Raw genomic sequence first — 66,014 nt, 5'->3', positions numbered from 1 at the left:
GTTTTGTCTTCCATCGGATGCCTCTGAGGAATCAAAAGAACTCGGTGAAGTGTTGATATTTAACAACACCTTAATCTTGCATACTCTGTATAAATTATCACTGTGACATTGTTGCAGCCATTGCTGGACTGGTCATCGGGCATACCGGGCATTTATCAAGGAAGGTTTTGAGGAAATTGGGCCTTGCATCTTATTCTTAATGAATTTATCATTGTTTGTGGGCTGTGTCCCGACTGCTTTTAAACATGCGGTAGTGCACCCTGTTCTTAAAAAAAGTAATTTCGATCAGAAAGACCCTGCCAATTATAGGCCAATCTCGAAACTTCCGTTTTTATCACAATTTTAGAGAAAGCCGTCTTTCTCCAAATACAGGCTTACTTAGTTGCAAATAATATCACTGACAAATACCAGTCTGGCTTTAAGCCACACCATAGCACTGAAACGGCACTGCTAAGAGTCTATAATGATCTTCTTGTATTTGCTGACTCTGGTCACCCTGCCGTCTTCGTTTTATTGGATCTGTCTTCAGCCTTTGACATGGTTGATCATAATATACTTGAGGAGGCTAGAGCACGTTGTAGGCATCAAGCATTCTGCCCTTAACTGGTTTAATTCTTACCTCACAGATAGATCCTTCTCTGTTGTGATGGGAGGAAACTCTTCCTCTGTTGCCCCTCTCTGCTGTGGTGTGCCCCAGGGGTCTGTATTGGGCCCTTTATTATTCTCTTTGTATATGCTACCCTTAGGCTCCATATTTGAAAAATACAATATTTCTTATCACTTTTACGCTGATGACATTCAAAGCTATTGTCAACTGACTGATGATTTGTCAGCATCATTGAACTCCCTGTACGATTGCCTGAGAGAGGTTAAAGATTGGCTGTCAGATAATTCTCTCGTTTTAAATGAGAAAAAAGCTGAAGTTATGATGTTCGACAGCCATATTCCTCGAGACCAGCTTGTTGACCTGCTGGGGCCCCGAGCTAACTCTCTCTCTGATTCTATGCGTAACCTGGGTGTCTATTTGGATAGCTCCTTTAAGCTCGATAAGCAAGTATCATCTGTAGTTAAATCTGTTTTTTTCAACTTCAAATTTCTAAAGCTAAGCATTATATACCACACAGGGACCTGGAAAAACTTATCCACACTTTTGTGACCTCCAGGTTAGATTACTGTAATTCTCTCTACTGTGGTCTCCTTCTCTCTTCGAAGGCTGCAACTCGTACAGAAAGCTGCGGCTCGCCTTCTTACTGGCACTAGAAAATTTGACCCTATTACTCCAGCTCTTGTTGATCTACGCTGGTTACCAACCAAATATCGCATTGAGTTTAAAATCTTGCTACTCACTTTTAAAATCCTGAATAACATTGCGCCCAGCTACCTCACTGACCTCCTCAATCTGTACACTCCTTGTCGTGCATTAAGATCATCAGGTCAATTACTCCTGGCCCAACCTAAGTTTAGACTGAAGACCAGAGGCGATCGTGCCTTTGCTTCAGCTGCACCCAACCTTTGGAACAGCCTCCCTGCTTCAATTCGAGCCTTTAAATCAAGATTGAAAGCATATCTATTTGACTTGGCTTTCCTGACCAGTTAATACCCTTTTAAATCTTTTAAAATTTAAACTTCTAAATCTTTTATTAAATGTATTATTTTTTATTAATTTTACTGCTGTTTTTGTCTTCTTAGCATATTTTGTATTTATCTCCTGGTCTGTTAGTGCCTCTATCCTGTCTGTGCTTGTGCCCGATTTTTACCCTGTTATTGACTTATGTTGACTCTCCATATTACTGTGAAGCACTTTGGTGTGCTTTCGGGTTTTTAAATGTGCTATATAAATAAAACTGTATTGTATTGTATTGTATTTGCCCGGTGGGCCGATGTGATTTTTCGTTTTTATGGGCCGATGATTTGTTTTTGTTTGTTTGTTTGTTGTTTTGAGGGTTTTTTTATAACGGTATAAACAATGAGAGGTGGTGGATTGGCCAGATGCTGGCTGATGTGTAAAAATAACTCAGTTATTTGGAACTTCCACTGAGGCCAGCAGGTGGATGAGAGAAAGGGGAGGCAGGAGGAGGAGAGACCCGAGGCGTATGTATGGTTCCAAACACTATCACCAGCCGAGAAAGAGGAAACCAGCAGATTTCGCACTAAACAACAGCAGCACGTTTAAGCTTGATCAGCTGTTGTTAGAATGTATTTAATATTAATTTCTAGTATCAGCTGATGTTTGCTGGAGCCACAGCTGTAAAGCTGCTGGTCATGATGCCGGTTTGGTTATCTGGTGAGAGGGAAACATGAAGATGAAACCAGGAGATGTTCTTACTGAATCATCAGAGCTGAACAGGTGATGGAGAAACAGGTTTACCTTTTAGGTGACATGAATGAGTTGAAGTTATGAACTGTTTCTGAGAGACAAATAACACCAGGATCCTTTTCTAAGTAGCTGACAGCTGGTAACTGTGCAGGGGCGGGTCTAGCAAAGTGTTGCCAGGGGGGCAGGTAGGGCATTAACAGGGAGGGGAGGGCACAAGGAAATACTTTTCTTTCTTATTCTCATTTAAAATGTCTCGTTATATATTTTTTTTGTCCCAGTCCAGCCCTGGGCACGACACAAAGTGAATTAATCTGAGAAGGTGCATTAAAAAATAAATGGCCGGGCCAGCGGTGCACTTCGCAAATTAGCTCGCATAGACACATTAGTTGTGCCGCTTCTTAATGACGGTATCTTAGCTAACAACCCCAACTACCAGATTCAACTTGTAATTGGCTAAAAATAACTTTGTCTACCGGTGAGACGGACGTTGCTAGCTGGTAGTTTTTTCAAGCGATGTTGAAATTTTCACATTCCAACACTGCAAATGCTTCAGGAGCATCCATCAGCATGCCATCAGTTAACCCTTCGCGTGCCACAGTTGGCACACGTACCCAGTCCTGTCCTGGACCATGGTGGTGACACTCACCAGTCCCCGGCCTCCTTCCTTAGTGTACAGCCTCAGGGTGCTGGACTTGGGGAAAAACCCTCCATGCATGGTAAGGAGTTTCCTGGTCTTGATGTCAGCGGCTTTTATCTCTTCCTTTGGCCAACTTATTATCCCAGCAGGGTACCTGATCACGGGCAGGGCGTAGGTGTTGATGGCCCGGATCTTGTTCTTACCGTTCAGCTGACTCCTCAGGACTTGCCTGACCCTCTGCAGGTACTTGGTGGTTGCAGCTTTTCTAGCGACCTCTTCATGGTTCCCATTTGCCTGCGGGATCCCGAGGTACTTGTAGCTGTCCTCTATGTCTGCAATGTTGCCTTCTGGTAGTTCAATCCCCTCAGTTCTGACTACCTTCCATGTCTTTGTTACCATCCGACTACACTTCTCCAGCCCGAACGACATTCCAATGTCATTGCTGTATAGCCTGGTGGTGTGGATCAGTGAATCGATGTCTCGTTCACTCTTGGCATACAGCTTGATGTCGTCCATGTACAGGAGGTGGCTGACAACTGCTCCATTCCATAGTTGGTACCCGTAACCAGTCTTGTCAATAATGTCACTGAGGGGGTTCAGGCCTATGCAGAACAGCAGTGGGGACAGTGCATGTCCTTGGTAGATCCCGCACTTGATGGTGACTTGTGCTATGGGTCTTGAAGATTCCATAGGTCCCTCATCCTATTAATGACTGTGCCACATTGCAACAATAATGTTGCAAATTCTGTTTATTCAAAGTGTCTTTACTGCCTTCTTCTTAAATGATAAAAAACATCTGCTGTTACAAATGAGAAAGCACTTTATACAATGTTTTAACCTACACCTCGCACAATGTCTCAAGACATCTTACGATTGCTCACTTTGAGACCAAGAGTTTAATGAAATGGACCAAATTTATTCTATAAAACTGTCTGGAATGTAACCTTTCAGAAGGTGAGTTGTGATATTAAAAAGTCCCTGCATGTTATAAATGAACTGTTCCTCATTTTAAAAAGAATTTGAATGTCCCTGTCTGGGACCCATTGAAGACTAATTGCTTGCAGCTTCAAAATGTAGTATGTTCTTATTTATAGTATGATATCGTATAATACAGTATGTTATTCTTACATAATGTCTTTATGAATATTTATTGTTAGAATACATATTTTGGATCACAAAAACAAGTACTGAACACTTTGTACTATATCATCATTTAGTTATGATGATGCTCATTGTTACAGTCATTTTCATATACGTTTCCTAAACATCATTTTGAATTCGTATTGGAAAGACTCATTTTGGAAAGCCTTGTAAAAAAAACAAAAAAAACAAAACATTTGTACTTCACTTATATAGCACGCTTGACAATACTGCAGATAATGTTTACACATCTTCAGTATACTAGCCTCACACTGAAACACAGTTTATATAATTGAACAGATACAAAATGAAACAGGTTCTAAAACATTAAAGCCTAGTCATCAGGGAGATGTCTATGGTTTCTTTGCATCATAATTCAAACACTACTGAGGTAGAAAGAAAATCACCAGATTTAGACAGTTACATCTCTGACATGTATTGACAAAAAATACACTTCTGGAATTTTGTACATGCCAGTTTTCAATAAAAATAACATTCAAAAAGTTTGTTTTGCTCTCATAAAGAAAACATATCCTAAATGTCATGCAGTCATGCAGATGCATGCCATAAGCTGAAGAACTCTCACTCTGTTCTCAATTTTATTATACAGCCAAATTTCCATCATTACTGAAAAAAATAATAAAATTGGGGGTCATTAAGTCCAGGACTTACATTGCCGGTAACCTGGTAATAGATTATAGTAGCGAAAACACGCCCAAGGTTTAAATCATTGAATCTAGGACAACATTTTAAGTTAAAGTTTAGACCTGTTAACACACACACACACAAGCTTCTTTATATTTTGTTTACAAGTAAGGCAAAAACAAAGTCTTTAGGAAAAGTTCTCCAGGCTGCTTGAACAGCTTTCAAAAGCTTTTCTTTTGATGTTGGCTGCCTTTTGTTTCATTCGCTGTCAACACAATCCCTGGATTCTGGGATTGTGCTCCACTGTGTGCTAACCAGGATTGGTTTTATTGGTTTATTCACTGGTTTGGAATCACCGAGCCTCATTTACAAACAGTGCAAATGCACAATTTTTTACAGGAAAATCTGTGATTTATCAATATTTTCATAACCGAATTTCTTTGTATTTTGCAAACAAATGTTGTAACCCCTCTGACAATGGATAACAAACAAATCACAGCCTGGCTGCTGTAGGAATTTGAATTTGCTACAAATAACAATACCCCCCCCAATTATTATAGCCTTATTTACAGTTTTCCAAATGATCATATACCACAAAATAAATCGCACAGGTAAAGAAAACAAAAACACTAAGTGAAAGCTGTATTCAGTGCATGTATAAACTGACAGCTTAGAGTACTCAGCCTTCTAGATACTAACCTTCATACGCCGATGGATTCATCGGCGTATGAAGGTGTGTGAATGTTAGTTAGAAAGCACTTAGAAAATGTGTTTGTGTGAATGCTTTACAAGTTGCGTAAAGTGCTTTGAGTCCTCGGAAGAGTAGAAAAGCGCTATATAAGAACCAGCCCATTTACCATCTTTGGCTATATGTTCTGGACACTCAGGTGAAGAGAGGCGCTGATCACCACCTGGTGAGTCGGATCAAGTGGTGGAGGAGATCTGTGGGGCACATGAATATATAGTGATGTTGTGCTGGGAATGCCACATCTTCAACTCCCACATTGGACAGACAGCATTCTAAAGGATGCTGGGGAGAAGAAGGAGGAGTCCTATTGGGATTGATTACCCTGTGGGACTTAGGATTTAATTTTTTTGATTGATTCGTACCAACGGGCCAAGTGGAAAAACTGGACCAGCTCTTTATCTTCTCAAGGATACTTGAGGGTGCATGGAAGTTTGCCCAACCAGCCTACATGTGTTTGTGGACCTGGAGAAGGCATTTGACTGTTTCTTAGTGTTGTGTGGGAGGTGCTTCAGGAATAAGCGGTGTCTGGCCTGTTGCTATTAGCCATTTAGTCCTTATACGACTTGCAATTGCGCGGTCCACATTGCCGGCAATAAATCAGACTTGTTCTCGGTGGGTGTTGGAGGGTGTTGCCAGAGCTGCAATTTTTCAGTGATTCTAGTCATAATTTTTATGAACAGAATTTCTAGGAATAGCCAAGTGGCAGAAGAATCTCATTCTGCTTTTGCAGATAATGTGGTTCTGCTGGATTCATCAGGTGGGGGCCTCCAGCCTGCACCAGAGCGGTTTGCAGTTGAATGTGAAGCAGTGGAAATGAGAATCAGCACCTCCAAATCCGAGGCCATGGTCCTCAGCTGGAAAGGGTGGATTGCCCACTCTGCCCCAAGGAGAGAAGTATTGAAGTTTTGGGGAGAGGGGAAAATGAGATCGACAGATTGGTGCTGCGGCTGCAGTGACGTGGACGCTGTACCGGTTCGTAATGGTCTGCGTCCCTAACCCTCAACTATGGTCACAAGCTTTGATGGCGGAATAAGCTTTCTCCAAAGGGTGGCTGGCCTCTCCCTTAGAGAAAGGGTGAAGAGTCTGGCCATCCGGGAGGGACTCAGAGTAAAGCTGCTACACCTCCATATCGAAAGGCGGCAGTTCAGGTGGTAAGGGCAGCTGACAAGAATGCCCCCTGGGCGCCTCCTTGGTGAGGCAGAGGGGCAGACCCAGGAATCCTAAAGAGATTAGGAGGTGGCTGGGGAGAGGGAGCTGCTGCCCCCCACGACCCCGGATAAGCGCAAACAAACAAACAAAAAATATATGGATGCAAAGAGGTGTGGGAGTCAACCTTCATCCACTCATTTTCTTCCACTTATGTGGGGCAGAGGCCTAAGCAGAGCAGCCTAGACCTCCCTCAATCCTGCTACCTCCTCCAGCTTATTTGAGGGAACACCAAACCTGTCTTTACCACAACAGAGTGGCCGGCAGCATCCACAGCCTCATCTATTAATTTAAAAATATTCCATTAATCTGTGTTTTATTGTTTCTTAAATGTTCTTATTTTTCCACTGAAAATGACTTCTACCATTGCTGGATGTGATCATTTACAATATATATGTTTTTGGTACTACACCCTTGATGCTGAAGAATCTGGGTTTTCTGTTTTCATTGCAGTGAGCTTCTCATATGAGGCTGACAGATTACTCCATGTGGTCCTTGTCCTCCGTCTGTTAGTCACAGCGCCTTTTTCAAATTTTCTTTCTTACTTGAGCGACAATAAGTGTTTCAGGGGAAATGAACTCCTGCATTTCAGACTCAGTATCGCTTTTTATTTATTTTTAAAAAGTCATCACTCCTGTGGAAACACTTTGGAAAGCTTCCACCTTGGACCTCAGACATTATTATTTAATTTTGTGCAGTCACACTTTCTCCTTATTTCCTGCCTAGAGGTGCAGGCTTCTCTCTTTACCACATCATCACCACTTCATCTGGAGGGAAATGTGTCCTTATGTAGAAAACTGGGGCGGGTCAGTCTGCAGAGAGTATGCAAACTGTATGGAGATTCTACAAGGTTGTTGATTCCGAACACTTCAGATTTATTAACATAAGCAGTAAGAACTAAATAGGCCAGTTGTATGTTTTATAAATCCAACAATAATTTTGCTTGGGAACACAGAGTAATTCTATGTAAACATTAGCAAATGAGGCCCAGTGTCATGCTGACACTTTACAGCTTTACAGATGCACAGACACTTCTTTAATAGGTTCATAATTTCATCAGTTTTGACAAGACGGCCAACATCAGTGGCTGAAATGCAGCCCCAAACCAAAACAGAGTCCCCACTGTGTTTAACGATGATCCCCGTTGTCTCTTCTTGACCTTCTTCAAACACTCTAGCAAGCTGAATTTGTCACATTTGGACCTATCGCTCCATAAGCGTGGAGGATTTTCTTCCCGCTTCCCTTCCATTGGCTTCTTGACACATTTCCTGTTTCTGGCGATGCATCTCTCCCCGACCATTTCTTAATAACATGTGACATAATTATTTGAATACAATTTCTCTTTGCCATGTGATTTGTGTCAATGTTTCAGTGACAATTACTTTGACATCTTCCACATTTTGCAGTTTTATATGCTTTGACAATGGTGGCATTAAACCTCGTGGAATGAACCTCTTCTTGCAGGTTTTACAAACATACTTCCTCTCACTTGTGCAACTTCTTGTGTACACTGTCAGTCACTACTTTGATCACATCTCGTTGTAGTTTCGCTAAATTTCACCCCCTCACCCATGTGGACTCTTGTGTGATCCGTCACAGAACTGAAGCCTTTGCCAGGAGATTTGCAAAGGTTCTGCCTCTCAGCTGTGTGATTTTTCACGTGAACACTCCCACCACTTTGAGCAAAAACTTCTCCAAATGTTTTGCAAGAACTCTCACTTGTGTGAGACCCCATGTGGACAGTCAAATGACTATTTTGACTGAAAGTCTTACCACAAGTTTTGCAAGAATATGGCCTCTCACCAGTGTGAGTTCTCATGTGGACATTCAAATGACTGTTCTGACTGAAGCTTTTACCACAGGTTACACAGGAGTAGGGCTTATCACCCGTGTGAGTCCTTATGTGGACAGTTAAATCCCTCATTTGGCCAAAACCTTTTCCACATGTTTTACAAGAATACGGCTTCTCACCTGTGTGAGTTCTTGTGTGCCTTTGCAACTTTGCTGAGCAGGTAAATTTTTTCCCACATGCGTTGCATTGATAAGGCTTTATACGTGTGTGAGTTTTCATGTGGGCAGTCAAATTACCGCTTTGTGTAAATCTTTTTCCACACGTGGCGCAAGAATAGGGCTTCTCACCTGTGTGAAACCTAACATGACGTATCAAATTTGAAGCGTCCCTAAACGGTTTCCCACAGATCTTGCAGGGATAGGGCTTTTCTCCTGTGTGGGTTCTCATGTGGTTCAGTACTTTGTCACGTCTTCTGAAATTTTTCCCACATGCTTCACAAGAATATGGCTTTTCACCCGTGTGAATGCTTATGTGGTTCTTCAACTTTTCCAAGCGGATAAATCTTTTTCCACAAGTGGTGCAGTGGTAAGGTTTTATACCTGTGTGCGTCGCCATGTGCACCGTTAAATTGCCTTTATGATAAAATCGCTTCCCACATGTTTCACACGAGTATCGCTTCTCACCTGTATGATATCTAACGTGACATATCAGATTTGATCTGTCACTAAACGCTTTCCCACAGATGTTACAGGCAAAAGGCTTTTCACCGGTGTGAGTTCTTATATGGACCAACAAGTTATCCTTTCTCCTGAATGTTTTCCCACATGCGTCGCAAGAGAAAGGCTTCTCACCTGTGTGAATGCTCGTGTGTACTTTCAATGTTGACACGTATTTAAATCTCTTCCCACAGGTGTTACAAGAATATGGTTTCTCATCTGTTCTTCCCTGGCATAGAGAGTCGTGAGAAACGAGCTGGCTGTTTGGCTCTTCTTTACAGGAACTCTGTGCCTCAAAAACTGAAGAGATCATGAAGGGATTGGTTTGCTGCTCCAGTACAAGTTGCTCTCCCTCCAGTACAAGCTGCTCTCCCTCCAGTACAAGCTGTTCTCCCTCCAGTACAAGCTGCTCTCCCTCCTGATTTGTGAAGAGTTCCTCCTCTTCCTCTTTTATTGGTAGAAGTCCTAGGTCCTGCTGGTTCAGACCAGATTTATTCTCCAGGTTAAAGAGCCATTTGTCATCGAAAATGTCCTCCTTGCATGCATAGTGGTCTAAAGGAATAAAGGGACACATAAAAACATTACTACTGTGATGAGAGGTAAATACATTTTTCAACACCAATAATGACCTTAGACATTGTTGTATGATATTGTGACTTTTTTCTATCAGTTCACCATCTAAATGTATTTGCTTCCACCAATTTGTGTGTGTGCAGGTGAGGCTGACAGCCGAGGCTTGTGCGTTAAAAAACACAAGCCTGCAGTCCGCGAGTCCTCTGTTGGGATAGTATGAGTGCTATGAGGTAATTAAGATATAATGGAGCCTGATGATTCAAGACTTCGTAGGTGAGAAGAAGGATTTTAAATTCAATTATGGATTTAATAGGTAGTCAGTAAGGACAACCCAGCATGGGAGAAATAGTTCCTATTTCTAGTTCCTGTTAGTGCTGCTGTACATTTGCTGCAGTGTCTTAGATCCACTTGTGCTTTTCTGGGAGCCTTTAAAAAGCCACCAACAAGGAGTCAATATAGTTCAGCCTTGAAGTAACAAATGTGTGGTGTAGTTTTTCACCATCACCATTAACTCGGACATTAAAGGACATATGCTGGTTAAAAATGACTCAGAGACTCTTTAATGTTTCTGGAGTCGTTGTGTTAAACCAGAGTAAACGTCATGTTTCTAAAGATAAACAATTACTGGACATGCAGACCGTTATGTCTTCAGACAAACCTGCAGTTTAACTGATTTCTGTTATCAGGTATCATTTTTTAAAAATAAATAGGTAGGCTGGAAATCAATCTGTAATGACCTGAGGCAGCTTTATCAACTAAAGGCTTTGAAAGTAATGGTTAATTTACAATAGAGCTGGGCGATATGAGATTTTTTCATATCACGATATGTTTTTTTCATTTCAGGCGATAACGATATATATCACGATATAAGCCAAATAACTATATTTGTAAGATTTAAATGTGCCGTTGCTCACAAGTAAAATGTGAAATAATCAGCAGCTTGTTTTGGTTTAAATATTTATTTCCCATAATAAGTTCAACAGGGTAGATGTACTTAAGGAACATGAGACTTTTTCAGATAAATAAAGGCAAATATTGCAAACTACACAAAAGGCAGCCGCTAAAGCGTTTAAGTTTCAAAATAGAACAAACTAAACAGACTAAACTGTCAATTCCACTTAGAAACAAAATATTAATTCTAAAAATAAATCTTAGTTTGTTTTACAGAAGAACAGAAAAATTGACTAACTTTTGTCAATATCAAATAAACTGAGAACTAAAAGGAAATTCTCGATCTCTCTTTGTTGTATAGCTGAGCTTTACAAACAGTTTTAACAGTTACTTTAGTCTGACAAAAGCCGAATGACGAATTAGCGCTTTCAGTCAGAAAGCAATTTATTACATTTCCAGACTTGCTTTCAGCACAATTTACAGTGCGCGCTACTCTGTTTTTGTCAGACTTGAAATAGCCAAAATACCTTCACACTACAGAACTTCTGTGGCTCTTCCGTTCAACAATCTCTCCGGCGTTGGAACCATCATCTGTTTTCTCTTCGGTAACCTTCGGTCACGCTCTCGGTTGATTTTTCTCTAGTCGGCACACTCATTTCCTCCATAGCGGCACGGCGGCTGGCTGCTTCCCAAACAAATACACATGTGCGGCTTGGCACTTGTGCCGTACATAACAAGTCACGTGACGTGACGCTGCGGCTGTGATTGGTTCGGCTCTGCGCTACTTAATTTGGATTGGCTGTTGTTCTTTTTCTTTTTTTTTTTTAAGAGGACAAGAGAGATGAGGTCTATCGTAATAGTTAAATTTTTCTATCGAGAAAAAGTTATTTCGCAATACAGTTCGTTATCGTTCTATCGCCCAGCTCTAATTTACAGCAGCATAAAAACCTGTGGTACATAATGTTTTTAACACTGATAAAATTATCACTTTTAATATCAATGCATTGTATTTCTATTGGGTCTAATAGACACACTGATGGTTTGGAGAGACTGAAAGAAGCAGTCTAAATAAAAATCAGTGGATGTTTAAGTTGAAGATGGATCTCATGGAAGGATGTGATCGTTTCCTCTCTTGAATGGCTAAATTCTTTTGCTTGTGAAGAATTTTATGAAGTCATGACTACTTAAAGTTAATAGGTTATTGGGCTGTGCAGAGCTCTGACTGTCAGCATAGCTACGGTGCAGAAAAGAGGAGAGGAGTGGTTTGTATTAGTGAGCGAGTTTTTGTTAGAAAGGAACAAACTATTTTTCCAGGACAAACTCTAAGTTGGAGTTATCTCCATGAAGGCATGTGTTGGTGAGTTATATGAAGGAAATATCAGCCAAACTGCTTTGATTTGCCATTTTCTTTTTTTTCAGCAGTAATGTTACATTCACTCTGACGAATGGGAACATTGTAACCTTTGTTTCTGTGTTGTGTCTTCTTTGGCTTCAGCTTTGTGCTGGTGTCCACACGGTTGTCTACTTCCTGGTAATGATTCTTAGATCCAGGAGAGCTGTGACAGATGAACTGCTCAGAACATATTTTGGGTTCATTATCATCACTTTCCTCATTAGTGCAAGGCACCATGGAGGTGTCAGTTTCCTGCTTCAGTAAAAGCTGCTCTTCATTCTCAGGGAAGCAGTGTTCCTCGTGTTCCTCTTTAATCGGCAGAGGAACCGTTTCCTCCTGGTCCAAACTGGAGATGCTCTCCTCATTGCAGAGCTGCTGGTCTGTGAGAACGTCCGTATTGTAGACATGTTGTGGGAGATCTTCAGAAAAAAGAAATAAAAAGGTACACATGACAAAGGTTGATCATTGGACATTCAAGTTAGTGACAGAAACAGATTTCTTTGTGATAAAACAATAAAAATGCTAAATTTAAGGTTCTACAGTGAGAGCATGCTGCTCACACTGTTTCATCATTTGTTGGACAGCTTTGATTGAAGCGGCTTTTTAAAAATGTACATTAACCATCCATTTCTGTTCTCAAACTGATCTCCCTGTTGGAGCTCAGTGTGGGGGGAGTTATTTTTTCTCCTTGTCTTTCTTCATGTTGTGCATTTTCTATGGTTTCGGTTTGGGTCGCTGCTCGTGTGGTCGAACGGCCAGTGCTACCTAGCCTGACCTGCCTCCCCAATATGATGTTTGTGTATTGTATGTATGGTCGGCAAGGTATCATCTACCGCAGCGGTCTCCAACCTTTTTTGCGCCACGGACCAGTTTATGCCCGACAATATTTTCACGGACCGGCCTTTAAGGGGTCGCGGATAAATACAACAAAATAAAACTAGTACCGGTACCGAAAAAAAGAAGATTTATTCATAACACACGTGAAAAGACCCAGAAAAACCGAGTAAACGATAAAAACGATAACAAAATAACGCTGAAAACCGATAAAAACCCTGAAAACCATACATTTCACACCTGAGCCTCAACTCCCGCGGCCCGGTACCAAACGACTCACGGACCGGTACCGGTCCGAGGCCCAGGGGTTGGGGACCGCTGCTCTACCTTCATTGCCCCTTGGGGATAAATAAAGTCTCTCTGACTGAAATACAGATCTTTTTGTTCTTGTCCTCCATTTTTAGCCTAAATTAATTGGACAAATTCTCAAGAAATCTTTTTGATACTTGATGAAAATCATTTGCAGTGAATGTCTAAACTCCAAGAACTTCTCAAAGGACTACGAGTTCACAAACAGGCTGCTCCTGGTTCCAGGTATTAGCCTTAGCACCAGTCTGCGGGCCTCTCTTGCTCGTGTTGTTGGTCCTTGAGCCGCCAAGTTGAAACATACAAAGAGCTGAAGTGAACCCGAGGGTTAAAAACAATGAGGTGGTCACTGGTTTTCCCACGGGGGGTGAGACCTCCTGTGTTCCCTCTGTCCGACACAAACGTGGGTCTCTTTGCAGGAAGTACAACATTTTGTCCTTTAATAAAATTAATCACAGAAGATTTTTTTAGACTACTGTTAAAATCCAGTTCTTAAAAGTATCAAGTCCAGTGTTTATTAATAAAACTGGTGTTAAGACATCATCATGTTGAAATTATAATTAAGTGTAACTTGAAAATAAGCTGAAGTTATTACTGGAAGGATCTGACAGGTCAAAATATGCCTGTTTAGTTTATTTAGCTTCGCTCATGTTTCCCTGGATGAGCTGGTGGAGCCGGTGAGAGGAAGGCCTGAGCATCCCTGCTGCTGCACCCACTACCCGATGTCAGGTCAGTGGAAGGAAGCAGCTGGATGATTTCTTATTGAAATGTTTTTTTGAACAGCATGCATCAATCATAACACACAGCACCATGTGCCACACGCTTCAAATGTTACTTGTTGTCATATTTTAGTAATATGCAAACATCTTTTGTAGTAACATGTTTTCATGTTTGACATCAGTTTATTGTGTGTTTTCCTCTTGGGTGTCTGTCTGCAGTATAGTGTGTAATGCTCATAATGCACAATGCCAGGTATGAAGAATGTGATTAGTTGTTCAAATGTTATCAGATTTTGGCATGTTTACTTAACGGTGTTTCAAATGTAACATAATATCTGAGTGTTTCTTAGTTTTAGACGAGTTAGTCTGTTTTTCTTTTCTTAATCGCCTAAGACGTCAGGAACATCCCTGGCTTCCAGTGGAGAGCTGTGTTTATGAAAAATCCAATATCACTCTTATTACCCTGGTGTGTTTCTGACTCTCCTCGGAGCACACGCTCCTCTTACAATTAGTTTCAGCAAAATTGTAAATCAAGTAGGAAAACATTTATGGAATCGACGGAGTCTAGACATTATTTTATCAGCAGTCCTCTAATGACCCGTTTTCTGAAAGGCACCATGTGGTGGCTTTGTTTAGTGCCATGTCGCACATTCACAGCTCCCACAAAGCTCACCCTGAGCTCACCCCACAACAGCTGATTAAAGTCACCCACCCATATCTACACTGCTCTAATACACTTCACATTTGGATGGCTGCTAGGTTAAAACAGGGTTTGGAAAAACATTCCTCTTCTGGTACAGCATTGGACTGAAAATGATTTTAAAATCAGCCAGTGGCCAAAGAACAAAAAAAATATATCGCAGTAGGTGAAACTGTGGCCTTTCCTATGTAAAGTATACATAAACCCTGAGCAGGTTAAGACTTTTGCACAATATTGAGTTTTTATACTTTACCAGTCTTGGTAGCCGGGAATCGGTCCGCCAGGACCTTCGCCCCTGGCCGCCGCCTTACTCACATTGCACCAGACCCCTATGGTGCCTCCTGTGGGTGGTGGGCCTGCAGGAAGATGGGCCCATGTCCCCTTTTCGGGCTGTGTCCGGCCGGGCCACCAGACACTCACCCTCGGGCACCCTCCCCCGGGCCTGGCTCCAGGGCGGGGCCCCGGTAACCCTATCCCGGGCAGGGTGAACTGTTCCCTCAATGGTCTTTTCATAGGGGTCTTCTGAATCGCTCTTTGTCTGGAGTGTCCACTCCGGGTCAGGGATGAGTTCCTGCCCCAAGTGGAGGAGTTTAAGTATCTCGGGGTCTTGTTCACATGTGATGGGAGAAGAGAGCCGGAGATCGACAGACGGATTGGTGCTGCAGCTGCAGTAATGCAAACGCTGCACCGGTCCGTCGTGGTGAAGAGGGAGCTGAGTGTAAAAGCGAAGCTCTCAATTTACCGGTCGATCTACGTCCCTACCCTCACCTATGGCCACGAGCTGTGGGTAGTGACCAAAAGAACGAGATCGCCGATACAAGCGGCAGAAATGAGCTTCCTCCGAAGGGTGGCTGGCCTCTCCCTTAGAGATAGGGTGAGAAGTTCAGCCATCTGGGAGGGGCTCAGAGTAGAGCCGCTGCTGCTCCACATCGAAAGGAGCCAGCCGAGTAGTTTGGGCATCTGACAAGGATGCCTCCTGGGCGCCTCCTGGGTGAGGTGTTCCAGGCATGTCCCACCGGGAGGAGGCCCCGGGGCAGACCCAGGACACACTGGAAAGATTATATCTCTCGGCTGGCCTGGGAACGCCTTGGTGTTCCCCCGGATAATCTGGAGGAGGTGGCTGGGGAGAGGGAGGTCTTCTCTGCTTGGGCTGCTGCCCGACCCAGCCCCGGATAAGCGGAAGAAGATGGATGGATATATTTTACCAGGTGAAAATATTTAAGAATGAAAGCTCTCAAAGAGAACATCCCGACAATCATCCTCCATGGAGCAAGCATTTAGGTATTCGTGCACTACACGAGTAGTTACCTGCACGAGTAGGTTTTTTTTGAAGAAAGCACCATCTGTTGTTGACACTCAGCAAAGCGGTGTGTTTATAGTGGACGTAGAGCTGCAGCCACCCACTGAGTAATTGTATTAACTCAATTATAAAACATCATTGTTGCAAACTCTTTGCTTCAGTGCTTCATTTAATGCATGACTCTGTAGCACTCACCCATATCTTCAACTGAAAATAGACCAGCAGGGCTCTAGAGTGCAACCAAATCTTCGCATTTGGGGGGTTAGCGTCCAGAGATAGTCAGGGGTGGGACGTACACGAACACGCCGTCGGGGCTGAAAGCCGACAGCTCACTGACTCTGATACGTCGGGTCTGCGCTGTGTTTACGTCTTTTTTGCGCTAGATTCTGATGCTGCAAGTTTTATCTCTCTCCAATCAAAATTCATTAAGCAGCAGCAAAAGAAGATCCAAACTACGCTTCACATTTGATAAATGTCGTCATTTATTCCCTCTGACTTTTGCTGTTTTGCTTCCACCACAATAAAAACTTCATGCACAGCTCTCTCTCTCTCTCTCTCTGTATACTTCAAGAACAGTTTCCCATCTCAAATCTCTGTTTGTTGCATTATTCATTCACTTATCACCCACCAGTCTACCCTTTTTACAGCGCTGTCGGCCACTGTCTTTTTTTTCTTTTTTTCACTTAAATGACCTCGGACGAGAAAGCCTCATTTCTGCTGTTCAATACTGAAGAAATGTATACTTCTTAAAATTAAATAATATTGCAGAATATTTTTACGGTTATCTGCTATAAAAAGCCAGGCCAGGAAAATCTCCTTCATGTTTTTCTGAGTTTTATCCTCAGTTACTTTGACACAAAGGCATCAGCTGTGATGCTCACACCTCTGATGAAGTCTCACATGTATCAGTACTGATAAATAATCAGAATTATAATATTTCTGACTGTCTGACGCAAAATTGAATCGAAACGAATGGATTATAGAAATCAGTGATGATACCCAGCCCTAGTGAGCAGCCTAGGCCTGACAGAAGGGGTGCAACGATACTCGTATCGATATTGAACCGTTCGATACAGTGCTTTCGGTTCAGTACGCATATGTATCGAACAATACAAAGTTTTTCATTTATTTTATCAACTTTCCTTCTGACGGTGCTGTCTGTGTTGAGCGCTCAGTGGATCTGTGCTCGACAGTGCAGCCTAGGCGGAGTAGTCGAACGCAGATCCACTGAGCGCAGGGCAAGCTAGCAAGACAGAAGCTAAGCTCGTTGCAACATGACAAATTGAACCTCCCCCACCCTCATTCAGCTCTGGCGTTTGGAACTATTTTGGTCTTCATGTGACGTATGACCCTGAAGGTAAGCGCGTCATGGACTAAAGTAAAACAGTATGTTGGATGTGCCAGCAATGCTCAATTACATGGGTGGGAACTAGTGTGTTAGCGCAGTTAGCTCATCAGTGTTGGGTAAGTTACTTTAAAATAGTAACTTAGTTACATTACTAGTTACTTCTATCAAAAGTAACTCAGTTACTTCAAGTTACTCGTTACTTTCAAAGTAACTAGTTACTAGGGAAAGTAACTTTGGTTTTACTCAGAATTCTCTTGTTAATGTGTTGCTTCCATAACTTTGCCAGTCTTCTAGCTTGCTTACTTGCCACAAGTGCACTGTGCCACCTACCAATAGAAAGGAAAAGATAATGTGCATATTTCCACGAGAGAAATCCCACGCCTGGACCGTCATTGACCCCTGCCATGATTCTAGCCTACGTCACAGCGTCATGTGCGCCTTTTACATCCAACACAAAAACTGCAGTCGTGGTGCTTTGATTGTACTCAGAACTCGGAAATTCTGCCTTCTGAATAGGAAGATGTAGGTAACACCAGACTGCAGATGAGCTGCATACAGAGCTGGACTGGGACAAAAAATTGGCCCGGGCATTTTGACTAGAGACCGGCCCACCATTATAGGAAAACTCATAAAGCCTTTGAATGAAAACAAACGCTGTTGTGACAGTGATGTTCACTGTCTTGATGGTATATATGCACCAATCTATCAATCGTTTGTTGTAAGATTCAGATAATTATTTTTTAAAAGCTAGATATTTTAAATGAAAATAAGAAAGAAAAGTATTTCCTTGTGCCCACCTCTCCCTGTTAATGCCCTACCTGGCCCCCCTGGCAAAAACTTTGCTAGATCCGCCCCTGCACAGTTACCAGCTGTCAGCTACATTAAAAAAAAGGATCCTGGGGTTATTTGTCTCTCAGAAACAGTTCATAACTTCCCTTCAACTCATTCATGTCACCTAAAAGGTAAACCTGTTTCTCCATCACCTGTTCAGCTCTGATGATTCAGTAAGGACGTCTCCTGGTTTCATCTTCATGTTTCCCTCTCACCAGATAACCAAACCGACATCATGACCAGCAGCTTTTTTGCAGCTGTGGCTCCAGCAAACATCAGCTGATACTAGAAATTAATATTAAATAAATTCTAACAACAGCTGATCAAGCTTAAACGTGCTGCTGTTGTTTAACGCGACATCGGCTGGTTTCCTCTTTCTGGCGCAAAGTGGGCGATAAACAAACAAGAGAGAAAAGCCGATCAGCTGATCACTGATCAGTTTTCATGATTGAAGTAGAAACGGGAGAGGGAGGGGGGAGAATGAGAGAAGAAGAGGCAGCTGTGCAGCAAAGACACAGAATAACTCCAGCTTTGTGTCTTTTTCATTGTAGCTGAATTACGGGACAAACTGTTCCTTTTCACCTCAAAACGCTTAATATTTTCTCTGAATACCAGACGGGACGGTTGGCAACTCTAATAACTTATGAACAAAATAAAGTTCAACATCATTAACTTCATAGCACCCACCCAGCTGTATAGAAACTCCGTCATGCTAGCTAGTACGCAGTACGGAAAAAGTCAGAATAACGAAAATAAACTCCACCTAAACTTGGTTTATATCTGACCCAGATAGACTGCAGGTCATAACTTCTTACCTGAAGTTCAGTTTACACTTGGATCGGCGGCCGCCTCGGGTCTCTTTTCCTTCTGCGTCCCCTTTCCCTCATCCACCTGCTGCCTCCACCACTTGCTAATGTTACTGAATCTGTGGAAGCTCCGCGATGCCACCACACGAAGTAACGAGTAACGACCCTATCTAAATCCCAGTAACGACTAACGCGTTCCTGATTTTGGCATAATAACTAGTTACCGTGCTCGTTACCACAAAAATAACGTAGTTACTGTAACGCGTTACTTAATAACGCGTTAGTCCCAACACTGTAGCTCATTAACGTGTTGCAGTCCAGCCCCACGCACGGGGCGATCCGCGGTAGCTCGTTAACGGAGATTTGCCGTGTTGTGGCGTTAACGTCATTTCAGATTAACGCTGACAGCACTAGTGGGAACACAACGAATATGACTGCACATTTACTCCGACATCATCCTCGTGCAAAGACAAGTGGAAGCAGACAAAAACAACAAGCAGCATGCTACAAACTTTACCCGAGTCATTTAGACAGCCGTTAGCACATGATTCTCCTTATGGGGACCTGATATGTTTAATATGCTGCTGAGAATATAGCCCAGAAGAAGCTATAGTAGAGCTTTTATTTTGGAAAGAGACATTTCTTTGTAATAAACTCTGTTTTCCAAAGATGAGGGATTTCTCCATCAGATAGATTTATTTTGTTGTTTCAGCAACATTAAATTTAAAAACTGTACTTTTGAGTTAAAATATATATTTATAATTTTAATAAATGACAAATTAAAAAGGCATGAACATTTTTTTGTATCGAAAAAATATCGAACCGTGACACCAAAGTATCGAACCGAACCGTGAATTTTGTGTATCGTTGCACCCCTAGTACTTAACCATATTTATTTCATGGCTTTTTTTAACATTAATTTTCAAATATAAAGTGAAATATTACAAAATATTATATTAATGAAATTGTAGCAATATTTAAAAAATAAAAATTAAAGATTTTTTTCCACAGACCAATAAAAAATGAGAAACTGCTGGTAATACTCTTAAGTCACTGAACTGCGGCTGTTAAGCTGGACACTGAATTATTATCAACATTAATTTAACATCTACGCCATTATAACTCCTGTTTTCTAGCACACACACACAGTCAAGTGTTTTTGCCTCCTACTAATATAAGAAAGATTATAGACTATTTAATTTTAATTACTAGAATATGTATCTTACTGCACTTGAGATCATTTTTATTCAAAAATAAAATAAAAAACTATTTAAATATGCCATGTAAATACTAGATTATAGGGCTGTGCGATATGACCAAAATCTCATATCCTGATATAAGACATCTATCGTCCGATAACGATATAAATCACAAAAATGTAACATTTTCTGTAAATTCTGTGAATCTCGGGCAGCTCGACTTGCGTGAAGTGTTTCCAGCTGCGCGTCATGTAGCTGGAGTCAAGTGTTTTAACTGATGCATGAAACGATACATTTTTAGACATAAGTTGTAACGGCGCCGTTTTCTTTGTGAGTATTTAGTACACGGCGTGCTGCGGGGAAAAGCCTGTTATACGTTTGAGTCTAAGGTTTATTTTTTAGCACCTGGCGCCTCTTTTTTGCTTTTCATCTGTAAACACTCTGAATACTCTTTCACGTGATTCAGTTTATTTTGAAAAGTCTCAACAGGATCTTGAGCTTTATTGTGAAAGGTTTATGTGGAAAATAAACGAGCGGACATGCGATGGTGTTACCGTCGTTGTTGCTAACGACAACGCATAAAAACAGGTGCTTGTCCGTCCGTAGTGTGGTTATATTAAATATAAGAGAAAGAGAGAACTTTAAGAATTTAATATAGCCACTACAGCGACCATCAAAACGATAAAAAAATATTGCCGTAAACAGTTTATTTTGCGACACCATGAAACAAACGATAGCGTAAAATGAAACAATAGACGTTTTCATATCGTCATCCTAAATATATCGTTATATCGAACAGCCCTACTAGATTAGTTTTCTGACAGATGTTGTTTGCAGTTAAAACTTAAGACACTGTAATTTGGAAAATGGAAACCAATGATCAGCTCATTTTAAAATACGGGTGTTTTCTCTACTTTGAATACTTATTTCTCATTAATAAGGCAAAAGTATTTCTTATCCAATTACTCGATAAATCGACTGTATCTGTGCAGGTACATTTTGTGCTTTTTTAACCCTGGAAGACATTTTCATGTAGCATTTCTAAATACATTATTTTTTGTACATCTGTTTATAAAGCCATCTTGCGTCACAAAAAGATTCCTTAAATAATGTTTTATTAATAAAAGAAATCCTGTCCACCCAACACCAACATATCTCAGACATCTTCAGGCTCTCTGCCCTTGGTGTGTTTTGGACCAGCACCTGTGACATCAGTACTTGGCAATGTTCCCTGTAATGTTTCATGTGTCGAACACACAAACTCCCTGAGCGTCCCTTGGACCACTGTGAGCAACAGCAGACGTGTGCACTGTGGTCACGCCAGCATTGAGTCCATCCAAGTTACATGTTTATTAAAATAATCAAATTACAGCATTTACATTTATGTTAGACTACTTTTAATTAACTGCTTTAGCCCACTTACAATGAAAATGTAAAAAAAATCTTGTTCATGACCTGTGCAGTATGTTAACACTATTGGAAGTAAAAATAACTGGAACTCCAATTTTGAAAACACAACTTTCTTTTTATAAAGCTCTGACTTGTATTATGAGTGTTATGTAGTATGAGTCTGTGGTCTGGGAGAGAGTCTGTAACTCTCTGGCTGTGTCCCAATTCAGGGTATATTACACCAGTGAGCTTGAACTCTGGGTCAAAGATTCAAGTTGCAGTTATTTATATCATAATAATCTGACAATACTATATTATTGGCCATATTATATTTACATTACCACAGTGAGATGATTTTAGTCTCATGAACAACATCAGCTAATTGTTATTTACTAGCTAATCTTAAATAACTGTTCAGTACAGAAATGAAGCCCAACAATCATGTTTTACAGTCTTGTGGTCTCAGCCTCAGATACTCAACTGTGATGTCATGACAAAAATGATTCACCAACAAAACATTTTTCTCCTTCATTTCTGTCACACAAAGCTGTATGTGACGTTTCTCGCGGTTAGTATCATGGTTGCTAGGCAACCTGAACAGCGCGACGAAGGCTAGACCGTCCCATTTCACAAGCCTCTCACTTCCGCACTTCTCGTACTTATAGTACGCACCGTACGTAGTACACGTACGGTGCGTACTTCAAGCGTGCAGACCCTGAATTGGGATACAGCCTCTGTCTGCAAAATACAGTACACAATGACCAATGTTGGGCAATTAATTATATAGTTACTTCTTCAAAAAAGTTACTGAGTTTTTTGCAGCTGTTTACCTAAAAATGCAGCCGAGGCGTTTTTTTAAACAAACATTTCAAACTATTTACAGAACAATCAGCTGTTCTTCATCAAATTTGATGCCACACAAATTATTTGTGCCGCTCCAAAAAATAATTCCTGTCCACTATGAGATGAAGGTGAACAACAGCCTGATACCTGCAGGCCTGACAGCAGCAGATGTATCACTGCTGTAACACCTGTAACATTCAGCAGTCGCCTCATTGTTCTGACACACAACAAAACTACTGACTACACTACACACTAACTACACAAGATTTGCGCTAAACGTCGCAAATCTCTCACATCTCAAAATACGCCGTCACTCCTAAAACTTCCCCCTTCCTAAACAACTGCCATGTTGCCGTATCATTTTTTGATTGGTCCACATGGTACATTGGTACTGCACCAATCCTGTAGATCAGGGGTCGGCAACCCTGGGCACGCGTGCTGATGGCACGACCATAGCTGGACTGGCCGTCGGGCATACCGAGCATTTGCTTGGTGGCCCGATGTTTTTTTTCTTTTTTCTTTTTGGTAATGGTATAAACAATGAAAGTGGTGGATTGGCCAGATGCTGGTCGGTGTGTAAAAAACTAACTCAGTTGTTTGGTGGTGGCTATGGCGGAGCTTCCACAGATTCAGTAACATTAATAAGTGGTGGAGGCCACATCAAGAAATATAAAGTGTGCCACACAATATAGAAAATGCCTGAAGAAAGAACAGCTGCCGAGATACTAGAGTGAATGACTTAGCCACGTTGTGAAAAGTAGATTCAAAGAATACAATCACTAAAACCCAGACAATGGACTGCAACGTTACTGACCAACAAAAAAATCTCCCTCACCCTCAAGCCAGAATAAAGTACGCTAAGGACAACCTGGAGAAAGATTATGCATATTGGAAATGCCTCCTGTGGGCAGATGACATGAAACTAGAGCTCTTTGGCCGTAGAGATGTCGCTTATGTTTGGAGAAAGCAAGGAGTGCATACAACCCAAAGAACACTGTCCCCACAGTGAAACACAGTGAAACACAGTGAAACAGGGCGGCCCTTAGCGGCTGGAAACACAGATGAACCAAGGCAAAGTGGAACAAAAGTATTTAATTGCTATAAAGCTCTCCTTACAACAATTAACTCATTGAGCTTCTTCACAGCACAATCAACCCTCTAATGACAACTGGCAGCCTTAAATATGTTCAGCTGTCACAGACTTAACCATTCTTCCACTCTCAGGTAAATTCTTAAATCCCAACCTTCCACCACAGTATACAATATATCAATTAGAATAAATAAATACATAAATACATTTCACATTTTCATATTAATAAATAGTTTACACTTTAATGTTACACCAAACCCAATATTATAAAAACCCAGAAACCCAAGCACAAAAAGATTCACCACACTCTCTTTACCAATGGGCTCTCCCGGAACCTTTAAATGGTGTCTGAACCCCGGGGAAACATTTGCCCAAACACCTTGAAGAGGACACAGGCAAGAAAGGTGAGTAATCATGATCTTACAAACACTTATTTGCCCCACTTTTATTCCCAGATTGCACATACACACACTTGCATTAGTTTTCCTTACTGGTAAACCTTAATCACAATCTCAATCACCATTCTTTTCTCCTGACAGACAACCACCACATTCCTTGACAAGGAGCAGCTGTGCAGGATCTGAAAAAAGGCTACCAACTGATTTTAAAATTCCCAATAAATAGTCAATAAATATTTAAACTTCTTGTGTGCAAATCCATGCTTGAAGTGCAATGCTAAATAAAGTGCTTGATAAAGTGCTTTTAATAAAGTGAAAGGTGTGCTCTAAAGTGCTATACAGATAATATAATATAAATAAATGTAATAAGGGAGTCCTCTTCCTTACACACAGAGAAACACAGTGAAACACGGAAACAGTGAAAAACAGTGGAACACACAAAACGTGGAACACAGTGAAACACAGTGAAACACATAAAGAGAAACAGTGAAACACAGAAACACAGAGAAACACACAGAAAAAGTGAAACACAGTAACAGTGCAACACAGAAACACAGAGAAACACAGTAACAGTGAAACACAGTGCAACACAGAAACAGTGAAACACAGAGAAACACAGAAACACAGTGCAACACGGAAACAGGGGAATATTAAATCTGCCAGAGCTTGAAAGATTTGCCAAAGAAGAATGGGCTGTGATAGTTCAGGGGATATGTGTTAGCCTTGTTAAAAACACAGGCCACCACAACACAGTCACGTCCATGTATGCCTGCTGTTAGGGCGCAGGAAGCTGCTGGAGTGTTGTCCTCAACAACATGTGTCAGACAATACGAGCACATAAGCACTGACACAGGAAGTGCTTTTGTGTGTGTGTGTGTGTGTGTGCCTGTGTTTAATTGTGTAATTTCAAGGTCTCCCTTGAAAAAGAGGTTTTTAATCTCAATGGGATCTTCCTGGTTAAATTAAAAATAGAGGAAGGGAAGAAGTTAAAAACTGGACACAGCATCCTCTGTTGTCCTCTGAGTGTTTGTGTCTCTGTGTAATCTGCAAAGCTCTGAGCTTCTGTACTCATACATCAATAAAACAACCATAAAACCAACACAGTCGTACGTCTGCACCACAACAGCTTATCTTCCATTATTACCAACTTAGCCTGACTCGACTCCGTTACTGTTTTTAATTACTACTAAATACCACCTCAATGTGTGTCGGACGTCATAGCAACGCAACTGCAAGTCCTGTGATGTCATTTGTATGTGACACAACAACAGAGGACGCTGCGGCAGTATAGCTGCTGCCCACACACACAGACTACTACCTCCTCTTTGACTCCCACCACCGTCTGGAACACAAACTTGGACCCTACAACACTGGGCAGAAAACACGCCCAGGGCAGGAGGCAAAGAAATGGAACACACACGTAAACAAAGCTTTCAAAATATGTGGTTATCCCAGCTGGGCCTTCATCCAACCAGCACAGATGCAGAGTAAAGAAGGTCAGACACCAACGAGCCACACACTCATACACAAACTGGTTCATCCCAAACACAAGCTAAGCAACACAGTGTATGCTGTGGAGTGCAACTAGGAGAGCTCAGACCTCTGCAATGAAGAAATTAGTATAGAAGAGCCACCTTGACAGGACAAGACTCGGCTGTACATCTGCATCTAAAGGTCAAAGGTCACTCTTTGAGGATGCCAATGACCACATTTTGGACAGTGAAAACAGATGGTTTGAAAGAGGAGTGAAAGAAACCATCCTTGAACAGAGGGTGGGGCTTACGACACCAACTGTCTGCTACCTACATCCCAGTTTTGAGATCCCTTCCCAGGCACCTCAACCCCTACTCACATCTGGCATCAGTTGATCTAAATAAGTCACATGATAGGGCGAGGCGAGGTCCCACAATGGCTTCACCCAAAGTCTCTGCCGATAGCGACCTACACCCTTTTTTGACACCTTGGCTCACACGATGAATAGACATCATAGACACCTCACCCTTACTACTGGAACTCCAACAGTATGCACTCCATACTGTACATTAATGCCATTTGTTTTGCACATGTCCAACTACCAACCTCTGTATATTTTATATATTTTATTTATTGTTTACTCTATTTAATTTGTAAAATATGTATATATACACACACACACACACGTAGAAAAACATATTTAGTATACACATCCAGTAATGCATACACTCTTATATTGTACATATATTTATTACTCTCAGATTTAGCCATTCTTATATTTTGCTTGTTTTATGTTATTGTATTTTTTGCACACCTCTGTTGCTTGTGAAGCTCGCACACAAGAATTTCACTCGCATGTACCTGCACATATGATGTGACAATAAAAGTGATTTGATTTGGATTTGATTTGAATAGTGGGACAATCTTAAGGGACAACTGGGACCTGAACAAACTGAGTACCGTGTACTGATTACATGAATACAGTTGAAGTTTCAGAGCAGTCATGTTAGAAATAAACACACTACTGCACTGGGAAAATATAACTGGGATAATACTGTGTTTCCTGCTTGCTGTGCTTGTTTCTGCTGCTCCTTAAATGTCTCCATTGTCCATTAACTTTATCATTTCTCCAGATTTCTCAACGCAGCTACCACAAAGACAACTTGAAAGGACAGATGTGGTAGTATCCCACAGAGAGAATGGGGGGTGGGGTTATATATACAGTATGTGGCCAAAAGCAGAGACACAAAGAGACACGCACTGCTAACAAAAGAAACGCGTTATGTGATCGATATCAAACTATAAAGTTACCTTCTTTATGTTACACCCACGCCTGAAATGTGAATCAATTTCCCACGCCATCTGGAACCTGCAGTTAACCGTTTCAGGTATGCGCTCCTTCACAATAACCCGACGGCATCAATTTATTTCCAGTGAAGTTTACGGCAGCATTTCCGTGACCTCGTTACATCTACCTGTCCGTTTCACCCCTTTAAATGCTACTGATCCACTAGTTCGCAGCTTTATCATGCAGCGGTGGTTTTGTTACGTACCTATTCTCTGTAACTTTATTTTGGGGAACTTAACGGTGATATCCCGGAGTATGCGCTGCCTGGCATCGGCCTCATTCTGGACGATCGTTTTCACAAAGGCTCCGAATATCTCTTCAGCAGCAGCCGTTAGTCGCTCATTAACAAAGTCTCTCAAATACTCGACTGAACACATCGTTACTTCAGCAGCTTAAATATTTATCTGCTATAAAGTACACAACCGTTTTCAGCTTCGACTACCGAGCAGAGCCAGAAACGTTCTACGCATGTGCAAAATAACTTCTTCCTGTTCCTTCCTTTCACAATAAAACCCATCGACATTTTTAACAAGCTTTATTTAAAAATGACAACCTATGCACCACTGACTATAGAAAGGACTGTTATCCAGTGATGTTTATACAGCCAGTTGCATACAAAGAAACTTAATGCCATAACAGGAAATGAGTGTGTACAAAATAATAATACAAAATCACTAGTTTTAAACTCAGTGTTTGCAAATAATGTAAATTATTATTTGGGAGTAACAGGCAGAAGTTAGACAAAACATTCACAAAGAAGATGAAGATGAAGAGGCTTGGATGGAGCTCTGAGTAACATGTGAGAGGCTGAGATGAGGAAGAGCTGGTCTGCACGAAGGACTGCGAGGGCCGGCTCGAATGAGTTGGGCAGAAAGATAATTGGACTAGACCAGTGATGTCAGCAGTGAGCTTGACAGGAAAGTGGAAGTGATGAAAAGGATAGATTGGCCAACAAACACAGACAGATCTGCGATACAGATCTTTCTTTATTGAACCATGTGTAAGCTTCATTTCAATAAGCAGAGATTTTTAGGATGAATGGAACATGATTTATTGATAAACAGAAAGCCATCAAACAATTCCACAATTTTATTGTAACAATAATTCTATTCTTTTCTATTCTAAGCTTAGAAGTGGATCGTGGTAAATGAGACACAGAGCGGGCAGAGTAAAAGGGCCATCGGTGGCCAGAAGAGCGTTAAGGAGCTGAGACAGAGCTCATGATCTGTGATAGAGATCAAGGCCAGTGAAGGCTGGGAGAGAAAGCAGAGAGCCTGCAAGAGGCTGAGCGCTAGCAAAGGACAGACGAAGGAGAGAGCCTGCATTAAGGCTCAATTCAATTCAGTTTTATTTATACAGCGCCAAATCACATCGACAGTCACCTCAAAGCACTTTATACTGTAATGTAGACCCTACAATAATACATACAGACAAAAACCCAACAATCATATGAGCCCCTATGAGCAAGCACTTTGGCAACAGTGGGAAGGGAAATCTCACTTTGTATGGGAGTCTTGTGCATGAGTGAGGGGAGCAAGAGGTTGACAGATGGATTGGGGTGGCAGTGTTGCAGACACTGTTCCAGTCTGTCGTGGTGAAGAGAGAGCTAAACACAAAACCTAAGCTGATGATTTATTGGTCAGTGTACATGCCTCCCCTTACCCATGGTCATGAGCTCTTGGTAGGAAAGGGTTGTTTCTTGTGAAGCGCAGCGACGGAAAGAATTCAGTCAGAGGTGGACTCGCTGGTCTGTTGTGGATCGTTGTCCTGGTGCAGAACCCAAGTGCTACAGGCCAGAAACAGATGGCTGCACATTCTCCTTCAGGATGTTTTGGCAGACAGAGGAATTCATGCTTCTATTTACCACAGCGTTGTGCTAAATAAGTGTGTATGCAGCGCTACGACTAAGTGAGGCAGCAAAACAGACTCAGACCATCAGAGTACCACCACTGTTGGTATGATGTTCGTTTTCTGAAATGCTGTGTTACTTTTACACCACATGTAATGGGACAACTTCCAAAAATGTAACTTTTGTCTCGCCTTGGGTATCATCAAGATGTTTTTTGGCGAAACCGAGATGAGCCTTTATGTTCCTTTTTGCTCTCACTATGGTTCCCCACAGCTTTAGAAATGGCGTTATAACCTTATCCAGACTGAGAGATCTCAGTTACTGTGTTTCTCTAGGATCTTTAAGTTTACTCCACTTTGTCAGGCAGGTCCTATTTAAGTGATGTCACATATGATTGCATTTGTAACAGGCCATATATAATTTATAGAAAAACTTTATATATATCTTTTTTCTTCTTCTTGAAGCTTATGTGCAATTTCAATAAGGAAGATATGTAATCACTCATCTGCCTGCTTTCCTGGGTGTTAGTTTGGTTTTCTGTTCTCTGCACCACTACCATTTCCCCACTCTGTCAATCTTAATACTGCCATTGCTACTTTAGTTGTTGAAAAGCTGTTAATATAACAATATCCACTTCTTAAGTCTGAGGTCCAAACCAACGACTGTCTAAACTTTCAAACAAAAGCTGTGTCATCACAGAGAATTAAAAATGGTCCAAATTCTTTCACGTTCAATAAAATGATCAGTGTGGCTCTTCTCCCAGATGTAAAGTTTAACATCCAGGCATCCATGAAAAAGAGGATAAACTACAAAATCCTGTAGCTGGACGAATGGGCTTCATGTGTGACCATGACGAGCCACTGCCACTTGGTAAATATGCAGATAAAGTAAAACAAAGAAGCTTACGCTATACAAATGTGGCACAATTTACATTCAGCTGTCCCGTGTATTACTACGGTACTGAGAAATGTCTCTTAAGTAAAAAGTGTAAAGGGCAGTGAAAAGTTACACATTTAAAATGCACCAGAATGTATCTGTAAATAAATGTCAGTATTTCTTTCTTCACTTGAAGAAACATACGGTCAAGGTTAGGTGACCTCCACCTACTCTGTGTCCAGCAATGCCTCTGATCGAACCAGGGTTTGGTTGACTAGGGTCAGCGTGCTGCCTGAGTCCACCAAAGCATATACCCCTGTGAATGATTCAAACACCACACAACATTAATTGGCTGTTTTGCCACTTTTATTCAGGCACACACACACACGATATGCTTCAGCACTGAAAAGGGAAGATAGCTCATCAACCTAACTACCTCCACCTGCACCTCAGCCTCCCCTTGAGCCCACTGCACCACCCCTCCACTGCAGCAGAGCCAAAGATCACACCCCTGCCACAACCCCCTTGGCACCTTATGTCCCTCCTGGACCAGTGGTAGGTGTTGGGAGGCTGTGTCCCAAACAACCACACCTCCAACACACCTGGAGTCTGTGTGAGCCAGGTCATGGGGAGAGGAAACAGGAAGGAAAGGGTCATTACTTATTAGTAAATTAACCCACGATGTTGCCTGACTTTCAGTACACGAGCATCATGTCCATATGCACCACATGGGCGATCGTGGCTCAAGAGTTGGGAGGTCGCCTTGTAATTGGAAGGTTGCCGGTTCGAGCCTCAGCTTGGACAGTCTCGGTCGTTGTGTCCTTGGGCAAGACACTTCACCCGTTGCCTACTGGTGGTGGTCAGAGGGCCCGGTGGCGCCAGTGTCCGGCAGCCTCGCCTCTGTCAGTGTGCCCCAGGGTGGCTGTGGCTACAACGTAGCTGCCATCACCAGTGTGTGGATGTGTGGATGAGCGCTTTGGGGTCCTTAGGGACCAGTAAAGTGCTATACAGGCCATAATTAACATAACATTAACTTATCCAAAAAATAAAGATATCATTATCTGGATCAAATATATATCAGATCAAATACATAAATACAAATAAACTAGCATTTTGGATTGAAATAAATTTAAATTCTCAACGATAAAATTATGTACATTTTTTTTTTACAGCTTAAACATTTTTACTTTTAAAATTAAGTTTAGGAACAATTTAACTTTGGACATCAATTTTTAAAGTAGAGCCGAGAGAAATGTGTCTTCTGAGACAGAGTGGACCTCAAACAGTTGTGGCTGTTTTAGCCCACTGAAGGCTCTCTCATCACATGCAAGTCATGGGCAGAGTGCAACATATACGGAGAGCAATGCACACTTCTCCAGAAACGTTGATGCGGGATGCAGTGATAAGGTATTATTTACAAATAAACAATATCTAGAATCAAAACAACTTTCCCACTCACCTACTTCTCCAGATATCAGTGGGGCTGGTTCAGTGTCAGGACTGTGGGTGTGGGGAGATGGGAGTGGGACAGCTAAGCCTGACCCAGAAGCTTGATCTTTTTTTGCCAAGTCGGCAGATGCAGGGAAAGGTGATAAACACGTGTACACAGTGTTTGCCTGCATTGATTAGATGTTCAGCAAAATAACAAAGAGACACATTAAGTAATCTAACTAATATTAAATTAAAATATTAAATATAAAAGTCACAGATTTTCTTTCATGTAGACTTGGCTATGAGTTTCACTTCTATCACCCACAGACAAGGCCAACCTTTTTTGGTAAAAAAAATAAATAAATAAAATTGTGTCATCCTCTCTTTTGTCTTTTCTTTGGAACCCCAACTTTACTTTTCATGGTCCCATCCTACAGTGTCGTTCTGGATACGTGGTAGAGGCTGATGGGATTTTATTCTTTTTTGCCAAAAAGAAAAACAAATGAATGCTAAGAAAAAAATATATAAGTAATAAGAGTATAACACTCTTTTATGGCAGTAGGTTTGCACCTTTTGTACAAAAACAGACTGATTGACTGTTCTCCTATTTTGTCAGTCATTGACCATTAGAGTCATCATCACTTTTAAATTAGCTTATCACTTAAGAGTCATCCTAGTTAGTTCAGGGTGAAAGTGATCGACCGCAGGGGCTCATCCACCAAAGAGTTAACCACAACAACCCAAGAGTTGTTGTCACCTCAGTGAAACCTCGTACCCTCTACAGACGATGTGTCAGTTCGGTTAAGGAGGTTTTAAAGGATTCCTTCCATGCCCTCAGTTGAATTCAGCAGCACCTGGACCATGTGGGGGGAGAGCACGGCTTTACCCTCCTGAATTGCCTGAAGTTTTGTTCAAAATGCTTCAAGACAGACCAAAAGTCTTTGTCCATGGCCTCACTGAACTCCAACTATAGCTGTAGGTGTGCCAGGCCTGTCCGGCATTTTATCCCCACCAACTGATCTAACTGAGCACCAGGTGGTAATTATTTGATGGCTCACAAGGCCACAGATCAGATGATACAACTGCAAAATTCATCATCAACCAAAAATAATTTCAAACTTGTGCACCCAAATCTGTTTTGGAAAGTAGGTAGTCCTTCCACTCTAGAAAAAGAACTCATTAAATGAAATGAAAAAAAATTCCCAAATTACCATTTATGTCCTATACCTTTTTTTAGTTCTCAGCATAAGAGCAGTGTGGTGGGATTAAGGCACGACGGGACCACAGATCTGCGTTTTGACCCATCTTTATTCAGCACAACCCCTGAGTCCCGTGTTTTAACACGGTGGCCGTGATTGCGGATGCCGTGCAGGTGCGTCTGCAGCTTGTTGCTCAATAAGTATGGCGTGCTGACAGCTTAGTCTGTAGTGATTTTAGGCATCTTTTTTTTTTAAATTAAAAAAATAGATTGAAGACAGGCATATATGAGGGCGCAGACAGAAATGGCGGCAGAGGTGGAAAAGGGGTGGGGTGCTTTGGATAAGTGTTTTTGTCATGTAATTCGATTGCACTTTGTCAGGCCTCTAACCTAAAATCCTGACCATTCTGCATGTCCCACCTGAAGGCTAAGCTTCTGCTGGTGTAGCTTTCAGGGTCACTGAGGCTCGCAAACCCCCGATCATGTTAAGGCGGCAATCCCTCAGGAGGAAAACTGAAAAATAAAACAACAAAAAATAAAACAGAATATTCTTCATCAGATTATCACAACTAAAAACATTTACTTTAATTGGATGGCCTCTATCGAATATATTCAAACCCAATATTAACAAAACTAAAAGTTAGAAAAATAAAGTCAATTCACCAAGTCTTGAAAAATAAAACAGAAAAATAAAACTATCATCCAGATCTTATCTTAGAATTAGGCTATCATCAGCCTAATTCTCAAATCAATGTGCAAAATAAAGTAAGAATAAAATAGGATTAAATAAAATTTCGAATCACCATGTCTCTTCCATATCCAAGTTATATGTCACGGACTTGTCCTGGGTCAAGATCACCCAGTTCCTCTTCCTTGTATGTGACATGGTGTGACGACAGGGGTTTAACTTCCCTTTTTGAGCTGCTGGAAGTGTGTGTGTGATTACTGTGATTACTTTAGTATATGAAATGAGGGAACTGTTGATTGCAGAGCTGAAAGCTGGGCGGCTTTGTGTCGGCTCTGACAGACACAGGTCCTCCAGTCGTCTGTGCAGCAGACAGGCTCACAGAGAGAAACACACACTGTACAAACATAGATGTATTTTTTAGTTAATTATCTCACGAGACGACAGAGATTTGCTGCTTTATTTTGCTCTACCCTGCCTACTGAGAAACCTGACGCAGGCTCATTTGCATACTGACAGTGATTGGATGCTTAGCTGGGGGGAGGATCTCTGCTGAGTGCTGTGTGAGCCTGCACACAGAGTACGGAGGAAAAGAGCGAACGAGAGCTACTGTAAATGTACTAAATCTTGTCCATATTCAGTTTGTGGGAAATCTATTATTTTCCTTCAACGTCTAAAAGTTTGACTTAACGGGGCAGGATGTTTGTTTAAGGGGCCGCTGCCCCCTCTTGCCCCAGCACAGAGCCGGCCCTAATCACAATGTATGCACGTACACATCTGTACGTACCCCATCTCCTCCTTAACGGCCAATCTGAACGAAGCACAAACATCGTCACACATATGGGGTTTATTTCAGGAAGATTTATTGTAAATCCCAGTTTGCTTGATTTTCCTACATAGTGTTTATTTTCATTGGACCCCGTGAATGTTACGTTTGCATCAGTGTACGTTGACCGTACAGAACTTAATGGTCACATGAATTTGTATCCAGTGTTGTTTGGAAACACAGAAAGAAACATTTGAAGTCAGTCCATCAGAAAAGGAAGTAAATACTGAAACCTCGTTGACAAAAGTTTTAATGTTATACTCAAAGTCTGGAACAAAGTGGGACAAAAAGGTTCAGAACTCACAGAAAAACAGAAACAAAAGGTTTTCAACAGATAAATGTTTCCAAGATTCACACTTCTCAGTTAGTGTTTGAATACAAATTTAGCACACAGTGACAACTCACACTATGACCTACACTGGGACCAATACAGTACATGTACCATACTGGTATATACATATGTATATACAGATGTATATACATATTTACATACAATGGCTTCAGTGTATACGCATATATACACTGAAGCCATGTTTTAAAAGGTTTATAAGATGATCCCACACAAGATCCCTTACACCACTGCCTAAAATGCAGCTCCAAATCACCACAGAGCCTCCACCATGTTTTACATACGGCTGTATAAACTGGCTTTTGTTACCCTCTCCTGTATGTATGACCTTTGACCCAAGATTTGGAGTCTCGTCCCAAACGCCCTGCTGCTGATTTTCAGTCTAGTTCTTGTGTAATTTAGCATCCTTGAAGTGTTCCTTTCTAAGAATGGCTGCTCGACAGACACCCTATTACTGCCACACTTTCTTGTGTAGTTTCAAGTTATTTAAGGACACACTGCACACTATGCTACTTTTTTAGCTAATAGCTCCTTTGTTGGTGCAAAATACTCTTTTATGCCTGTCAAACTCTGCTGTCATTGGCATGTTCCACAGATTCAAGTAAAGAAGCTAACGGTGTAGAGATCCAGTTTAATGTGGTTCTTTGCTAACTGCTGACGTGAAACTGAAACCTTTGCTAGATTTGCAAAGGTGCTGCCTCTCAGCTGTGTGAGTTCTCATTTTGACTAAAAGTTTTTGCAAATGTTTTGCAAGAACTCTCACTTATGTGAGACCCCATGTGGACAGTCAGATGACTATTTTGACTGAAAGTCTTACCACAACTTTTGCAAGAATATGGCCTCTCACCTGTGTGAGTTCTCATGTGGACATTCAAATGGCTGTTCTGACTGAAGCTTTTACCACAGGTTACACAGGAGTAGGGCTTCTCACCCGTGTGAGTCCTTATGTGCACGGTCAAATCCCTCATTTGAATGAAACTTTTTCCACATGTTTTACAGGAATACGGCTTCTCGCCTGTGTGGATTTTTGTGTGGAATTTCAGATTTGTACTCTGACTAAAAGTTTTGCCACATGTCGCACAAGAATATGGCTTCTCACCCGTATGAGTCCTTGCATGAATTTTCAAGTTTGCTAAGCAAGCAAATCTTTTTCCACAAATCTTGCAGTGGTAAGGTTTTATACCTGTGTGCGTCGCCATGTGCACCGTTAAATTGCCTTTATGGTAAAATCTTTTCCCACATGTTTCACACGAGTATCGCTTCTCACCTGTGTGAAATCTAATGTGATATATCAGATTTGAGCTGTCTCTAAACGCTTTCCCACAGATGCTGCAGGAATATGGCTTTTCACCGGTGTGAGTTCTTATATGGACCAACAAGTTATCCTTTCTCCTGAATGTTTTCCCACATGCGTCACACGAGAATGGCTTCTCACCTGTGTGAATGCTCGTGTGTATTTTTAGCTTTGACGCATATTTAAATCTTTTCCCACAGGTGTTGCAAGAATATGGTTTCTCATCTGTGGATGTTCTTTTTTGATGTAGAGAGTTGTGAGAGAGGAGCAGGTGACTGCTTGGTTTCGGCTGGCAGTAATTTTTTTCCTCATAAATTACTGTATATGGATTGGTTTCCTGGTCAATTACAAGCTCCTGTCTCTCCTGACTTGTGCAAAGTTCCGTCCATTCTTCCTTAATCTTAGCCGATCCAACGTCCTGTTGATCCAGACCAGAGTTCTCCAGGTTAAAGAGGTACAAGTCCTCGAGAACCTCCTCCTTGCAGACATATTGCTGGAGCTGGTCTGGAGAGACAAAGTGGCACATAAAAACAGTCACATACAAATGAACATCTAAGCAAATTCTTTTTACCACAAGTGATGGCCAACGGATGGTTAACACCAGTGGTTCAGGTTTCACTTAAGGTTCAGCTGAAGCTGTTTGGTGTGCAGTATGTTGTAGGTCCAGGTTATGGTCGATGTTTTAGTTCAAACTTCAGCGCTCTGTGCAGCTGTCATTTTAAAAATAAACTGCAGGATTAACACAATCTACTTGAGTTGAAATATTTATTTTCCTAGAGTATTTAAAAGTAGAATGGGAGGCAGAGCCTTCAGTTTTCAGGCCCCTCTTCTGTGGAACCAGCTTCCAGTTTGTATTCGGGAGACAGACACTATCTCTACTTTTAAGATTAGGCTTCAAACTTTCCTTTTTGCTAAAGCATATAGTTAGGGCTGGACCAGGTGACCCTGAATCCTCCCTTAGTTATGCTGCAATAGACGTAGGCTGCCGGGGATTCCCATGATGCATTGAGTTTTTCCTTTCCAGTCACCTTTCTCACTCACTATGTGTTAACAGACCTCTCTGCATTGAATCGTATCTGTTATTAATCTCTGTCTCTCTTCCACAGCATGTCTTTATCCTGTCTTCCTTCTCTCACCCCAACCAATCACAGCAGATGGCCCCGCCCCTCCCTGAGCCTGGTTCTGCCGGAGGTTTCTTCCTGTTAAAAGGGAGTTTTTCCTTCCCACTGTCGCCAAAGTGCTGCTCATAGGGGGTCATATGATTGTTGGGCTTTTCTCTGTATCTATGAAGCGCCTTGAGGTGACTTTTGTTGTGATTTGGCGTTATATAAATAAAATTGAATTGAGTTGAAATTGAATTTTACTGCTTCGCGCTCAAAGATGAATGACTCCCTGCAGAATGAATTTTCTCTTATTTGCATGCAGATCTTTAATCAACATTTTATTATTTTGATCTGATAACGTTTCCGATTGGAGTAATCTGTGTATGAAACACCTCGTTTTATGTGAGCGCACACAAAGCCTGAAGCAGAAAGCCAGGCTGGACAAAGAAAGTTTAACTATCATCAGCTGGTCACATGTAAACAAATGAATTCTGGCTAACTGCAGTCCATCTTATATTCTTCACACTGGCTCCCAATAGATGATCAAATTCTTGTTTTAACGTACAGAGCACTAAATGGCCCCAGATTATTTATCCCAGCTTCTTATAAAACACTCTGCTGCTCGTTGTCTGCGCTCACAGGCTCAGAGTTTGTTGGTTGTTCTCCGAACACGACTGAAGACGAAAGGGGGCGGAGCCTTTCAGTCTGTGGCACCAAGGCTGTGGAACAGTTACGTTTGCTTGACTCTGTGGAATCCTTTAAAAAGCAGTTAAAACTTCATTATTTAAACGGGCCTTCTGTTAATCAACACTTCTGAATTGTTTTGAATTTGCATTGTTTATATTGTCTATTTTATTACTTAATGTTTTCTTTATTTTAACCTTTGTGTGCAGCGCTTTGTGACTGCCTGTCTACGAAAAGTGCTTAATAAATAAACCTCACTTACTTACTACTTACAAAGGGACACAAAGAGTGAACAGTGGACAGAAATTTGAACATGAACCTACAACAAACCACAAGATGGGTTTTCAAGATGGCTGCCAGTGTTTTCCAACTAGCTCTTCTCTGCGTATGAAGGGGCTCAAATATCCTTCTGAATCAACACATTTTTGTTGAACCATCTACTTAAACTTTGAATACTGCTGAGAGTACGGTGATGTTATAATTCTACTTTTGACCATTTGGGGTTTCTGGGAAGCGTATGGTGACAGAGAAATGTTCCTCTAACCCTGACTTAATATTGTAGATATTTTGTTTCCTCTGACTGAAAAACGAAACATGTCTAAGAAACCAAGACGTGAGCTTCTTAGTTGTGGTCAGCACAGTGTAAACCAGCAGGTTAACCTCATGAGCCTAACGGAGGAGGCCACAGTCAAAGGGATCAGTGGATTGAACTGAACAAAGGATTGATGAACAATATTCCCGTTCAATAATCCGATAATCTTATTCTCACTGGGCTGGACACACTGCAGCTATGCCAGGGCTACAGCTGGTGATGAGGACGCAGCATTTAGAGAGAAACACTACAGGAACAAGTCGTCCAATTCTTGAACAGCAAGAACATTTGTTTAGAAAAGCACCAAATGTCTAACTGCTACACTCTGACTGATTGTCATCCAGGCACCAAACACACTTAATACTTGATATTTTAAAAGTTGAGCTTAAACATGGTTATAATCCTGCTGCTGCTTGTCCGGGGCCGGGCTTTGGGAGCGATCGTTACATGTACAGATTTCTTACCTGTGTCCATGTTACAGTGACTCCCTGACATGGGAGAGATGTCCACATTGTAATTTTTGGTTCTGTGACATTTCGTCTTTGGCTTCAGCTCCTCATTGGTGGTTGATCCCATTTCTACATGTTTAGTTCCTTGCTGGTCTCTGGTGTCCACTACAGGAGAAGTTTGAGAGAGGAACTGGTTAACGTTTGGGTCGGGTTCATCAAGCACTCCTATTTAGTTAAAGTCACCATAAAGGTGCTGGTCTCCTGTTAATACAAGCAGCTTACTGCAACAGTCTTCCCCTTGCTCCTCTTTTATCAGGAGAGGCTCTGCTTCCTCCTGGACCAATCTGGAGTTCCTCTCCTGGTTACAGAGCTGCTGCTGCTCTATGAGAGCCTCATCTTTATTATTAATGACAAGTTGTTGTGGGAGGTCTATCGAGACAAAGGGACAAAACAAGGTTACATGTGTGATGATAGAAAAACACTCATACTTAGTACTGAAACACTGATCTATACTGATAAGGAGTACAGAGTGTTAGGACCAAGAGGATGCCACGTCGTGTGATAGAAATGAAAATGATCAGCCTAGGGTTGGGCAATTGGACAATATATCGTCTATTGACGATAGTGTTTACAATCTATTTATTTATTTTCCCATGACTAGGTTTGCTAATCATGATGGAGCTCATAGAAGTCAACAGAAAAAAAAATAATAGCGCTGTTTTAACAGCGCCCTCTTTAATCTGCGAGCAAATGCCCCTCCTCAGAGAGCGCCCAAATGCTTGTTGATGGAGCTGCAGAAGCTGGTGATAGCCTGGCATACTCAGCCAGATGGTGGACATGTACATGCTCATGCCAGTTAGTCATGTTTGAGAGCTTTGCTCGCACTATACGTCCGCACAAGCGGCACACCACTTTGGTTACATCCTCAGGTTTACCTCTTTTATTTGGTTTAAAGCCAAAGAAATCCCAAATTGGGGACTTTATATTTTTTTAGTGCTGTCAGCGTTAATGTGCCGTCATCACAACTAACGCGTTTAACAATTAACCCATATGGAGCGCAGACTGAGTCTATATCCCTGAAATGTCTCTGTCAATGCATTTCGGGCAGTTTGTCCAAATTTTGTTAATTCTGGGGGTTGAGAGCGTTACAAATTTAAATCGTGAGGATGATTGATGATTAAGAAATCTTGTTCTCAGAGTAATGTCAGAAAGATAGAAACCACTGCATGGTAGTGTTAGTGGTCAGTGACAGTGATGGGATGAATCTGAGTGTCTGTGATACTCATCATATTAGCGATCCTAACTGAAAAGTGGTGTGTAGTGTGTGGCCCTTTAAAGAGTTGATTTCGGGTTTGTGGCCCCACCTTATCCCAAGATAAAACAAAGCACTAACTTAACCATGCTGTGTTTTAGTTAAATGTGCTCTCATCCTGCATAGAGCAACAAACAACAAGACTGACAGTGAATGGAGAAACACTCTCCCAGTTTCTGTTCTGTTTTTGTCATGCTTATATCATACAACCTGAACATATCCGCAGGAGTCCCTGTCCCGTTTCCCCTTTCTCTTTGTTTAAAACATATAAAACAAGTCCATGCAATTCGAACTTAAAATTGTGTTTTCACCTTGCAAGTTTACTGGTACTTGATAAATGTTTGCTGCTATTTTTGGTCAACTGCCATTTTTGACTTCCCTCTGCAAGCGTCCAGCTGCAAGGGGAGAGATGAAGGACTACGATTCATCAAGCAATGTGATCATAAATAATCCACGACACTAATTATTTTATGCCTGCGTTTAGATTGCATATAGATTTTGACCATACTTGAGATTATTTATATTTTTTTGCATTTAAGAAAATGTTTTCTTTCAAGAATTGTTTTTATTAAATATGGCACGTACAAATGTTGTATGTAGTTTAAAACATTGCAATTTCTAAAATGGAACCAATGAGGAGTTTATTCTATTCATTTTTTTTCTCTTTTGAATATTTATAACTGCTCATTAATATGACAAAAGTATTTCTTATCAGATTACTCAATTAATTGATGGTATAATCATTAGAAAATAATCAATAGCTGCAGGTTTAATAATGTAGGAAGTTAACATTACCGTTGGGTAGAGTGACTCAGCCCATGGCTGTGGTGAATCATCACAGGACACTGAAACATCTCAATTTTCTCCAATAAAAGTCATAAAATAAAGACTTTCTCTATTTCTGTCGAGCATGCTGGTCACCAAGGGTGTAACAGGTACTGTCACGGTTGCTAGGCAACAGGAGGCGCGCGTCTTAGAAGCCGCTAACTTCCGGTCCTCCCGGCCTTCGTGCACGGGCAGGCCGGGTCCTTTAAAGGATGCCTCCCCTGAATTTGACACACCCTAAACCTCACTAACGCTTACCTAAGAATCACATCGCAGACGTGAGCATGCTCGGTAGCGCCGTCCATCAGCTCACCAGTACTCAAACACATAGCAGTACCACTCTGGGTTCATTAACACCATCGGAGCGTTACCTACCGATTCTGTGTAACTTTATTTTGGGGAACTTCACAGTGATATCCTGCAGTTTGCGCTGACTGATCTCGGCCTCATTCTGGACCATCGTTTTAACAAAGACTCCGAATATCTCTTCAGCAGCAGCCGTTAGTCTCTCGCTAACAAACTCTCGCAAATACTCAACGGAACACATCGTTACTTTGACAGCTCAAATATTTCTCTGTTATACGCGAATGCAACCGTTTTCCAGCTTCAACAAGCGGCTAACTTAGACGTAGCGCCAGGACTTCTGTTTCCTCTGTGTGTCACATTATAAAGTTCCGGCTAGAAAAGCAGGTGAACTTTTTGTTCCGTTATATATATGTATCAGTGTACGGATTCCTATAGTCCCAATTCAGGGTCTGCACGCTTGAAGTACGCATTTCAAGCGTGCAGACCCTGAATGTGACGTTGGCTGTGTCCCATTTCAGGGTCTGCACGCTTGAAGTACGCGCACTACGCGTACTACGTACGGTGCGTACTATAAGTACTAGAAGTGCGGAAGTGAGAAGCTTGTGAAATGGGACGGTCTAGCCTTCGTCGCGCTGTTCAGGTTGCCTAGCAACCATGATACTAACCGCGAGAAACGTTACATACAGCTTTGTTTGACAGAAATGAAGGAGAAAATTGTTTTGTTGGTCAATCATTTTTGTCATGACATCACTTTGATTAGTTGAGTATCTGAGGCTGAGACCACAGGACTGTAAAACATGATTGTTGGGCTTAATTTCTGTACTGAACAGTCATTTAAGATTAGCTAGTAAATAATAATTAGTTAATGTTGTTCATGAGACTAAAGTCATCTCACTATGGTAATGTAAATATAATATGGCCAATATTATAGTTATTGTCAGATTATTATGATATATATATATATATATATATATATATATATATATATATATATATATATATATATATATATATATATATCACTGACTTTTAAGATTAAGCTCGACTATATGTATATTTAGAAGTAGAGGCTCTAAAACCAAGTTAATGCTGAAAGTACAAACATCACTAGTGTCACATAACTTTGCCGACATGTGGCCAACAGCAATGTTTTAATGTTCTTCATTATTAAACATTCGCACATGAATAAGTGACGTCATATTCAGTACTTACTTTTGACAGTTCACTTTTCGGCCGCTCCCTTCTGCCGTATTTTGCGGCAAAACTATCCACACCCACCGCCGCGCTATGAATTGTGGGATATATGGGACCACGAAGCGTGCACCGGACCACGCTTGATATTTGGGGAAATCGATGGCGCATTTGGAGTATGCATTTGAAGTACACTTCGAATTGGGACAGCCGTCGTCGCGTGGCGGTGACGTAACCGCACTTAAAATGCGTACTTCAAGCGTGCATACCCTGAAATGGGACACAGCGGTTCTGTATCGAGGCTTCAAAGCTTGTGTCGATTAATTGAGGGGGCGTTTCCGCGATGCGCGTATCGAGGCTTGCTTCATTTATGGGAGGAGCTGAAAATGATGACGTCCGAAGCCTCGCTGCCCGGCTGTACCACGTGACTGGTTCATGGAGTGGTTCGAACTTTGCCGCGAGCTATGACAGCGACATAAACCCCTCAGACTCCATTCAAAATGTAGGTGTTTGAGGACAAAGGATTTAAAAAGATTTGTTAAATCATTAAATCCTAGCTATGTTCTCCCCACTAAAAAGGTCATAAAAGCAGTGAAAATTTAGTTTTTACAGAATAAAATGTGGGCAGGACTGAGGCCTCAGTGTGTAGCTGTCCATATCTCAACGTTACAAAAGCACAACCACTGTCCACACCCCAACCACACCTCACAGTAAATGATCATTTCCATTTTAAGCATTTCCAAATGATCATTTTCCATACTGCCAGTATAAATATACACAGTATACTGCCATCACTACAATATAGATGTTTTACACACTCCTTTTGTTGTTGACATTTACAGGCTGTGTGCAAACGGCCACACTCTTCAAATTCATGCCAACTAATATTTTTATGTCCAGTAGGTGTCCTACTAGAGCAAATGAAGCTTGAAGAAGCTTTGCGCTGGGGTGAACCAATTGGATGAAAAGCTTCAGTGCTTCATGAAGCTTCATCTGCCCATCACTAATTTCAAGTGCGATTACGTCACGCGACGACGGCTGTCCCAATTCGAAGTGTACTTCAAACGCATACTCCAAATGCGCCGTCGACTTCCCCAAATATCAAGCGTGGTCCGGTGCACGCTTCGTGGTCCCATATATCCCACAATTCATAGCGCGGCGGTGGGTGTGGATAATTTTGCCGCAAAATACGGCAGAAGGGAGCGGCCAAGAGTGAACTGTCAAAAGTAAGTACTGAATATGACGTCACTTATTTATGTGCAAATGTTTAATAACGAAGAACAATAAAACATTGCTGTTGGCCACATGTCGGCAAAGTTATGTGACACTAGTGATGTTTGTACTTTCAGCATTAACTTGGTTTTAAAGCCTCTCTCTCTCTCTCTCTCTCTCTCTCTCTATATATATATATATATAAAAAATATATATCATAATAATCTGTCAATACTATAATATTGGCCATATTATAGTTACATTACCACAGTGAGATGATTTTAGTCTCATGAACAACATTTGCTAATTGTAATTTACTAGCTAATCTTAAATAACTGTTCGGCACAGAAATGAAGCCCTTGAATCATGTTTTACAGTCCTGTGGTCTCAGCCTCAGATACTCAACTAATCAAAGTGATGTCATGACAAAAATGAATGACCAACAAAACATTTTTCTCCTTCATTTCTGTCACACAAAGCTGTATGTAACGTTTCTCGCGGTTAGTATCATGTTTGCAAGGTAACCTGAACAACGCGACGAAGGCCAGACCGTCCCATTTCACAAGCCTCTCACTTCCGCACTTCTCGTACTTATAGTACGCACCGTACGTAGTACTTGTAGTGCGCGTACTTCAAGCGTGCAGACCCTGAATTGGGACATAGCCTATTACAGTGGTCGGCAACCTTTCTGATGATGAGTGCATCTAAAATTCCCTCAGAAGTCAGTGTGCCATATGATTGCGTCTGTAGTTCTGCAAACTTTGACCCCACAGAGTCGAGCTTTTCAGTTCAATCAGCTGCATTTCAAAAGCAGAAAAGCTGTTGTGACAGTGAAGTACAGTCTTGTTGGTATATGTATGATTTCTATACATTTTATATCAGATAAAAACTTTGGTTGTAAGATTCAGATCATTATTTATTAAAAGCGAGACATTTTAAATGAGAATAAAAAATAAAAGTATTTCTTTGTGCCCTCCTTTCCCTGTTAATGTCCTACCTGCCTCCCTGGCAGAACTAGACCCGCCCCTGCACAGTTACAGTAACTTCCCTTAAACTCCTTCATGTCACCTAAAAGGTAAACCTGTTTCTCCATCACCTGTTCAGCTCTGATGATTCAGTAAGGACATCTCCTGGTTTCATCTTCATGTTTCCCTCTCACCACATATCCAAACCATCATGACCAGCAGCTTTACAGCTGTGGCTCCAGCAAACATCAGCTGATACTAGAAAGTAATATTAAATAAATTCTAACAACAGCTGATCAAGCTTAAACGTGCTGCTGTTGTTTAACGCGACATCCGCTGGTTTCTTCTTTCACTGGTGATAGTGTTTGGAACCATACAGTCAGACGGTCAGCATACCGTCCTGCTGCTGATAGAGTACAGGACCAAATCAAATCAAATCAAATCACTTTTATTGTCACATCACATGTGCATGTACACTGGTACAGTACTTCTTGTGTGCGAGCTTCACAAGCAACAGAGGTGTGCAAAAAATACAATAACATAAAACAAGCAAAATATAAGAATGGCTAAATCTGAGAGTAATAAATATATGTACAATATAAGAGTGTATGCATTACTGGATGTGTATACTAAATATGTTTTTCTACGTGTGTGTGTGTGTGTGTGTGTGTGTGTACATATTTTACAAATTAAATAGAGTAAACAATAAAATAAATATATAAAATATACAGAGGTGGGTAGTTGGATATTGTGCAAAACAAGTGGCATTAATGTACAGTATGGAGTGCATAATGTTGAAGTTCCAGTAGTGAAGCTGAGGTGTCTATGAAGTGTTCAGCAGTCTGATGGCCTGGTGGAAAAAGCTTCTCTCAGTCTGCTGGTTTGGGACCTGCAGAACCTCCTGATGGAAGTAGTCTGAACAGTTTATGGCTGGGTGACTGGAGTCCTTGATGATCCTCCCCACTTTCCTCAGGCACCGCTTCCTGTAGATGTCCTGGAGGGAAGCTCACCTCCAATTATCCGTTCAGAGCACCGCACTACTCTCTGGAGAGCTTTGCGGTTGTAAGCGGTGCTGTTGCCGTACCAGGTGGTGATGCACTCAACAATCATATGACCCCCTATTGATTGATTGGTTGACACCACTGGGTCAGGGCGCTGACCGTTGGTGATAAGACCCACCACTGTAGTGTCGTCCGCAAACTTCACAATGATGTTGGAGTTGTTAGTGGCCGTGCAGTCATAGGTGTAGAGTGAGTACAGGAGAGGGCTCAGTACACACCTCTGTGGTGCACCAGTGTTCAGTGTGATGGGGGATGAGGTGATGCTGCCCAGCCTGACCACTTGGCGTCTGTCAGACAGGAAGCTAAGGATCCAGCTGCAGAGGGAGCTGCTCAGTCCTAGATCCTGCAGTTTCCTGTCCAGCTTCGAGGGAACGATGGTATTGAATGCTGAGCTGTAATCTACAAACAGCATCCTCACATACGTGTCTCTCTTCTCCAGGTGTGACAGGGCAGTGTGTAGTGTCAGGGCTATGGCATCATTGGTGGACCTGTTGTGGCGGTATGCAAATTGTAGAGGGTCCAGTGAGTCGGGTAGTGCAGAGCAAACGAAGTCCCTGACCAGCTTCTCGAAGCATTTGCTTACGATGGGGGTCAGGGCTACAGGTCGCCAGTCGTTCAATGAGGAGATGGTGGAGGATTTGGGTACAGGGACGACGGTGGCCATTTTGAAGCAGGCTGGGACTACAGACAGGGAGAGGGAAAGGTTGAAGATGTGTGTAAACACTCCAGCCAGCTGAGCCGCGCATGACTTGAGGACGCGGCCGGGAATCTCGTCTGGACCAGTAGCTTTGCGTGCGTTCACCTTCCTGAAGCATTTCCGCACATCCTCCTCAGACACAGTGTGCACACTGACGTCATCCGCGGTGCGCACCAAGGACCAAGGATCTGTTCTGAGGCATCTGTGTGTAGCAAGAAAGGTAAGTGGAAGTCTGGGTGGGCTAAGACTGGAGGATGGGTGAGTATGTCAGTGTGTTGCTTTAGTGACCCCTGGTGTTCACCAGCCCATTCCACAGGAGTACCAGAGAACAGCTGACTGCTTTTGGGTTTCTTCTGGTGAGGTTGTGCTAGTTACATGCTAGAGAAGTTCATACACAGGCTTTGCTGTGTGAGAATCCTGGATGTAGCTATGGTAATAGCTGATGGAAGCCCAAGAGTCCCACATCAGCACCAGTCTGAGGAGTTTTGGCCTTGAGTAACTGCAAGGAAACAATTCACATTTTTCAGGCCTTAGCTTCAATTCGTGATGCTGGAGTGATTCAAAACTTTGTGAAGACCCCCAAAATGGTCCTCACAGGTTTTGGCATATCGGGGGATGTCGTTCAAATGGGGAATGCAGCATTCATCCCTGAATGCATCCAACATCTCTTCCATACGCCTCTTAAAGGCACACTGGAGAGGCCAATGGTACTCTAACCCCCCCCCCCCCCCAGGGAGTTACAAAGCGTGCAAGATGCCTTGAAACCTTTGTGTTAAATCACAGGTGGTAAGCCTTTCCTTGATCAAGAATACTGAACCAGGAATGGTCCCCCAGTGTGTCAATCAGGTTTTGGATACAGGGCAGTGGGTGCCTATCAGGGTTTGGGTTTCTGGTTTATTGCACAATAGGCAATGCAATAAACAGCAGGCATTATGTGCCATGTAAACACATACAACAGGGGCAGCATAAGGAGACTTTGATGTGATGATTCAGCCCTTACCTAAGAGGTTGTGAATGCACTCTACTTCACTAAACAACAGCTTTGGGACTGAGCTTTTAACCGTTTTCTAATGGGCTAGATACTGCCAATCAAAGATTTTCAAGGTAGATTAATGTCATGTTTTGTCTGGTTTCCTAAAGGCAGATTCACATTCAGCCATGAGAGCAGTTCCTTCTTCTGAATGTTTGAACACTGAGCTAATAGTTGTTTTACCATCAGTCTGGATGCTGGGTATTGAAGATTCCATTGGTCCCTACTCATGTAGCCCCTTCCACTGGGTTTCCTTGCGCAGTACCATTATAACAGCGCCCTGTTTTCATGTCTTGCCTGATACTGTCGCATTCCAAGAAAAGCTCCTTCAAGCACACTACCTGTTGGGGTCCCCTTGTCTGGAAATGTCTGTCTGTGTCTCAGAATGAGGTGGAGCCTTGTTTGGTGGAACTCGTAGATGTAAGTTGTGCCGTGGCTTGTGAGGTAGATTATGAGGATTTGAGCAAAAAGCTCTTCTAACTGATGCACATCACTAACAGCATCCTTTGGATATTCTCTGGTGAAACTGACATTTTTAGTTATGATTAGCTGGGCATTTGTTGTTACAGGGTGGCTACATTTACATCATCAGTAAATAGTACATCAGTGGTAGCAGGCAGGTTAGGCAAGCCCAATAAGTGGGACAGTGACAAGTGGGGATTGTCACGGTTCTGGGTCCGTTGGACCCAGTATTTTGAGTTTATTATATTTTGGTTTAATTCTGCTTCATGGATTGTTTTCTTATTCTCTTGTAGTGATAATGATGATTATTATTAGTTTCTTGTTTCTGTTTATCTGTGCTTAAGGATTTGTGGTTTCATGTATTGCTTGAGTTCCATGTTATTTTGTCTCTCAGTGTCGAGTCTGCGTTCTTGTTTAGTAATTCATGTTTCCTGTTTTATTGTGAAAGTCTTTGTCTTACGTTAGTGTGTGCAGCTTGGTTCCCCCTGTCTCCTTAGCCCTGATCTCTCCCAGCTGTGTCTCCCTTCTGTTGCCCATTCCCTCATTACTACCCTGTGTATTTAAGCCCTGTGTTTTCCCGTGCTCGGTGTCGTGTTGTACCATCAGATCATGCCTGTGTGTTTTCGTGTCAGTTTTTCATGTTCAGTACCATTGCTCAGGTTCATTTGTTTTCTGCCAGCAAATAAAGCAGGGTTTTTTTTTGAGTTACAATTCAGTGTTCGAGTCCTGTGTTTGGATCCTCCTCTCCGCCTGCCCGCACACAGAGCCCTGACAGGGATGCTGGCTTTGCATTTACACTCAAGAATTCACACATCAAATCACACGCTCCATAGTTATAGCATCACTTCAGTCACCAGTGTGGAATATATGTGTCATGGTCTGCGTCATTTGACCCAGCATTTTGAGTTTTCTTCTGTTTTTGTCATTTTGTCTTATGATTTATGTACAAGTTCACCTTTTTAGTTTTACGTTTATAGAATTAGAATAGAATTAGAATTCAACTTTATTGTCATTGCACATGCACAGGTACAGGGCAACAAAATGCAGTTTGCATCCATCCAGAAGTGCTTTAGTGATATAGATATATTACAATATATATTAGCAATAATATAGATATGTAAGTATGTTACAGAAATGGGTCTATTATGGTATGTTATAATGTACACGGTATGAAGTATGTTATGAATATTCTATAAGTATGTACAGGCTGTAGTGAGTACAAGCTATGTACAGGCTATGAACAGGATATAAATATGAAAAAAAAAAAAATCCTTTTATCCTTTTGTGCCTAGTTATCCTGTTTTGAGTTTCTTATATTCCCTGTTTAGTTGCTTGATTACTTAGTGTTTTCCCCTTGTGTCTTTGCCCTCTGTGAGTCTGTGCTTGTATAAGCTCTTGTGACCTCCTTGGGTTTCAGTCCACCATGTTTATCCATGTTTCCCCGGCATGTCTTCCCTCTCCCTCATATTCCCTTGCTCCCTCTCTTCTGCCTTTCCTCCACCCCTCTGTCAAACTCATGTCAGTCTTGTGTTCCTCTGTTTGCAGTTTTATTGTGAAGGTCTCGTGTTTCCGTGTTCAGCATGTCTTGTTTTGCTTCCTCTATGGCGTCAGCTGTGTTCCCTGTGTGATCTCTCTTCCCTCATTACCCTCATGTGTATTTAGGTCAGAGTCTCCCTCCGTCCGGTGTTGCATTCTCCCTCATGGCTGTGTTTCCCTGTGTGCCTCTACCTGTATCAGTTTATATATGTCCCGGTCTAGTTTTGTATTGTTTTGCCATTCAGCAAATAAAGCTGACTTTTTTTTTAGTTTACTTTTTGCCTCCGTTTGAGTCCTTTCCTACCTGCACTCAGTCGAATTCATGACAATATGGAGGACCAGAGGAGCAACGTGCATCAATATAAAGAATTTTCTGCTTCAATATTGATTTGTGCAATAAAACTTGCCAATTAATTTGCTAATGTAAATGCATTTATGAGTTCATTTTTTTTTCATTTTTTATGAGTGAGGCCCTCTGTGAGAAAGAGTGTTATGAGTGGGTGCAGATTTAGGAACTGTATTAAGTTCAATAAGGAAATATCATTAGAAGGAATTGAACATGATTCACTGATGTACAGAAGTCAGTTTGAGGTATCTGGTATTTAGATAATTACACGCTGCCCCAGCGGTGATAGTGATGAGGGCATGACCCCCTGGAGTGAGGAGGGAGAGGCTATGATAGGGAGTTGCATGAATTTCACCTCTAGGAAATAAAAAGATGCAATAATAACAAAACAAAACCAAAGGATGTGCCCAAAACAGCAGCTGTTGCAGGAGTTTCGCTCAACTTCACCGGACTGAAACAATCAACACTGACCGCTGAACAGAGGCTCTAGCTGGCAGCAGTCAGATCCTGGAAATAACAATAGATATAGCATGTTTTATTCTAATTTGGAGTCAGTAGCAAAATAGTGCCAAATGCTGCTTACCCCTGCTAGAAGTGCAGGTGCCCTATCCACAACAGCTGAAAATAAGTGAATCAGGGCTGAGAATAAGCCACCGTACTGCTCATTAAATGTAGCTGTAGATAATGAGTAAAGAGGTGATGGCACTAGTGCAGCCCAACCCAGAAGAAAGTCAATGGGGAGCCTGGGATGAGAGCCAAACAAGAAAAATGGCAACTCCCTTGTGCCCTGATGGTGATGATGATGATGATCCCATTTCTGGGATGATGGAAGGGTGTGCAAGATGTTATGAAGGGTTCTATTAAACAATTCACCATTATTCACGGGATGATATGGAATTGCACGAGACTTTGCTACCTGGTATAATTCACACAACTGGTGCATCAACAAGCTCTAAATTCCTGCCTTGGTCGGAGTAGATGCGGCTAGGAACACCACTCTGTCAGAGGAACCTGGGCTACAGTAGAAGTCCGCTGACCTTGAGTACGGACTTCAGCGGTGTGTTTGCTGAAAACATCAGTCATAACCAGGACATTCTCAAGTCCACTGCTGGAGGATTACAAATGGCCCATATAGCTATGTGATACCAGCCCCGAATCCTTTGCAATTTGACAATGCTCATAACCCTGAACCTACTGCTTGATATCAGAGGACGTCCTTGGCCAGTAACAGTACTTGTTGGGTCTGCGCTTGCAGGCCCCGCTGGTTCAGAGACTTATCACCCGTGAACAAAGCAAGACAAACATTTTAACTTGCAAGGGAAGCCGATCGGATCAGGCTGCAACTCTGCAACTGTACTCAAACGACTCAGACCCCCAGCCTTCCCTGCAGCCTTTTATTCTGTGAATACACAAGCACAATACACAAGCTCCTGATCCAGCTGTCTCAGAGTCTCAGACTTCAGAGCCTCTGGGAGGACAAGTTGGAGCACTTCCTCGCCCCCATCAGGAAGTGAGATCCGGCAATAGAGTATCCCATCTTTCTCTACCAAATGGTAACACTGACATAGCAAATCCCACAGCAGTGGATCAGCCTCCTGTAGGGTACAAATATCTCCAAGAGAATGTGATGGGAAGGCCCTGGTTTCTCTGAGTTGCAGGTGGACATGGACATGATTCCTGCTGAAGCAGGATTGGAACAAAAGTCCTGAGCAACACACATTCTGCCAAGCTGGAGCTAGACTCATGCTGTCAAGAAAGAGCAGCTGCATTTTCTTCTTGTTACTACGGCATGACTGATAGCTGAGGAGAGCCTTGGACGTGGGGTCACCCAGCAGCCCACGGGCTCTGCTGGCAGCCAGCCCCGCCAGAGCGAATCAAGCCCCAGTCCCAGAAGTCTGAAGTCCGAAGGCACCCCACCCCCGGAAGGGGCCCAACCCAGCCACGGGCACCAGGTCCCGCTATGCTGCCGCTGGGAGTGAGCCGGATACATACCTGAGCGCCCAGCCCCGGACACCAAGAACCACCAACGCACCGACAGCTGTGGGCAACAGCCACCGGCAGGGAGTGTGGTGGGTGGAGACAGGCCTCCACACCTTGGAAAGGCCCAAGATGGTGGAGACTCAACCTGAAACATAGACATATGGCAGGAAATTTTGACCTACAGGTATGGAACCCATGAATGTTAGCAGTATTACAAGAGGTCTGGAAAGCAAAGGGGTAGTTCAAAGCAGAGTAGAGATTGCAAAAAGGCTCAAGGGCCATTGGAGGCCAGGAGGGCACAGAGACACTGAGATAAAACATTAAAACAGGCTGACGTTAAGAGAGAGAAGCAGAGCCTTTGATAGATTCAAAGCTGATGTGCAAGGAGTGAGAAGAGCCTGCTCTAATGTGCAGGCTGCTGATTGGCAGCACAGAGCAGAGAGCCTGTGATAGGCCAAGACAAAGCCAGAACATGGGATGAGGGAGAGTAGAGGGCCTGCTTTAAGACAAAGTTGCAAAATAGAATAAAATAGAATGTGTTTATTGTCACTCTACAGATGTACAATGAAAAACTCCAAAGGCTGATTCTGTCCAGATAAACAGAATCAGCCTTTGGAGATTTACTTACCTGGATGATTGTGAATGCATCAAGACGATACAATGAGAAACAACAATCTGGAGAAAAAAAGGAAATAAATACTTAAATAAATAGTGTTGTGTATTTCCAGTTTGGGTTATTGCTCAGTGGTGGTTTCTACTGGTTTAAAGAGGGAAATCATGTACTGGGGGGTGAAACTGTGTTTATCAGTGCATGTGTGAGTCCAGGGAGGTTATGGCTTATCTGTCAGTCTTTGCGCTGATGCACCTGTTGCAACAGGTTGAACAGGTCAAATCCAGGGTGGGAGCTGTCCTTGATGATGTTTGCTGCTCTGCTGAGGACGTGGGAGGAATAAATGTCCATCAGGGAGGGGAGAGGGCAGCCGATGATCTTCTGTGCTGCCCTGACCACTCTCTGAATAAGATAAGATAAGATACCTTTATTATTCCCACAAGGCGAAATTTCATGTTAAGGCTGCCGACCTATTGCATGCAATGGCGGCGCAATCTTACCCTCCGACCATACATACATTACACAAACATCACATGGGGAAGACAGGTCAGAGAGGTATAACAACGGAAAATGCACCACATGAGCAAAGATAAGGAGAAAAAGGTGTTGTTCCACGCTCCGTCTGCCTTAGTGCAGCTGCCGTACCATACTGTGATGCAGTATGTCAGCAGGCTCTAAATGGCTGAGCGGTAGAAAGTCGGCAACAGGTTGAGGTCCTGTTTGTACTTCGTGAGGACCATCAGGAAGTATAGCAGCTGTTGGACCTTCTTAATGACCGCTGTGATGTTGTCTGTCCAGGAGATGTCAGCGGAGATGAGGACAACAAAGAACCAGAAGGTGTGGACCCTCTCCACACAGTTTAAGATTTGAGTGAGTTAGAATATTATATATATATATATATATATATATATATATATATATATATATATATATATATATATATATATATATATAGATATATATATATATATATATAACTAGTGAATCGCTATCTGTACTGTTCATTCAACTGAGTGCTTTATGAAATACTGTAAAAAGTGTATTCACAGAAATATGAAAATGAAAGTAATCAATGTAATCAGCTTTAAAGCTGTACTTGTGTTTGTTAAGCATGGTGGAGTTTCAAAGCTCGACACTAAATAGGTAGGTAGCTAGTTATAATCACAAACCCTTTTAAAGATGCATCTTTAGTCCACATTCAATGAAGAGAAGTGTAACTGCATTTTGTCAAGGGTGGGTGAATTACGGTGGCCCTAAGAGGCCCAACGGACTACAACTTAAGAAAACACCAGCAATAAGAAAAAACGCTGCAAAAGTACACAAAACACAAAACAGATTTCCAAAAGCACAAAGGAAGTGTTTCTGGGGAGACAATAACCAGACGGACCAGTTGCAGGAACCAAAACATGCTAACAATTGCGCTGGGAGACACATAAAAGAAGTGGAGGATCTATCGGTTTTGTGAGGAAAGAAAAGATGAGAGGTAAGTGTGTTAGCCTAAAAATCTGTCATCAGTATTATATGATAAAACACACCTGCCATGTTTGGGTTCCTGCAACTGGTCCGTCGGCTTATTGTCTTTGTCACAGAAAAGAACATACCATTCAAATTATTGAGCAGGTATGGCAAATACCTCACTCTGAGACAGCCTTCATTGGCACAAAGTAGCAGAAGTCAAGAGCTGAGATGAATAATCAAGAGAAACACACATGACTTATACAGTGACAAATATGAGATTCAGATGGCCGAGCAGGGGGGCAGCTGATGTTTAATGGATGACGCAATGATATGAAGACGAGCTGAAGCAGTGACGGCTGAATGATATACCACCTGATAAAGTCACTGTTTCAATTCCACAGATAAACTTTGACTATAAATTACACTAATTTGTGTAACGTGGTAGTGAAAAAACTTAAACCCTTAACGCCGATAAGTTATTGTGGTGGATTGGGTCTGTGCAGGTCAGGCTTTGGGAAATACACCTCATGACTCTTAGGCTACGTCCACACGTACCCGGGTATTTTTGAAAACGCAGATTTTTCTATGCGTTTGCACCTTTCGTCCACACGTAAACGGCGTTTTTGGTCACTGAAAACGGAGATTTTTAAAAACTCCGGCCAGGGTGGATATTTGTGAAAACTCCGTTTTTGCATTTACGTGTGGACGAGAAAAACGCAGAAAACGGAGAAAACGCAGCGTCAAAGGTGTGCGCCTTTTTTGACGTCACACTGTGCGCCACATTATTGTTTCGGTGAAATGAATTTCTACAATACTGTTACTGTTAATTGTTCTCTCTGCAGTGTTTAAATGCTTACATATACACACACAGTTACTGTCCCTCCACACATACGACTCGGTTCTGCTTCTTTTTTTTTTTTTTTTTTTCCGCCTGTCCCATTTGGTTCTTTAGCCGTCAGAATTGTTGTCTGAAGACCAACAAGGATACCCAATGGATTTATTTTGCCAAATGGATCATCATGGCATTGCCGTATTGGTCCATTTGATCGACCTTTGTTTTTATTATTTATTTTATTTTCAGTTGTTACAGACGGGACAGACATGAGTGAGGGATAGGAAAGGGAGAAAGAAAGAGGAAGGAAAAGAAAAACAGAAGGGGAGAGGGACAGTGAGAAAGGGGGGAAGAAAAAATATCTCCGGGATCACCTGTTGAGAGAAAAAGAATAGAAAACAAGCAAAAAAAACAAAACAATGCAACATACTATACACAACACCATCGCATTAATCTAGCTAAGTGTAAACAGCAGTAAATACTAAATATTGAATGTTGTTGTGCAGCACGCAGGACAGACAGCGCACAATGTGCTTTGAAGTAGCAGCCAAGAAAGGTGTGATTTAAGTCTACAAATAGTGAACACCCATGTGCACACCTGTGTGGATCGGCGCGCTTGTATTCAAATGGTTTCCCCATGTAATGGTCTGCTAGAGGATGTAGAGAGCCATAGCCCCGTCCCCCAGGGCATGAAGCAGGCATGGAGGAGATCCAGGCCCCTGACATCCAGAGGCCCCAGAGTGCAAGAGCCCAAGGAGGACCACCGGAGGGGCATCCGTGCCACCTTCATGGGAAGGGCTGAGGATCCCCAGACGAGGGGTCACCCAGTAGCCACCGGGCAGAAGCTAGAGGGGGCTGCACCGGCGTGCCCGCCGGCTCCGCCGGCAGCCAGCTGTGCCAGAGTGAACCGAGCCGCAGGCACAGAGGCCGGAGGCCCGAGGGCCCCCCGCGCCCCGGAAGAGGCCTGACCGAGCAGCAGGCACCAGGCCCCGCCAAGTAGTCACCGGGAGTGAGCTGGTACATACCTGAGCGCCCAGCCCCGGACACCAAGAACCACCAACGCACCGACCTCTGAGGGCATCAGTCACCGGCAGGGAGTGTGGTGAGGGGAGATAGGCCTCCACACTTTGGAGGGCCTTGGAGTTCCCAGAGAGGTGGAGTCTAAGACCCGACCTGACATATAGACACAGATAAACAGGCACACACAGACACAGACATGCATTCCCACCCTCATGCACACATATACAAACACTCAGCACTCACCCAACGCAGGAATAAACGTAAATGGACATGTACACACAATCACACTCCCCAAACATACTCTATACCCCGGGTCCAGGTATCCTCACCCCCAGAGATGGAAACGGCACCCAGACCCAAGAGATGTTACCCTTCCCTCCGGGGTGGAGGCAAGCAGACCGCCCCAGGCTCCGCAGCAGCAGGGAGGCCAATCGGACAGCCAGCATCTCTTCCCAGCCCCCCCGCCCCGATGGCTAGCAGAGAACAGGGGTGTGTTAAGACCCCATACCTCCCTCCTCCCGCTCAAGTGTAGTGTTGCTGCGTGTTGCTCTAAAGTGTATTTAAAACAAGGGAGAGCGTGGTGCTGCTGCCAGAGAGCAGCAGGTGTTAGCACGGCCCCTCCCGAGAACCCTCAATGTCTACATGGATTTAAAATTGAGAGGTGGGCACCGGCGCCAGAGGCAGGTTTGAATACACAGACCGTCTACTGGACGCCGTTAACGTGCCCACCCTCAAGGCCCTATATATATATATATATATGTGTGTGTTATGAGAGTGTAAGTAATGTGGATGTCTAAGTTGTGAGATAAAATTGAGGCACAGGTGGCCAGAAGAGGACAGAGGGGGGGGGGAATGTCTCCCCTGCACCCTGGTGACACACCCGCACCCCAAGGCCCTACCTGTGTGGGTGGGTGTGGTGGAGCGGGAAGAGGGAGGTAGCCGGGGATGGGGAGGAAAAGAAGGGAGGGGAGGGTGTCCCTCCCTAGGGCCAGCTCCCCCGCTGACCCCAATATGCACCCCCGTCCTCTGGTATCCACCAAGGCAAGGGAGCCCAGGCCCATCCAGACCGGGGCCTACGGCCGCAGCACCGCCAAGCCCCACAGGACCCGGGGCAGCCCACTCTACCCCACCGCAGAGGAAACTGTACCCACCCCAACATTCAATCATCTCCCAGACTACACAAGACACAGACACCCAGGTTAAGTTTATTCTCCACCTCTCCTATGTCTCCCCCACCTGCAGAGTGGACTCCTGCAAAGATGGAACAACCTCCCTGCCAGTTCAAGAGCCCCCCGGTTAGGCCGATGCACAAGAGGCCCCCTGCGCCAGGGCTGAGCCCCCGTGCACCCACCCGCCCACAACCTCGGCGACACACCGACGAGGACCGAAGCCCCCAAGGCCCAGCCAGAGCCCCAGCACGGAGGCGAAGCACCCCCGAACCCCAAACCCCCACGCCCGCCCCGGATCCACTCAGGGGCAGCCAGGCCACCAGGCCTCGGTTCTGCTTCTATGCCCCAGCTTTGTTTACTATTTCCCACCGAGGCTTCTAGACTTCTGATTGGCCAACATTTCTGCACGGTTAGGAATATAGCGCCACCTGTTGCTTTGGCATGTTCCTAGCAGCGTTTTCCTTCATTTCTGCCTTTACGTGTGGACGGGATTATTTTTTAAAATGAAAACAGAAAATCTCAGTTTCCAAAAATACCCGTGTACGTGTGGACGTAGCATAAGAATCTAAAAGGTCATTCACCTGCGCAGGTAGCTTAAAGCCTGACCGAGCAATTCTAAAGAAAAACTGAGCACACACAGGTAACTACTCTAGTGAAAAAAGGCCACTCTGCACACAAAACAGTGTCTGTTCTGTGACTCCTGCTTGCAATGTAGAACAGGGTTTTGTTTTGTTTTGCCTGTACTTTTATAACTGTAGATAGATTTCACTGTATCTGTGAGGTTTTGAATAGCAACGTGGCCCGAGCCAAATTTCCCCATTTTGCATTGGTTACTAATAAGGAACGTGTGGTCTACTGCCATCCTAAGACTGAGCTGAAGGAAGGAATAAATCATTACCTTCTTATTACAGGGCCGAGATGCAACCCATGAGAAAATGAAATTTGAATGTACTCACTTTTGAATAAGTTGCTGGAAGCTCTGCGAGCTTACGGAGGAAGCTGCGAAAGATGAAATGCTGTCGTTTTCGCAGAATTGCTGGAGATTTTTACTCTAGATAAAAGTAAATGATCAGACTGGGAATTTGAGTTTGGAAACGCGGCCTGGCCGGCCGAAGCAAGTATTGAACTGAACTGAAACATATTTGACTGAGATATGTTGACAGGAGAAAAAATTCCAACCAAAATGAAGAGGATGACTACATAGTGGTAGATAGCTGACTAATCATTGCCACATGCTCTGGGTGAACTGGTTGGAATTCCAGAAGAGCCAGGATTCACCGAGATGTGAAACCCTGGACAGAAAGGGCTATGAGGATTTCAGAACCTTTTTTGTGTGTGAATTACATACTGGCAGCAAGAGACGACTTAAATTGGACTTCACCTTGCATATTCTTCAATTCTTGCATGCAAAATAAAGAGAAACGGAAGCCTGGGGAGAGAGAGATTTACGTGCTGTTGTGTTCATTAAAACTAGGAGACAGAAAGTCAAGGCTCCTGTAAAACATGGTGCTGATTGGCATTGCTGAGAGAATTTGCAGAGAGGAGCATGTTTTTAGCCAGATGTAATGCAATGATGATGCTGCGTACACAAAAGTGACAAAGACAAGGACACACATGCACGACGGCGTCTACAAATGAGAATAGATGATGTGTAATGAGATTTAAAGCATGTGGCATGAAGGCTGACTGAAGATTGGACTTATTGAACTTACGCACGAGTGTAATAATACTGAGAAGGAGAACTGCAGCAAAGCAACGGAGAAAAACTGTAAAAGTTACCCATCTTTAATTATCCTCATGGTCACAGAGGTGGATTGCATTGTTGTACAGTCCGGGTTTCTTTCATGAGGTTTGGGAGGGAAGAGCAATGTGGTTTCAGCGTGTTCACTTTCTTGCATTGTAGAGACTTGTCTGCTAGATTATGAGTGCTGCCAAAACCTAGCTGACCTATAGGGGTGGGGGAAAAATCGATACTGTGTAGCATCGTGATATTTTGTTTGCTAATAATGTATGGATACAGGGACAGCAGAAATCGATATTTTGTTACAAAAAGGTTTTTGTGCTCTGACTTCAGAGCATGTTGATCCTTTTTCTGAGCAAGAATCCTGACATTCCTTCACTGTCCAAATGTGTTTAACTTTTTTTGGCAGCAATAAACATGACAGTTTACTTATTTTAATTTAAGACATGTTTTATTTTAATTAAGTTTAAAACTTTTTTATTTAATGTAAAATTATATTTTGTTTTAATTTACTTTCAAATTCTTCAGTTGCTGAAGGGGCTGCATAGTTTTCATAAACTGCATAGTTCAGAATAGCTATAATTGTACCAGATGGTTGATTCAGTTAAGTTGGACTAGACTGTAATACAAACCGTTCAGTTTGTCAACAATAAAACTGAAATGAGAGAAAGACTGAGTGTGAGACTTTGATATTAGATAAAATGAATATTGATAAAGTTTACCTTTATGTACAGAATCTGAATATCGCAAAATATTTTTAAAAATTGCAATAATATCGTATCGTGCGTTAAGTATTGTGATAATATCGTATCGTGGGATGTATGGTGATTCCCACCTCTACTGACCTACATATCAGGACTGTGTTTTAGTGCCTTCTGTGCTGAAAAGCTTTTATAGTTTAACCACCTAATCAGCAGCATCACTCTGCTTATCAGTGATAAGCTCCAGTTCTACTCAAGAAGTGAAGTGTCTCCAGATTATCAGCTGCACTACTGACCTTGAACATTAATGGCAGACACACAGTGTCCTTGCCAAACTGCTGCTTACTGCATGAAGAGATTAGAAACTGTGCTTTGAGTACTCTATTAGTTTAGAAAAGGCCTATACAAATACCAGTGCATGCTGTTTATGCAGCTCTATCTGTACATGCTTTGATCAAAAATTACTGTCACCCCAAGGTGGTGAATGTCTTCCTCACCCTCAGGTCCTCTAACAGAGACATGGGAGTTTGATGGTTCAGCATCTCAGCTGTGCCCATGTGGTCTGCACTCAGGTCCACTAACTGCTTGGCGTCGATGTTGTGTTAAACTGCTTTGTTCCAAAGGTTTTTTCCACTATCGTGGCCTAGTGGCCAGAGCCTTTATTTGCCAGTTTAGAGCCCCAGTTATAGATGTGTTTTCACCAAGGCTGCCTTCTGTCACTCACTTTATTTATAATTTTTTACAGACAGAATTCCACACATGCAAAGAAATCAAACCATAGATGTCCACAAATTAAATTATGTTCAATATTAAGAAATGACACAGGGAAAAGGTTTTTAACACATGAAGAAAGGGAGGTGCGAAAGGCACCAAAGTTCTAGTAAGCACTGTTGGGGCCATAATCCAGAAGAGGAAAGAACATCATGTCACCATAAACTGTCCATGACCAGGTGCTCCCCACAAGATTTCAGACAGAGGAGTAACGAGGTGAAAAGGAGTGAAGAGAATTATCAGAGAACCACTGGTGGAGAGCTGCAGAAAGACCTGAAACCAGCCGGTACAATTACTTTAAGCACAACAATAATTAACACATGCAACTGCCTGTATGCACACTCACCAAGACTCCATTGCTGAATAAAGAGCATGTTGAAGAAATTTGCTGAACAACCTTCAAACAAACCTGTGACTTACTGGGAGAGTATAGTCTGGTTAGATGAGACCAAAACTGAACTCAAGCTCAGAGTTTATAGGAGGAGCCCACAGAAATGCTTTGTGTGGGGGCGGGGCTATGGCTCTCTACATCCTCTTGCAGACCATTACATGGGGAAACCTTTTGAATACAAGCGCGCTGATCCACACAGGTGTGCACACGTGTGTTCACTGTTCATAGACATAAACTACACCTTTATTGGTTGCTATTCCCAAGCGTACTGTGCGCTGTCGGTCCTGCGTGCTGCACAACAACATTCAGTATTTAGTATTTACTGCTGTTTACACTTAGCTAGATTAACGTGATGGTGTTGTGTTTAGTATGTTACGGGCGATCGTGGCTCAAGAGTTGGGAGCTCGCCTTGTAATCAGAAGGTTGCCGGTTCGAGCCCCGGCTTGGACAGTCTCGGTCGTTGTGTCCTTGGGCAAGACACTTCACCTGTTGCCTACTGGTGGTGGTCAGAGGGCCCGGTGGCGCCAGTGTCCGGCAGCCTCGCCTCTGTCAGTGCGCCCCAGGGTGGCTGTGGCTACAATGTAGCTGCCATCACCAGTGTGTGAATGACTGAACGTAGTGTAAAGCACTTTGGGGTCCTTAGGGACTAGTAAAGCGCTATACAAATACAGGCCAGTTACCATGTTGCTCTGTTTTTTGCTTGTTTTCTCTTTTTTCTCTCAACAGGTGATCCAGGAGATTTTTTTTTCTTTTTAAGTTTCCTTTCTCACTGTCCCTCTTCCCTTCTGTTTTTCTTTCCCTTCCTCTTTCTTTCTCCCTTTCCTATCCCTCAGTCACGTCTGTCCCATCTGTAACAACTGAAAATAAAATAAAATAAATAATAACAACAAAGGTCGATCAAATGGACCAATACGGCAAAGCTGTGATGATCCACTTGGTAAAGTAAATCCGTTGGGCATCTTTCAGACAATAATTCTGATGAAAAACCCAACAACACACCACCTCTGTCTTACTTCAGATTCAGATTAGTGGGTGACTCTGCTTTCGGCTGTGTACTCGCCTACTTCTGCCTGGACTCCAGAGGTTACTGCAGAGTACTGGGTTATTAAAGGTTACTTAAACTGGCTTCAGCTAAGCTCTCATAGCCTCACACTGGTGAATGTTGTGACATTATCATTTACATGAAGGAAAAATATTCATACTCATATATGAGTATGGGTGGCTGTAGCTCAGGTGGCAGAGCAGGTCAGCCACTAACCAGAAGGTCGGTGGTTCGATCCCAGGCTGCCTCCTGGCAGCATGTGAAATAGCCACGGGCGACCGTGGCTCAGGAGGTTGGGAAGCGTATCTGTAACTGGAAGGTCGCCGGTTCGATCCCCGGGCTCTCTGTCCTGGTCGTTGTGTCCTTGATCAAGACACTTAACCCTCGGCCGATGGCGTGATATGGCAGCCTCGTTTCTGTCAGTCTGCCCCAGGGCAGCTGTGGCTACAACTGTAGCTGCCTCCACCAGTGTGTGAGAGTGAATGAATAATGGCATTGTAAAGCGCTTCGGGTGCCTTGAAAAGCGCTGTATAAATCCAATCCACTTGGGCAAGATGCTAACCTACTGGTGGTGGCCAGAGGGCCCGGTGGCGCCAGTGTTCGCCTTGTTGGTCTTCAGACAACAGATCTGACGGCTAAAGAACCAAATGGGACAGGCAAACCTCTGACTGCACTGTAGTTGTAGTTAGATTTTACAAGGTACAAGGACTGGGTTGAAAATGGGTGAAAAAGAAGCAAATGTCAGATACTTAGACCGTCTGAAGAACGGCTGCAAGAGCCTATTTTAAAAACACATCAATGTACAGCTCTTTAAAAGAGCACATTCAAAGGGACTGGATTACAATTACTTTCTTGAGGTATACTGAAGTTTCTCCATGACTGCTACACTGGAAACAAAATAAAAATGACCCTAACTTTAGACCAACAGTGAAAGTTTAAAGTAAAGTAAAGCATGAGATTTATAGAAGTTGCTCTTCAGCAACTTCACGAGTTCACCAGAATAATTATGTTATTGTCTCAACACTTTAACAGATAACTCACACACACGTGAGAAGCAGCTGGGCTTGACCTTTCAGTTGTTGTGTTATTCTCAACAACACACCACCTCTGTCTTACTCAGATTCAGATTAGTGGGTGACTCTGCTTTCAGCTGCGTACTCGCCTACTTCTGCCTGGACTCCAGAGGTTACTGCAGAGTACTGGGTTATTAAAGGTTACTTAAACTGGCTTCAGCTAAGCTCTCATAGACTCACACTGGTAAATGTTGTGACATTATCATTTACATGAAGGAAAAATATTCATTAAGTTTCAGTCTCCAGACTTAATCAGGCAAAATTCATACAAATGGCAAACATACAAGCCAGCACTCTTTCTGGTATCAGTATAAATGCAATACAAGTATTATATTTACAGTCTTTAACATGTGTGGATATAGAGAGGGAAAGCCCGCGAGGGATGTCTGCGTTTGCAAAAGTATGTTAAAGTGTGACACAAGAAGAATCAGACAACTGGGGGCTCTTCATCTGGTGGAGAGGTCGTTTCATCCTTGCAGGAGTTCACTCTGCAGGTGGGAGAGAGATATAGGAGAGGTGGAGAATGAACATAACCTGGGTGTCTATTGTCTTGTGTAGTCTGGGAGATGATTGGATGATGGTGTGGATACAGTTTCCTCTGCAGTGGGGTCGGGTGGGCTGCCCGGGGTCCTGTGGGGCTTGGCGGTGCTACTGCCGTGGGTCTGGGTGGGTTCCAGAGGGTGGGGGTGCCTACTGGGATCAGCAGGGGAGCTGACCCATGGAGGGGCTGCTTGCCCCTCCCTTATTTCCATCCCCAACAGCCTCCCTCTACTCGCTCCACCACACCCACCCACACATGCAGGGCCTTGGGGTGCAGGTGTGTCACCAGGGTACAGGGGAGACCCCCCTCCCCTCTGACCCCTTCTGTGCCTCAATTTTATTCCACAACTTAGACATCCACATTACTCACACTCTCATAACACATCATAACACAACACACATATCCCCTCCTCTCTGGAGGGGAGAGGGAGGGGAAACAGGAGGACAAAGGAGGGGGGAACAACTAAGCTGTAGTGCCTCTTCACTTCACTGTGTAATACCTTTGTGCAATACTTTTGTTAATAATCATACTTGAAACGTGCAATTCACTTGTATTTTTATTTTTATTTTTATTCCTATTTATTCTATTTATCCCCTTTGTATATTTTATCTATATATGTCTTTGTATTTATATATGTGTGTGTGTGTATATATATATATATATATATATATATATATATATATATATATATAATATTCTTAACTCTGTAACTTCTGTCGGTGCTGTGCTTTTTGGAAAACAAATTTCCCAGAGGAACCTACCCGAGGGATTAATAAAGTTTTATCTTATCTTATCTTAACACATACATATAGGGTCTTGGGGGTGGGCACGTTACACGGCGCCCAGAGGACGGTCTGTGTATTCAACCTCACCTCTGTGGCCGGTGCCCACCTCTCAATTTTAAATGCATGTGGACATTGAGGTTCTCGGGAGGGGCCGTGCTGACACCTGCTGCTCTCTGGCAGCAGCACCTCCTGTGTTTTAAGTGCACTTTAGAACAACATGCAGCAACACCACATATGAGCGGGCAGAGGGAGGTATGGGGTGGTCACAAACCCCCGTTCCCTGTATGCCATTGGGGCGGGGGGCGCGGAGGAGTTGGCCGTCCGGTCTGGGATGCTGGGCCTCCCTGCTACTGCGGGACCAGGGACGGTCTGCCTGTCTCCACCCCGGGGAAAGGGTAACATCTCCTGGTTCTGGGGGCGGATTCCCCCTCTGGGGGCGAGGGTACCTGGACCTGGGGTATAGAGGATGTTTGGGCAGTGTGAGTGTGTGTACAGTGTCTGTTTGTGTGTGTCTCCATGTTGGGTGAGTGCTGAGTATTTGTATATGTGTGCAGGTTGGGAATGCACGTTCATGTCTGCTTGCGCCTGTTCGTCTGTGTCTATATGTCAGGTCGGGTCTTAGACTCCACCTCTCTGGGAACATCTCAGCCCCCCCAGGTGTGGAGGCCTATCTCCACCCACCACACTCCCTGCTGTTGGCTGATGCCCTCAGATGTCGGTGGGTTGGTGGTTTTCAGTGTCCAGGGCTGGGCGCTCAGGTATGTGCCGACTCACTCCTGTTTGGCTGCTTAGCAGGGCCTGGCATCTTTGGCTCGGTCGGGGCACTTCCGGGTGGTGGGGGTCGGGGGCCCAGGCCTTGGGGCCTGGGACTCCGTTCACTCTTTCACAGCTGACTGCCGGCAGAGCCCCCTCTGGCTTCTGCTCCGTGGCTGATGGGTGACCCCTCGTCTGGGGCTCTCCTCAGCTCTTACCAGGAGGGTGGCACGGATGCCCCTCCGGTGGTCCTCCTTGGGCTCTTGCACTCTGGGGCCTCTGGATGTCTGGGTCCTGGATCTCCTCCATGCCTGCTTCATGCCCTGGGGGCGGGGCTATGGTTCTCTACACCCTCTAGCAGACCATTACATGGGGAAACCTTTTGAATACAAGCGTGCTGATCCACATGGGTGTGCACACGGGTGTTCACAGACACAAACTACACCTTTCTTGGCTGCTACCTCAAAGCACACTGTGCGCTGTTGGTCCTGCGTGCTGCACAATAATATTCAATATTTAGTATTTACTGTTATTTACACTTAGTTAGATTAATGTGATGGTGTTGTGTTTATTATGTTACTCCCTTTTATGCTTGTTTACTCTTTTTTTTCCTTCTCTCAACAGGTGATCCAGGAGATTTTTTCCTTCTTTTTTTGAAGCTCCCTCTCTCACTGTCCCTCTGTTTTTCTTTCCCTTTCTTTCTTTCTTTCTTTCTTTCTTTCTTTCTTTCTTTCTTTCTTTCTTTCTTTCTTTCTTTCTTTCTTTCTCCCTTTCCTATCCCCCAATCATGTCTGTCCCATCTGTAATAACTGAAAATAAAATAAAATAAATATATAATAATAACAAAGGTCAACCAAACGGACCAATACGGCAAGGCAGTGATGATCCACTTGGTAAAGTAAATCCGTTGGGCATCTTTCAGTCGATAATTCTGATGGTTAAAGAAACAAACGGGACAGGCAAAAAAACCCAACAACACACCACCTCTGTCTTACTTCAGATTCAGATTAGTGGGTGACTCTGCTTTCAGCTGTGTACTCGCCTACTTCTGCCTGGACTCCAGAGGTTACTGCAGAGTACTGGGTTATTAAAGGTTACTTAAACTGGCTTCAGCTAAGCTCTCATAGCCTCACACTGGTAAATGTTGTGACATTATCATTTACATGAAGGAAAAATATTCATACTCATATATAAGTATGGTGGCTGTAGCTCAGGTGGCAGAGCAGGTCAGCCACTAATCAGAAGGTCGGTGGTTCGATGCCAGGCTGCCTCCTGGCTGCATGCCAAATATCCTTGGGCAAGATACTAATCCCATGTTTGCCTTCTGGTGGTGGTCAGAGGGCCCGGTGGCGCCAGTGTCCGGCAGCCTCGCCTCTGTCAGTGCACCCCAGGGCAGCTGTGGCTACAATGTAGCTGCCATCACCAATGTGTGAATGTAGTGTGAAGCGCTTTGGGGTTCTTAGGGACTGAGTAAACCAACACGATTGTGCACTATGTGCTCATTATACCACGCATGATTATTGACCTTATTATGGGAAAATCCACAAACCTCATCTTTAGCACCAAAACATATGAGAAGATAAAAAGACGACACCAGTGAGGTCAGGAAAGCCTCATGATGTAGTTTTGTATTTCACATAGAAACACTTCTCAGTGTGTTGATGCCATGAAACAGTTGTGGTCCCTGAGCAACATGATAGTGAAAGGAATTTCACCTCATGGCACTATGATCACTAATGCTTAATGTTAGTCTTCATCACAGCACAAATACACAGTAAAGTTCTGGATACATCAAATTAGTGGGAGCACATGCTTGTATAATGGTGTCGTTTCACATTTTAAATGAATCTGTTCTGGAATGCACCTCCTTCACCTCCACAGCTCATTATAAGAAAAAGTATCAAGACAAGAGAGAAGAACTGAGCTTGTTATACTTTTCGTAACTGGTCCAAAAACTCAACAATGCAAAATTACTCAATGCACACAATGCAAAATTATTACACCATTTTGCATTGTGTCTGGATAAAAACAGAATATACACTGGTCAGACTGGCTGGCTTATTATTGGTGGCTCAAACACAGCACACTCTAAAAGAACAACACATTATAGAAACATAGAGGCTCACTAGCATAGCCAATGTACAATGCTTTTCTGTTTTAGCAGCTCACAATAGACAATCTATTTGAGTTACAATCTGCATTCAAGACAGAAAAGCAGCTGCTGGA

The 66,014-nt window shown here is 42.9% G+C and overlaps 2 protein-coding genes across 3 annotated transcripts; both read right to left on the bottom strand.

Moving 5' to 3' along the window:
• Positions 1–8,067: 8,067 nt before the first annotated feature.
• On the bottom strand, positions 8,068–27,126 carry LOC146498469 (uncharacterized). Of its 2 annotated transcripts, none has more exons than XM_085140532.1 (3): positions 26,848–27,126; positions 12,127–12,477; positions 8,068–9,753 (listed from the first exon to the last, which is right to left on the bottom strand). In XM_085140532.1, exons 1-3 carry the CDS (start codon positions 27,017–27,019, stop codon positions 8,207–8,209), a joined length of 2,070 nt encoding a protein of 689 aa, XP_084996658.1. In that variant the 5' UTR covers positions 27,020–27,126; the 3' UTR covers positions 8,068–8,206. The 2 variants fall into 2 exon arrangements, with proteins under 2 accessions (XP_084996658.1, XP_084996659.1); XM_085140533.1 differs by having other exon boundaries at positions 26,606–26,963.
• A 6,483-nt stretch (positions 27,127–33,609) lies between these two features.
• On the bottom strand, positions 33,610–40,882 carry LOC146498468 (uncharacterized). Its single transcript, XM_085140534.1, has 4 exons — positions 40,491–40,882; positions 38,261–38,407; positions 37,994–38,143; positions 33,610–35,654 (listed from the first exon to the last, which is right to left on the bottom strand). The coding sequence occupies exons 1-4, from the start codon at positions 40,660–40,662 to the stop codon at positions 34,558–34,560; spliced, it is 1,566 nt and encodes a 521-aa protein (XP_084996660.1). The 5' UTR covers positions 40,663–40,882; the 3' UTR covers positions 33,610–34,557.
• Positions 40,883–66,014: the final 25,132 nt, after the last annotated feature.

The sequence above is a fragment of the Neolamprologus multifasciatus genome, chromosome 18, assembly GCF_963576455.1.
Source record: "Neolamprologus multifasciatus chromosome 18, fNeoMul1.2, whole genome shotgun sequence".
Taxonomy (NCBI): domain Eukaryota; kingdom Metazoa; phylum Chordata; class Actinopteri; order Cichliformes; family Cichlidae; genus Neolamprologus; species Neolamprologus multifasciatus.
The sequence above is the reverse complement of the archived record's forward strand: the minus strand, read 5'-3'. Positions and strand labels throughout refer to the sequence as shown.

What these genes read in the sequence shown, in the direction of transcription:
- LOC146498468 (XM_085140534.1), bottom strand. Translation starts at nt 40,662, where the DNA reads ATGTGTTCCGTTGAGTATTTGCGAGAGTTTGTTAGCGAGAGACTAACG. An exon ending in GCAAGGGGAAGACTGTTGCA is followed by an intron (nt 38,144 to 38,260) that starts GTAAGCTGCTTG and finishes CTTCTCCTGTAG; the next exon opens with TGGACACCAGAGACCAGCAA. An exon ending in TCACTGTAACATGGACACAG is followed by an intron (nt 35,655 to 37,993) that starts GTAAGAAATCTG and finishes TTGTCTCTCCAG; the next exon opens with ACCAGCTCCAGCAATATGTC.
- LOC146498469 (XM_085140532.1), bottom strand. Translation starts at nt 27,019, where the DNA reads ATGTGTTCAGTCGAGTATTTGAGAGACTTTGTTAATGAGCGACTAACG. An exon ending in AATAAAGTTACAGAGAATAG is followed by an intron (nt 12,478 to 26,847) that starts GTACGTAACAAA and finishes TTTTTTCTGAAG; the next exon opens with ATCTCCCACAACATGTCTAC. An exon ending in GACACAACACAGAAACAAAG is followed by an intron (nt 9,754 to 12,126) that starts GTTACAATGTTC and finishes TTATTCCTTTAG; the next exon opens with ACCACTATGCATGCAAGGAG.